At 51.2% G+C, this 68,720-nt stretch overlaps 6 protein-coding genes and 1 long non-coding RNA gene across 8 annotated transcripts in view; 4 read left to right on the top strand and 3 right to left on the bottom strand.

Annotated features, from left to right (window-relative positions):
* Positions 1-4,672: 4,672 nt before the first annotated feature.
* On the bottom strand, positions 4,673-5,393 carry LOC120675451. Its single transcript, XR_005675360.1, has 2 exons — positions 5,090-5,393; positions 4,673-4,917 (listed from the first exon to the last, which is right to left on the bottom strand). It is a non-coding gene; the product is annotated as an uncharacterized LOC120675451 (long non-coding RNA).
* Positions 5,394-5,982: 589 nt separating this feature from the next.
* Positions 5,983-9,445, top strand: LOC120675338 (IAA-amino acid hydrolase ILR1-like 2). Its single transcript, XM_039956527.1, has 3 exons — positions 5,983-6,399; positions 6,911-7,036; positions 8,316-9,445. Exons 1-3 carry the CDS (start codon positions 6,022-6,024, stop codon positions 9,165-9,167), a joined length of 1,356 nt encoding a protein of 451 aa, XP_039812461.1. The 5' UTR covers positions 5,983-6,021; the 3' UTR covers positions 9,168-9,445.
* Positions 9,446-11,235: 1,790 nt separating this feature from the next.
* Positions 11,236-12,414, top strand: LOC120675411 (jacalin-related lectin 19-like). Its single transcript, XM_039956629.1, has 3 exons — positions 11,236-11,441; positions 11,521-11,754; positions 11,864-12,414. Exons 1-3 carry the CDS (start codon positions 11,439-11,441, stop codon positions 12,242-12,244), a joined length of 618 nt encoding a protein of 205 aa, XP_039812563.1. The 5' UTR covers positions 11,236-11,438; the 3' UTR covers positions 12,245-12,414.
* Positions 12,415-13,426: 1,012 nt separating this feature from the next.
* On the bottom strand, positions 13,427-14,720 carry LOC120675425. Its single transcript, XM_039956646.1, has 3 exons — positions 14,252-14,720; positions 13,962-14,177; positions 13,427-13,834 (listed from the first exon to the last, which is right to left on the bottom strand). The coding sequence occupies exons 1-3, from the start codon at positions 14,263-14,265 to the stop codon at positions 13,747-13,749; spliced, it is 318 nt and encodes a 105-aa protein (XP_039812580.1). The 5' UTR covers positions 14,266-14,720; the 3' UTR covers positions 13,427-13,746.
* An 18,949-nt stretch (positions 14,721-33,669) lies between these two features.
* LOC120674935 lies at positions 33,670-34,086 on the bottom strand. Its single transcript, XM_039956033.1, has one exon. The coding sequence runs from the start codon at positions 34,084-34,086 to the stop codon at positions 33,670-33,672; it is 417 nt and encodes a 138-aa protein (XP_039811967.1).
* A 12,224-nt stretch (positions 34,087-46,310) lies between these two features.
* On the top strand, positions 46,311-50,965 carry LOC120675320 (anoctamin-like protein Os01g0706700). The gene is made up of 16 exons (XM_039956503.1): positions 46,311-46,674; positions 46,867-46,936; positions 47,031-47,146; positions 47,506-47,632; positions 47,746-47,846; positions 47,940-48,031; positions 48,131-48,235; positions 48,324-48,584; positions 48,758-48,890; positions 48,971-49,084; positions 49,170-49,240; positions 49,341-49,471; positions 49,863-49,945; positions 50,027-50,134; positions 50,216-50,374; positions 50,473-50,965. Exons 1-16 carry the CDS (start codon positions 46,474-46,476, stop codon positions 50,581-50,583), a joined length of 1,983 nt encoding a protein of 660 aa, XP_039812437.1. The 5' UTR covers positions 46,311-46,473; the 3' UTR covers positions 50,584-50,965.
* Positions 50,966-66,283: 15,318 nt separating this feature from the next.
* The window catches only part of LOC120675319 (anoctamin-like protein Os01g0706700), a 4,743-nt gene continuing 2,306 nt past the window's right edge, over positions 66,284-68,720 (top strand). Inside the window, exons 1-8 of one of the 2 annotated variants that reach the window (XM_039956502.1) lie at positions 66,284-66,684; positions 66,877-66,946; positions 67,041-67,156; positions 67,516-67,642; positions 67,756-67,856; positions 67,950-68,041; positions 68,141-68,245; positions 68,334-68,594. In XM_039956502.1, coding sequence (XP_039812436.1) covers positions 66,484-66,684; positions 66,877-66,946; positions 67,041-67,156; positions 67,516-67,642; positions 67,756-67,856; positions 67,950-68,041; positions 68,141-68,245; positions 68,334-68,594 — 1,073 coding nt within the window. In that variant the 5' untranslated portion in view covers positions 66,284-66,483. Of the gene's footprint in view, positions 66,685-66,876; positions 66,947-67,040; positions 67,157-67,515; positions 67,643-67,734; positions 67,857-67,949; positions 68,042-68,140; positions 68,246-68,333; positions 68,595-68,720 lie in introns of both variants that reach the window. The other variant, XM_039956501.1, reaches the window with a different exon arrangement.

Below are 68,720 nucleotides of genomic sequence, written 5' to 3'. Positions count from 1 at the left end.
AAAGTGTTCTGTACTAGCGCACACATAGCAAGCTCCCTTCTTCTTCTTCTTCTTCTTCTTCTTCTTCTTCTTCTTGAAGGTGGTTGTCTGCTTAGTCTTTGGTTGGTTCTGCGGTGGCTTTTTCTTGTTCTTGTGGGAGTTGTTCTTCTGAACAAGGTTGGCGCTAGAAGCACCAACAACTCCTTTCCCACGTATGTCCTTTGCTCTCACCTTCTCCTCAACATCAAGAGTCCCTATGAGTCCATCTATGGTGAACTCCTGTCTCTTGTGTTTTAGAGAAGTAGCAAAGTCCCTCCAAGAAGGTGGCAGCTTAGAGATAATACCTCCGGCCACAAACTTATTGGGTAACACATATGGGGACTCTTTGCTACAATTTTTTAGATCTTTTGCCAGAGTATGTATTTCATGAGCCTGTTCCACCACAGAATGGTCTTCGACCATCCTATATTCAAGGAACTGCTCCATCGTATACAACTCACTGCCGGCGTCAGACACTCCATATTGAGCCTCAAGAGCATCCCACAACGCTTTGCCAGTTGGCAGCCGGACATAGGAATCCACTAGGTTTTCACCGAGAACACTAATGACCAAGCCTCGAAAGAGGGTATCAGCCTCATCGAACGCACTCCCTTCCTCTGGAGTGAACTGTTCAGGCTTGCCCTCTTTTACATGGATCACTCTCGATATTGTTAACCATAATATAAGCCGCTCTTGCCAACGTTTGTAATTTGAACCATCAAAAGGTAGTGGTTTGATTGATGCAACAAAGCTAGATACCGAAAGTCTATTAACAAAATAAGGTTTTTGGATTGTTAGATAACTAGGCAATTTTCGATATATTTTAATTCCAAATATTACTAGCAATTTCATGGCATAAATGAGTGATAATGTGTGAATAAGATATGTGCATGTGTTCATGTTATTCTTACTAATAAGCATGAACAAAAATTTAAACCAGAATAGGTTTAGAGTGTACCCTAAGGCGGGACCAGTGCCGGAGGCACCGATTGCGCTGTTACCGGCTGAAATAGACATGCTATTCGACTGGCCTTGCCTAAAGTAGCCGAACGATGTCGATGCAGGAAGAGGTTCGTAGTGCAGTCCCAAGAATGGTCACCAGGAAGCAGACGAAGTAGTCGTTCGTTCACGCCGGGAAGTAGACGAAGTAGTCGATCAGGGAGCGAGCAGTCGCGTCAAGACGCTCCCCCAAAAACCTGATTGTCCACGTCCCGTGCATGACCTTCAGCGAGCAGAGATTCCGGAGGCCTGCACTCGCTAGAGCTGTGCGCGCAGCACTAGCGATGGGAACGGTAGAAAGCAGAAGGGAGAGGTCTTCTAAGCAGGAGTATCTGGATCAAGTGCTGAAGTGTGTGTAGATGAGAGGAGGAAGTGCTGAAGTGTGTGTAGATGAGAGGAGGAAGGGGTGGTTTATATAGGCGTGGAGGTGCCTCAGGTTCAACGAACCTGGACGTGGACGTCGTAAAGAGCTTTGATGAGCGGCAGTTACTGGTGTGATTCTCCAGTCATTACTGATGAGCGGCAGTTACAGGTGTGATTCATTACTGTCAACATTTATTCTCTGTTTTAATATTCTTAACAGCAAAACGTTCTTCTCATCTCAGCACATCCCGACGCACCGCACCTGCACGTCACGTCCGGCCGCGCACACGCACCGGCCGCGGCCCAGCGAGGCGAGCGAGCGCGCGCGTGTGCTTCACCAACCTCCTCTTACCGGCTTCACAAGTAGTGTACACGAAGTCCACCCTTTAAGTCGGTTGAGATCCTCCTCAAATCCCGGTACGGAATTAAATAATTGATTCTCTAACATTTAATAGTGGATTTTAAATTTTTTCTATTATATTGATCAGAATAAATGGGCCAAGCCCATAATTCGAACAGACGTACTGTACCTTGTTCAGATCGCGCGCGCATCCCGATCCAAATAATGCCTGCGCTCCTCATGTTGCACGCAGTCGCGCAACACGACGGGGGGCCGAGAATTTGATGCGCAGCCTGCTGTAGGCGTGCAGGGCTCCAGGCCAGGGCACGTCCTCTGAATAGAACCGGCCGTGGCTCTGTTAGCAGAAAGGAATGGCCCTGAATCATTGATGCCGACATGATGTTACAGTGTGCAGGCAAATCCGCGGGGAGAATATCTGGGGGGTGTGTTTAGATGAGGTGAAAAGAGGAGAAAAAGTCACATCAGTCACTGTAGCACACTGTAACACTTTTCGTTTGTTTGTGGTAAATATTGTCCTACCATGACCTAACTAGGCTCAAAAGATTCGTCTCGCAACGTACATCAAAACTATGTAATTAGTTTTTTTTATTTAACTACATTTAGTACTCCATGCATGGGTTATTTATTATATTTAATGTTTCGATGTGATAGGAGATGTGATGGATGTGATGGAAAGTTTGGAAATTTGGTGGGACCTAAACACACCCTGGGCTGTTTTTGGTGAAAACTTTTTTGCCTCTTTTGACAACTAATTAGATATATTAAATAAAGTCTAAGTATAAAATTATCTTCATAATTATGACACTATAGTAGTTACTGTAGCTAATGAGGTCTTTGACCGTACAATTAGAGAATGATTAGATACAATTACCGTAGCATCATTGTAGCCAATCATAGTGGAACTTGACTCATTAGATTCGTCTCAAAACTTTACACTTGTGGAAAAAATTCGTAAATAAACTTCGTTTAGTATTCCATACGTACATTTGTCTTTTGTGAAAAAAATTTCACGTCCAAACACGGTCGAGGTACGGTGCGTGCGCTGGCTGTTCGCATGCGGATTCGGCTCGCTCTCCTCCCGTCGAAAACGATGGAATGGGACGTCGTCCTGTGACCGTGAAGATCGGGCAGGCAGCGAGATAAATCATAAATGTACCTCTTGGTGGCGGGTGGCCCTCCGGCCTGTCCTGATGTACTGAAGTTGTAGCAGCTGAAATAATGGTCTGGTCTAAGTCTTTACTACTTTTGTACTGTGGATATGACCCAAACCGATGTTTCACAATGTGTTTCTCATGTCGCGCTACTTGCACTGTGTTCTTTTGAAGGATGCCTTTCGTGACCTGGCCTGTTATGCCTTCATTACCTGAGCGCAAGGTGCACTGCATGTGGATCTAGCTATGCGGTGCACATGGTACTACCTCACACATTCCATGAATACTAAGCTAATCTCTACTGCTCAACAGTTGTCGTGCATGAAACTGACTGTACTATAGGTTGTCGTGCATGAATATGGATTGGAGACATTCTTCAATGTGTGTAGCTTCTCTGAGCTCCGGCAATCTCAAATAACTGGGTAGGCGTATATATAGACCACAAACAAAAGAGCCGTTCAACCGGTCACATAGGTGGATTTAACCGGTCGCACACAACCCAAACTTGCCATTGAACTTCCTCTGACGTGGCATTGCACCAACGGTTGCACCGACAAAATGTCGGTTTAACCGGTCCTGAAAGGACCCCTGCAGCTTCTCAAACATGCTCTCTGGACAATGCCTCGACCAATGCACAGACGCTTCTTTTCAACCTGTCGGTTTATCATGTGCCCTTTCACTTGATCGTCTTGTTAGACTCATCATTGCACCGACGCCTGAACTCATATAGTGTTGGTTCAACCAGTGCTATTGATTTGCACATCACTTGATCACAGAAGCAACAACCAATACACCGACGCTTGAGCCGTCGGTTTAACCGGTGCTTTGATTTCTGCTAATTCTTGTCCAACTTGTCTCGACTATCATTTGGACATCTTGACAGCTAGTTGAACATCTTGAATATGATTTGGACTACATCCATAGGACCTAGGAATCCTACAAACTTGAGCTCATAAGTTTGTTAGTCCCATTGATTATGTGGTTACACAATCATCGAAATCAAACTATGGCCTAATGAGATCATGTTCCTTGCATCAAGTCTTTACTACTTTTGTAATGTGGATATGACCCAAAAGCTATCTTCTGCACGCTGTTTGCAATGTGTTTCTCATGTCGACGCTACTTGCACTGTGTTCTTGTTTTGAAGGACGCCTTGACCTTTTGTGACCTGGCCTGTCATGCCTTCATTACCTTACCTGAGCACAAGGTGCACTGCATGTGGATCTAGCTAGGAAGTGCACATGGTACTACCTCATATATTCCATGAATACTAGCTAATTTCTGCTGGCCAACAGTTTTTGTGCATGAATTGGAGTGATTTAAGAGAACAACACAAAAATATCGCTGCCCTCGAAGTCCATGTCGTCGAAAGCTGGGTGACGAGTCGAAAGCTATTTCTTTGCGCTTAGACTTTTTTTTTCTCCAAAACACAGGAGAGTTGCACTGCTTTGTATTAAGATAGAAGAAAATGGTTTCAAGTTACACTCCGCGTCAAGACTTTGGGTCCATTTGGTGGAGCTTCGGCTCTGGCTCCTGCCCGCGCCACATCAGCTCGGAGCTGGAGCTCCATCAAACGGTCAGGGCAGTGGAGCGGCTTCTACTGCCGTGGTAGAGGAGCTGCAGCCGTTTTTTGCTGTGCATACAGGAGCTACAAAACCAGCTCCGTGGCTCCGGCTCCGGCTCCGCACAAGGAGCCCTCCGTAACAACAAGTGCAAGAAGTAAGCATCCTATGCACAGCTCGTGACAAGGTTCATACTGATCCCTTTGTCTCCCATAGTCTAGAAACAACAACAATAAATATTCTTGTTACTCATATCAGTAAATATACACTTCCAGGTGCACTTCAGTTCTATCATCGGAAGCACCAGATACAAAAATGATGATCTGATCAGGGCAGCATCACCAACAAAGATGTACACAGACATGCAGTCTGAACCAAACTACTGAAAACAATGAAAACAGCCTGAACCCAGTATGTTCAGATGGATTTTAAACTGACTCAGAAGCTGAATTGAAAGGTGTGCCTGAAACAAAAATTGTAGTCAAATGTCAGCTCTATAACTTTGCTTTTGGGCAAATCTGAAGTTTAATAACAATTTTGAGAGATCCAGAGGCTTAAAGATCAAGGTTCAGCATGGTTTTGAGTTCGATTCAGAAGTGGGCAGTAGCAAATAAGGACTGGGCACAGCTATGTACTGGAACTGGGAAGGCAACCCAAGGTCTCGTAGAAGTAGTGTCCTCCATTTGCCGCTTTTCTACCTCTCCGGAGAAAATTTCGACGAATCTAGCCTGGTAGAAATTCATGGAGCATCATCAGGAACACGGGGCGCGGCGGCAGCGGCAGTGGGGGCTAGGAGAAGGGGAGGGGATCGGGCTGGAGCGGGGGCGACGGCGGCTGGGGGCGCCGCCGACTGGGGACGCCGGCGGTAGCGGGGGCGCGGTGGTTGGACGAGGATGCTTGACGGAGCCGGAACCGGAGTCCAGGAGCCATCCGCCAATGGAGCCGCACCCTCCCAGCTGAGCCGCGAGCTAGAAAACCCCCTGCGTTTGTGCCGTCGGATGGAAACGTGGCACTCATCCAGGCGGGGCTGCAGGGCGCTGCGTTTGCAGCCGGCCTCCACCAAAATTTTCTCCTTCATTAAACCACATGCAAAATTGAAATGTGCTGCTAATAATTCCACGCGAGCTGCTGCCAAGTTCAGCCTGAACTTTTCCGCTCGAGCGCCGGGTAACACTGAGGTCAGAAAAGAAGCGCATTTCCTTTGACCCGATGCGGAAGTCGCAGCCCCCTCCACAGCCACGAAACACGCGCCACCCCGGTGCACGACACGACTCGATCACCCGTGACTGGGTTCCCTCGTCAGGCCGCAACGACTTCTGCCAGCGCCCACGCCACGGCACGGCCGCTTCTCCACGCGGCACGTGGGTCCAGCGCGGCCGCGCGCGCACGTTGGGCTCGTGCGCCGGCGATCCCACGGCTCCGATCCGGAGATAATCGAACGAAGGCCAGCTCCAAACAGGCGCGCGGCCCCCGCGGACGCGTGTATATAACCCGCCACAGGCGCGCGGGCGCCGCTGCGCCACAAGCACCCCCCACGTGCCGCGCGGCCTTTTCGTCCCGGTCCCCGATGGCCGCGCCCGCGCCGAGGCCGGCCCGCGCCCTGCTCGCAGTACTCGCTCTCGCCGTCGCCGTCGCCGTCGCCGTCGCGTGGCCCGGCGCCTCGGGGGGCGCCGCGGCGGGCGGCGCAGGCGGCGACGACGTGCTGCGCCGGGCGCGGCGCCCGGAGTTCGCGGCGTGGATGGCCGGCGTCAGGCGGGCCATCCACGAGCGGCCCGAGCTGGCGTTCCAGGAGCACCAGACGAGCGCGCTGGTCCGGAGGGAGCTCGACGCCATGGGCGTCGCGTACCGGTACCCGGTCGCCGGGACGGGCGTCGCCGCGTCCGTCGGCACCGGGGGGCCGCCGTTCGTCGCGCTGCGCGCCGACATGGACGCGCTCCCGCTGCAGGTGCGCTAGCTCCCAAACCGCTTCGAATTTCCTCAGACTGTTTTCTTGTGTGTTCGTTCTGGAATTCGATTAGGAATTTCGCGGTGTGAAACCAAGACGAACTGCCGAGGTTTCATCGCATGGCTTGACTTCCCCCCGCAAATTGGACGATAAATTCGCCTTGCAAGGGACATACCTGCAGCGCCATTTGAGCTGCTGCAAGCCTGCTACTAGAAATCGAACTGTGCTAAATCCATGCGTACAAGTCGAAGTGTCATTCGTCGGGTCAAGTTGAATCTTTGAATATACACTTTGGGGGGAAGACAAGTACAATCGGACAACCGGTAAGGTTTATCCAAGCAGGAAGCAGGTCGTATCGGGGCACGTGGCTTAACCTTAGCAAGACAGAAAGTTGACTCAACTCTCCTGCTCCCAAAGTTGCATAGTATATACACACTAGCATTCCCTAATCAAACATTAATTCAATTCCCATGGCTTGAACTTTTTTTTTTTTGCAATATCTGTGGATCAGGAGGAAGTGGAGTGGGAGCACAAGAGCAAAGAGGAGCGGAAGATGCACGCCTGCGGCCACGACGCGCATACCGCAATGCTGCTCGGCGCCGCCAGGATCCTCCATGAGCGCCGCCACGAGCTGCAGGTTTGGTCGCAACTTGAGCCTCTCCTCTCCTTCCTCCCTTCGCTGTCACACACACACACACACACACTGTCTTCAGCTGTTCATCTTATAGTATTTGTTTCTCTCTCCCGGTTGTCGTCGGGTCGTAACCTGTGTGCGTGTCACATTGTCACAGTTTTCTGGACTTCAGATCGCCTGATTTGAACTTCTTTAATTGTCACGTTGCGTGGTTGCATATTCCGCGCAATTATTTATGCAGGTTCCATTCAGAGAACAGTTAGCGCGAGCATTAGTTCGTTGTGAAGTCGTTTTCCCACTTGATGCTTGAGATCTCTATATACGATTCTCCCTTTAAAGCGATCGAGATGAGCCTGCCAATTCCCCTCATCCTCAACAACTTTCTATGTTTTGTCCTCCTTTATTTTTTAAACTATGGAAATTTAGCGCTTGGATTTGCTTTTTCTCTACACTGCTTAGACTTCAGAGAGATGTTTGTAATTGTTTGGACGCGGCCTTATAATGTATTAATGGTAAAGTAAAGGGTGGAAAAAGTAACGAAAACATGGTCTTATTACAAATCATAATTCATTTGACTTTTTTAAGCCAAAGTTTGACCACTCGTCTTATTCAAAAAATTATGTAAAAATAGTTAAATTTAGTTTCATAAAAAAAGTTAAATTTAAATTTTGAAGGAGTTTTATTAATAAAACAATTCACAACAAAAGAAGTGATATTTTTGCACAAAATTTTCCATGAACAAGATGTTTCCCCATTATGCGCGCCTAATTCACTTCGATTTGATAGAGCTGTTTCTTCTGATGTAGCAGTGTTCAACTAGCTATTGGACTGAAGAGTCCATTTCTATTGAAAACTAGCGTCACAACATGTAATAATGGACGCGAAGAAGAAATATGGTAGTGAGGCTAATTCCAATTGGAGGTTTTATTTTGTTGTTTTCAAGAGTGCCACATCACCAAGAATACAAATGAAACTTGAATGAAACTTACTCCACAATGCATTGTTTCATATTGCTATTTCATAGGCTCTCATCCCATTTAATTATAAGACTCATCAAGAGTTGGTAATCGTGCATACATAGTTTCATCTGGATGAAACTCATTTCATCACTCTCCTCATTAAACTAGTGCCACATCATCTAAAATGGTAACATGACATCCTATTTAATGTGCATGAAACTCTTATGAAACCCCACCGGAAGTGGCCTACGCACATGGTTTTCAGCGAGCAGGAAAAAGAGCGAAATTGATAACAGATAAAACTCTAATTTTTTTTCTTGCAGGGTACGGTGATCCTTCTATTCCAACCGGGAGAGGAGGTGGGCATTGGCGCCAAGAAGATGGTGGAGGCCGGCGCCGTGGACAACGTCGAGGCAATCTTCGGGTTCCACGTCACCGTGATGCTCCCCACCGGCGTGGTCGGCTCCAGGCCCGGCCCGCTGCTGGCCGGGTGTGGGTTCTTCGAGGCGGTGATCACAGGGGTGGGCGGCCACGCGGCCATCCCCCAGAGCTCCGTCGACCCCGTCGTGGCCGCCTCCAGCGTCGTCCTGAGCCTGCAGAGCCTCGTCTCGCGCGAGGCCGACCCGCTGGACTCGCAGGTGGTGACCGTGACGAGGTTTCAAGGCGGCGGTGCCTTCAACGTGATCCCGGACTCCGTGACCATCGGCGGCACGTTCCGGTGCTTCTCCGGCGAGGGGTTCCTGCGGCTGAAGCGGCGGATCGAGGAGGTGATCGTGGCGCAGTCCGCGGTGCACCGGTGCGGCGCGTCCGTGGACTTCGGCGCGGGGGGCAGCCCGCTGCTCGCCCCGACCGTGAACACCCCCTCGCTGCACGCGCACTTCGAGGCCGTCGCCGCGGAGACGGTGGGCGCGGGCAACGTCCGCGGCGCGATGGAGCCGTGCATGGGGAGCGAGGACTTCTCGTCCTTCTCCGAGGCCGTGCCGTCGTCCCACTTCTACTTCGTCGGGATCCGGAACGAGGGGATCGGGGCCGTGCACGCTGCGCACTCGCCGCACTTCCTCATCGACGACGACGCGCTCCCCTACGGCGCCGCGATGCATGCCAACCTCGCCGCGGGGTACCTGCGGCGCCGCGCGGCGCCCAGCGGGCCCGGGGACTCCAACGACGAGCTGTAGTGCTCTTCTGCCTGCACGGCCTGTCGCGACACGACGCCGGCGGGAGAGACTCGCGCTCGCGCGCACGGCGCACCCAACCCAAGGCAGCTCGCTGAGCTCAACAACGCCCAAGCCGCTGGCGGCGCCTGCCATCGTGAAGTACTTGCCAGTTGCCACGCGTTGGGGCGTTGGGAATCCACTCGGTGTTCAGATGCAGAGATGTAGTCTGATTGATCATGCTGCTCGGTGCATGGGGATGTAAAGTTGCTGGTCAATCTCACGATGTGATTATTAGAGCATGATCATAGCGGCGCTCAAGTTTGAATTCTGATGCAAGAATGAGCTCGTAAATGAAAGGCTCTCTGGTGAACTATGCTCAGAGAGTTCGAGGAGCTGAATTGTTCTGAAATACTACCTCCAGTAAATTCAGAGCATAAATGCCACAGACCAAAGCATTGACACAGCAAATGCATGTCCGGATCGCTATTGCACACACTCTGCACAAGAAGGTAGAAAACACATCAACGATCAACCTAACACAAGAACAGAGCTCCTGAACTAAATACTGTTGACATTGTTTTCTGGCATGTGTCAATCTATTGATGGATAGCTGATGAAAAATAGGCCGATGCTGGAATGAAAAGAAAGTTGGAGCAAGTTGGGCCTTTGGCCAGAGAAGGGTGTCGCAGCCGGTGGAGCTGAGGAATGAGCTGACGAGGATAAGTCAACAAGTTCTCTTCAAAATTTTGTATCGTTTAAATTAAACAATTTATTTTCTTGTTAGTCAAGTTGTAATCTTGCCGTATCAGCAACGGATCTAGGTTTAGACTATAAATAACAGATCTCCGTTATTTGATCAACTACATCCAACCAAAAGCTTATTCTAACGCGCCTGGGGATTGGGCCTTGTTGAGCTAATGAGCTCACCGAGCTGCCATGAGTTGGATGCGCGCAAGTGCGAGGCTCTGGCTGCCGGCGCCATGTCTTGACATGCCGCGCAGAAGAGCACTACAGCTCCCTCACCAAAAATTTTACATTCTGTCACACCAAAAGAAATTTTGTTATTTAGAAGTATTAAATAAAATTTATTTACAAATTTTTTTACACAGATGAGTTGTAAATCGTGAGATGAATCTAATGAGACTACTTAATTTATGATTTTTGCAATGGTGATGTTACAGTAACCATCCACTAATTATGAATTAATTAAGCACGCTGCTGGTGGGGGATGGCGGCTCCCCAGGCCGACACGGCCGACAGAGCTGCCATCCTCAAGAAGGTCGTGTGGAGGGATTTGAGAGGTGGCACGCTAGGGAAGAGCGGGAACATGAGGGGAAGGCCACGGGAGGGCACACGGAGCAGGAGGGGGGGGGGGGGGGGGATGGGAGCGGCAGCTGCTAGGTAAACATGCCGAGGGAGGGTCTCAGTTATCACGAGCGGGATGGCGAGCAGCGCCTGATAGCAAGATTATTGGATCGTAGTTTTAAAGTTTTTTTTTCTTCTAATTTTTACCTATCTGGACTCTTTTAGAGAATTTGTTGGAGTTGCTCTAAAATAGCTAGCCTGCAGTGGGGGTGCACGCTCACGGATCAGGGCGGCTTGTTTTAACTTTTAACTACGACCATTTTCTAGTCCTTTCCTAAGTAGTCATCAACCACTAGCAAGTAAAGAATCTCCAAAAATGTTGGTTTTAATAGTTTGGGAATAAGGGATGCACAAACGATGAGAAGATTCCCCATCAAAGCATCATCTCGCCACACTGCGCACCGGACACGTCGACGAGGAATTCACTGAAAGCTCATCAGATTGATTGCGAATAGGTTAGACCATCGATCATACGTTCAGACGTGAAACGATCTGGAACTGATAAAATTATGCCCCCGACCCAATACGCCACGAGTCCACAGCCACTCACTCGAAGGGATCGTATTCTCCCGTCCAAGACTAGTTCGCCAGTTTATCACGTACCATGTACGGTCGCAATCTTCTTCAGATGACACCTTTGTCTGAATTGCCAGGAGACGTCAAATTTTAGTGTTTTTCATGTTGACAACAAACAAGTACGCTAACGAGCATTTTCTGCTGGACCTGATACCAAGAGCATCCAATTCCCTCACCACCAGCACACAATCATCTGCATTTTCACTTTTTCAGTTCTGAACTTGTAGCATATAAGTTGTGCCACAAGTGCGCTACGTTTTTCGCCTGTACCTCTGGCTGTCTGCAACTCAACTCTGAAGAATCCTTAGTCTCACATCCTCCGGTTTCAGGTGACAAGCTAAGCTACCAATCATGGTAATGGGCGTCCGTCGTTCATTCAGCAAATCAGCGTGGTTTCTTTCTTCAGAGTAATGAGGTCGTCGTTTCCTCACAGCAACCGGTTCAGGAAAGACGGATGGTCGCGTCGAGCAAGGTGATCAAGGTCGGGCCGTGGGGCGGCCGCGGCGGGAGCCCGTGGGACGACGGCCCGCACCGCGGCGTCCGGAGCATCACCCTCACGTACGGCCGGTTCCTGGAGTCGATGCAGGTGGAGTACGTCGACAGGAACGGCCACCCGGTCCTCGCCGAGAAGCACGGCGGCGGGACGGGGCGCAGCCTCTCCGCCAAGGTAGACGAACGGCCATGCCACGCGCGCTAGCTGCTCGCCACTCGCCAGTCTCTCTTACAGCTACCTAGCTGACCAGAGGCCACAACTCCGCATGTGAACTGTCGCGCAGATCGAGCTGGACTTCCCGTACGAGTTCGTGACGGTCGTGAGCGGGTGCTACGGCGCGGCGCACGGCGGGGCGCCGCCGGTGGTGCGGTCGCTGGCGTTCGCGACGAGCCGGGGGGCGGCGCACGGCCCGTTCGGGGACGACGCGGACGGGGTGCCGTTCTCGTACCCGATGGAAGGGGGCGTGGTGGTCGGGTTCGCGGGGCGGAGCGGCTGTCACCTCGACGCGCTGGGCCTCCACGTCGCGGCGCTGCGGGCCGAGACGCTCTCCGACGTGGTGCAGGAGCGCGGCCTCGCGGCGTACCGCTCCTTCGTCTACGGCGACGGCGGGGCGCCGCCGCGTCGGCAGGACAAGAAGAAGCCGTTCGAGTGGTGTTACAAGTAGCAACTGTTGGTAGAGCGCTACGAAACGAAGTAGCCGGTGCGGCTCGGCCGAACCGCACTGAAGAAGCGGTCCGTTGGGCCGGAAAAAGGCTCGCAAACCAGACTCCCTAGCCTGTCACTTCACGTGCAGAATTACGAAAGGATAAGAACAAAGTCACATTGCTGCGAGTTGTATCCCGGGGAATATAGCTCAACAACAGGGCGAAAGTTTGCCGCACCGAGAACCAATGGTGCGCGAAAGAGAGAGTAGCTAGCGAAGCAGAGGCAGCTCCCGTCAAAAGCGTTGGGAGCGGCGGCCGGACGACGACGACGGCCCGCGACCTGCCTGAACCAGCCAGCTGCCAGACTGAATGAATGGCCTAGCCCCTCGGTGCCGCCAGACGGAACGGGATCGGGACGCCCGCCACGCTGCGAGGGAGGAAACGGACAGGCACAGGCCGAGCCGACACGGCCGCTAGCGGGAAGCCAGGAAGGAGAAGGAAACGCACGCACCCGTGCCCGTGCATCGCCTGCCGTTCCGCCCACAGCCGCACATCGAGACACCTCGACGATCCGTGGGGCCCCGTACGCCCCACGTGTGCGTACCCCTACAGCTTTCAAATCACGAGTCTTTTACCCATGTATTATTAAAAAAGCTGGTCCTTACCTGTACCACTAAAAAGTTCATTCGCACCTGTATACCATCGCTCCAACTTTTTTTTCCCTGTGAACTATTTTGGACGGATGGACAGCTAACAGAGACTAACGGGAGTGTAAAAAGACTATTATACCCTTTAGTGCCTAAAATTGGTTTGCCCTCCGTACCACTCTGCAGATGCAATGAGACTGTGTACACCTGACGTTGCTGCTTGTGTTGTGAACCAAAATTGATGGGATCGTGATTTTTTCATTAAAAAGCATATACATAAATAAAAAAGGATAAAAATAATCTAACACTTAATAAAAAAGAAAATGATTTATTTTACATCCTAACATGACGTGGGCTTTTTCTTTAAAAATCATACACATAAATAAAAGAACAAAAAGATGATGTAACATCATTTGGACAGTAAAAAAACATCATTTGGACATCAACACAGCAACATCATTTGGACAGCAAGTAGATAGAAACACAACATTATCTTTGCATACATAAGAGGAACAATTCACAATAACAAATGACAACTTGTTCATTGGACCAACTTTTAGCAACTAAGTTACTGGTTTCCATCACAAAAGAATTGGGCATCCAAAACGAAACGTCTTAAATTACATGTTCCTTATATAAAAGAACAGAATAGAGCAAGTAGTTCCTCAAAGCCACAAGTACTAGGCATGGCAAAAGAAAGTGATGTTGCATCACATAGAAATTACAATTTATTCAAGCTGAAGTTTCTTTTTGCTTCTAGTATTTGAAGCAGGACTGGCTGGGGTGGCTGTCTGAACTGGAAGCTTCTTTGGTGTCTTGATGGCACTTTTCTTCGTTGATGAAGGATGATGCATTATAGTATGCACCTGATCTGTCTACATTTGTGATCCAATGTCTTCATGAAAATGGTGGGTTGTGTGCACCATTTGGATAGGAACAGGGTCATTGGATCCAGTTGCAGATCTTGTGTCAAAACATGACATACAAATCAATTAGGTAATTTGACGGTTACAAATGGTATTCTTGTATGACAAAATAATTTAACAAGGAATCATGAAGCTGGAAAGAAGATACTTTATTATTTTCTTACCTGGTATTTGTAGTACTTGTTGATGTAGTGGATGTTGACCCCTTTCCTTTGGTGACCCTTGCTGAAGATGATGCTTTTCTCTTCCTTTTCTTATGTGTAGTTTTGTCAACTGTCTCATTGTGTGGGAATACCATCCCTGATGCAGGAGCGGCCACAATAATGCTAGTCTCTGTGGCACAACTAGCTGCTTTCTTCAGCCTTTTCTTTGGTGGACCCCTGTAGTGGACAATTTAGAAGGGTTAGTAAAGCAATTGATGTTAATGAAGGTAACTAAGTGATAGAAAGTATACCTCTCAGCCTCCATTGCAGCTATGTCTTCTGGATTTCCATTCTTACAGGTGTACTAGTGGTGCCCTCTCTCATGGAATATTGGGCACTCATGTTTCTTTCCGGTACCAGCTCCCTCCACAGGTGTTTTCCTGCTACTACCTCCCTCCATAGCTGATTTCATCCTGTTCTTCCTCCTTCCTCCTGCAGTGGACTTGAGCAATGGAGGATGCATGAAGAAGCCATGTGTAGCTTTGGGCCACATGGACTTGTCAGGAATACTGGGGACTCGATCTTCATATGTAGCCTTGAATTTCTAGACTGAGAAGTAGTCATCCACATGATCTTCCAATTTTGCACTAGGAACTAATGTGATATATGCAATAGGATGTTTGCAGGGTATTTCTGACCCTTGCCAAGCCCTGCAGAAACATGTCCTCTCATTTAAGTTGACTACAAATCTGAATCCAGACCCTCCCTTTGCATAAACTTCTGCAATTCCCTCAATGTCGAGGTTGTAGCTCTCTTCCCTCAACTTCTGCACAATATGAGGTAGAATCTTAACTTCAAACTTTAGGGCCACTCTTTTCCTATAATTCCATTTTATCAAGATTTTCTGTCTAATGGTATCCATTAGGTCATCCAGGTGCTTGCCCTTATCCTACTTTACCCAATTATTGAAGGACTCAGTGTCGGTGTCCTGACCCGGCGGTCCGCCACCAACTAGTAAGATGCTGCGTGATCCCTCACCCTGGATGGTTGATGCGAAAGGTAACACAGGAACACACGAGTTTATCCTGGTTTCGGCCGCGGGGCCGTACGTCCAGCAAGGTTGTGCGAGTGCACTGTACTATTTCGCACCGGGGGTGCCTATAGTAGGGGGTACAAGCGAGGCGAGAGAGGGAGGGAAGCTCCCAGGTCTCTGCTAGATGATTGAGGCGAGTGCCAATATCAAGAGAGTGAGCGAATGAAGCTAAGGGAGTTGGTCGTATGAGGGCGTCTGAGCGTATGAGAGGCCCGCCTCCTCCTTTTATAGACACAAAGAGGGGCGGGGTACATGTACGGAGGGAGGAAGAAGTTGTCGTTTCTCCCCGAATCGGGGGCGCACAGCGAATGTCCACTATAAGAAGTGCACTGTGGGGTATTGGAGATCATGGCGCCGGGCGTGCGGCTATTCTGGGCGGCGTCCTGACCTAGCGGAGATTGCGCTGGCGTTCTGGCAGCTCCAGCGGGCGTCGTGGTGGCTCCTGTAGAGGGTACCGTCCTCTGTGCGCGATGTGGCGGTGTCTCGAGGGTCCTGCAGGTGGGAGTCTTGCTCCGGTCAAGGCCCGGGCCGCGTTCGAGGGTTGCGCCCATACTATTTGAGGGTTCCCCGGTGGGGAAAGTACGAGGGAAGTACGGGGAGTTGGCAGTACAGTGGCGAGAGCAGTGGCAGGCACGTCTTGCATAGGGCGCCGCAGGTTCCCACATTGTCGTCATAGTGTCAGGGATGGCGGAGCAGTGACCGAAGTTGGCGGATGGGATCCCGGTCACAGCCGCTGTGCGGCATGGAGGCCTGACGCCGCCTGACTCCCCACTCCGCGGTGGAGTGGTTGGCATTTATTTCCTTTGTCAGATGAGCAGGTGAGCCGGTGGATCGATAACTCCGTCAGTCGAGGGGTAGTCTCGAGCGAGGCGGAGTCGGTCTGCTCTCCCGAGGGTAGGTTCGCTACCCACGAGCGAGGCGGAGGCAGTCCGCTCTCCCGAGGGTAGGTTCGCTACCCTCGAGCGAGGCGGAGGTGCGGGGTGTTGTTGAGGGCCTCGGCAGGAAGACCTCGAGCGAGGCGGAGATTGCTCCGCGGGTTCGTGGGGGATGCGAATGGGCTGTACTGTGGAGCCAGGCCGTGGGCCGAGGGCAAAGTGGTCCTCTTTGAGTCCTTTCCTTTCCTATGGATCGGAAGGAGACTGTAGGCTCTTGTGGGCCCGATTGCTTAACACATGTTTTCGCGTCTTGAGGGCGGTTTAGTCCCCTAGTTAGGGTGCCCCTAATCATGGTACTCGACAGTAGCCCCCGAGCCTTTGTTGGGATGAGCATCAGCCCTGCAGATGCTTGATCCCTCGCGGGCGTGACTCGGGTGCTAACCGTGGGGACCTTAGTTTGCCCGGGCTGTGACGGTGCCCCGGCGAGTGTTGTGGGAGGAGATTAGTTCAAGATCGAGGTTCGTTGTTGTTAAAGCGGTGGGGAGGTCACTCCGAGTTGTCTATGCAGATCATAGTCACCTCGGGCACTATGGCATTGCCGCTGGGGGCGTCGCCATCGTGCTGATGGGAGAGTCCGAGCTAGTATGCGGAGGGTTTAGCCCCCGAGGCCTTGGAGGAGTGCTTGCACTCGTCCAAGGGCTATTAATGTCGTCCCGAAAGCTAAATTTTATGCAGGGGTTTGTTTAGCAGAAAACATTTCAGAAACCAGTTTTTGTAATGAGTGACACGGAGTTCAAGTTTTAACTGCTACCGGACTCCCCGTCCGTCGTAGCATATGGCACAACTGCCAGACACAATTCCAAAACAACTCACGCTAACCCATCCCCAAAGAAACACTAGTTATGTGACCACACCGTAACTCGCCCAGTACCGTGGGCACGGCTATTCGAATAGCTTTTAACTCTGCAGAGGTGTGCAACTTTACCCACAAGCGGGTACCACAACACGAGCACCGAAGTGTCGGTGTAGATCCCGACATAGCCATCACCCACCTTAGCTAAGCCTGACTAGCCATCACGGGATGCACCAAGGGGTCATCGACTGTTCACTTAGGTATAACCGGGCATAAGTCACTCGGGGCTTATCCCTTTTCCTTAGTCACCCGTTGCTCTCAGCTCTCCTGATGGCTATCAAATTAACTAGTGGGATTTATGCTAAGCCGTTGCCCATTCAACGGTCGAGTTGTTTGCACGAGAGTGGAGTTAGGTGAGATGACACACCAACTCAGTCCTTAGACACGACAAGATGGATATCTCCCTTCCTTGCCCTGCCACATTGGCACGAGCACACCAAATGGCAGATCCGAAGAAATGCCATCCATCCCGTCTAAACTTTCTTTACAAAAACACCACATTTATCCCATCCCACATATGCACACATTTTCTTTATAAAAAATAAATCATATTATGAGTAAAGTCCTTAAGCATTCTAATATCGATTAACGTCCAAGCAAAATTAGACATTAATCTAGGTGGTCAAGGAAAGGTCATCACAAATCAAGGGGTGGCTATCCAACCGTGTTTTTATGCAAGTAAAACATATGCAATTTTATAAAGCAGGCCATTGGGTTGTGTTTATAAAACTAGGATGGAAACATGCATCAAAGGATGGGATTGAACTTGCCATCTTCGTAGCCTTCGGGGAGGTCCTGTCCTTCGGGCTCGGGGTCGCGGAACGGGTCCTCGTTCACCTGCTCACAGTACTGCTCGTTGACGGGCTCTTCTTTGTTCACTCCGTGGTCTACAGCACACACAAACAGGCATACAATCAGTACACAGAAAAACGAAGATCTATCGTTGAGCTCGAGTCAGGAACACATAAGATATGGAGTACGGAGTAATATTTTTGGCTGGATTCCTAACGGCATGGTCAAAACTACGTTATGAAAGGTGTGGTAAAATTTTAGGGTGATCCGAGGTCGTTTGGCGCATGAAATGATAGGTTAATCAAAGGTGGGAGGGTCTGCTTTGAAATATAATAAAAGGAGGGGTTTCTTTTGCAAAAAGGTCAAGAGGTGGGAGGTTTCTTTACTAAAAAGGGGAAAGGCTAGGGGGTTTTGGGCATATTGCCCTGTCCTCTTCCTTCCCCCGCACTGGGAAATAGGGGAGGGGGAGGCGCTCGTCGGCGGTGGTCGATTCGGCCGCTCTGGGCCACGGCGGCGGCCGGGGTGAGGGGGAAAAGGAGCAGGGGGGCACGGCGGCTTGATTCCCCCACCTGGCTTGACTCGAGGTGGAGCGAGAAGGCGGGTCTTCGAGAGCGGGCGGCGGCGGCCACCGGAGTCCGGCAGGGCAACGCTGCAGCTGAGGAGAGGCGGGCCGTGGGGGTCAGTGAGGTCGGGGTGGTGGGTGCGGAGCTCGGAGGCGCCCCTTGGCCCTTTTTATAGGCGGCTAAGGCGGTGGAGGCGAGGGTGCGGCGGTGGCGGGCCGGCGGACTCCACGACCAGCCTTAATGGCGGTGGGGGCCGGCTCGGCGTGTAGCGGGGGGGTGGCGTGGTCGGGCCGCGCGGCAGAGGAGGAGGGGAGGAGAGAAAGAAAGGGAGAAAAAGAAAAAGGGAGGAAGAAATGGAAAAGAGAAAAAGAAAAGGAAAGAAAGGAGAGATAGAGAAAGAGAGAAAGTGAGAGAGCGGGATTCGCGGCGTCATCGGTGCTCGGTCGGCCACGCGCGGCACCTGGGCGCGCGTGAGCGCGACGCGTGGGTCGAGGGAGAAACAGGGTGCTGGATACGGGTGTCGGGTCAGGTCCTTCGGGGATCGGAAGATCGGAACAGGGAGGTTCCCGGAAAGTTGGGGTTAGGGTTTTAAGGAGGGGTCGAGCTCAATGACGAGAAATAGTTTTAGCGCACGATTTAATTTTAGTGAGTTTTCGGGATGTTACAAACCTACCCCACTTAAAATGAATCTCGTCCTCGAGATTCGGCTGGTTCCTAATCAGGTGGGGAAACTCCTTCTTTAGAGCGTCTTCGCGTTCCCACGTAGCTTCTTCTACTCCGTGTCTACTCCACTGGACTCTGCAAATCCGTACTTCGGAATTTCGCGTTCTCCTGGTTACAGTATCTAGAATCTTGACCGGTATCTCCTGATATCGCAAGTCTGGCTACAGATCTATTGTTTCTACTGGCACATGTTCTGCCTCGGGTACCCTCAAACACCTTCTTAATTGCGACACGTGGAACACTGGGTGTATATCCGACATTTCTTCTGGTAGTTCTAGTCGGTACGCTACCGCTCCGACTTTCTTCAGAAATTGGTATGGTCCAATGTATCGGGGAGCCAACTTTCCTTGTACCTGAAATCTTCGGGTTCCTCGAATGGGTGACACCTTGAGATACACGAAATCTCCTGGGTTGAAACTTATTTCCCGTCTTTTCTTGTCCTCATAGCTCTTTTGTCGAGACTGGGCTGCCTTCAGCTTTTCTCTAATCTCCGCAACTCTTTCTTCTGCTTCTTTAATGAGTGCGGGACCGACTAGGGCGCGTTCTCCAACTTCTGACCACATCAGCGGTGTTCTGCACTTCCTTCCATAAAGGGCTTCGAACGGTGACATGCCTAGACTTGCTTGATAACCATTGTTGTACGAAAATTCTGCATAGGGTAGGCTCTGCTCCCAATCTTTGCCATAAGTGAGGACACACGCTCTCAGCATATCTTCCAAAATTTGGTTTACCCTTTCTGTCTGGCCATCTGTCTGCGGGTGATAAGCGGAGCTAAAATCTAACTTGGTGCCCATGGCTTTATGCAAACTTTTCCAAAACCTGGAGGTGAACTGGGTCCCTCTATCTGAAACAATTCGGCTGGGCACACCATGTAACTTTACTATAGTCTCTATATAGAGCTTGGCCAGCTTTTCTCCGCCGTAGTTGGTTCGTACGGGTATGAAGTGAGCTGATTTAGTAAGTCGATCCACTATTACCCATATAGAGTCGTGTCCTTTTTGGGTCCTAGGCAGACCCACCACAAAATCCATTCCTATCTCGTCCCATTTCCAAACCGGGATAGGTAGGGGTTGCAACAACCCTGCTGGCTTCTGATGTTCTGCCTTGATCCTTTGGCAAGTATCGCACCGGGCGACAAATCGCGCAATATTTGCCTTCATCCCGTTCCACCAATATCTTTGTTTTAAATCCATATACATTTTGGTGGATCCTGGGTGAATGGAATATGCCGAGTTGTGAGCTTCATCCATGATTATCTGCCTGCAGTCTCCTTTCTGGGGCACACAAATTCTATCTTTATACCATAGGGTTCCCTTATTATCCACTCTAAAATCTTGTGCCTTATTTTCTCCAGTGTGCCTTCGGATTTCCATTAGCCCCTTATCCGAACTTTGTGCCTTTTGGATTCTATCCTCTAGCATGGATTGAACATTCAGCACTTGGCTGGAACCGCGAGGGACAATGTGCACGTTTAATCGTGCCATTTCTTCTCGTAAATGGTTATCCTTGGGCCCGTAGGATTTCCGACTTAGGGCATCAGCTACTACGTTTGCTTTTCCCAGGTGGTAATGGATTTCCAAATTATAATCTTTAACCAATTCCAGCCATCTTCTCTGTCTTAGGTTTAAATCTGGCTGGGTGAAAATATACTTCAGGCTCTTATGGTCGTTATAGATTCCACACTTATTTCTAATCAAATAATGCCTCCAAATTTTAAGAGCGTGCACTACGGCTGCAAGTTCCAAATCATGGGTCGGATAGTTCTGCTCATGGGACCGGAGCTGGCGGGAAGCATATGCAACGACCTTCCCGTCTTGCATCAGTACACAACCCAACCCTTGCCGGGATGCATCACAATAGATGACAAAATCCCGATGAATATCTGGTAGGGTCAGTACTGGAGCGGTAGTCAATCTTCGCTTCAGTTCCTGGAAACTCCTTTCACACGACTCTGTCCAGGTGAATTTCTTCTCCTTCTTGAGCAGCTCCGTCATGGGTCGGGCTATTTTAGAAAATCCTTCAATGAGTCTCCGATAATACCCAGCTAATCCAAGAAAGCTTCTGATCTCACTGACGTTGGTCGGTGGTTGCCAGTTGGAGACTGCTTCGACCTTCTCGGGATCCACTGCTACTCCTTCCGTGGTCAGAATATGACCAAGGAAGGCTACTTTCTCCAGCCAGAACTCACACTTGCTGAATTTGGCGTATAGCCTATGCAATCTTAGTTTTTCCAAAACTACCCTCAGGTGCTGCTCGTGCTCCTGAATGTTCTTCAAGTAAATAAGTATGTCATCGATGAAGACTACGACAAACTTATCTAACTCGTCCATGAACACCTTGTTCATGAAGTTCATGAAATAAGCAGGTGCATTTGTCAGACCAAAAGACATTACTGTGAACTCAAACTGCCCGTATCGGGTGACAAAAGCTGTCTTCGGGATATCGCTCTCCCTAATCTTGAGCTGAAAATATCCGGACCTCAGATCAATCTTTGAGAAGTACTTGGCTCCTCTTAACTGATCAAAAAGGTCATCGATCCTGGGAAGGGGGTACTTGTTCTTGATAGTGACTTCGTTCAGTACCCGGTAATCTACACACAACCTCATACTTTCGTCCTTCTTCTTGACAAATAGAACCGGGGCTCCCCAAGGCGACGAACTTGGCCTGATAAAGCCGATTCGTTGTAGTTCTTCTAGTTGTTTCTTCAGTTCTGCCAATTCAGAGGCTGCCATTCTATAGGGTCTCTTAGCTATAGGGGCAGTTCCAGGGACAAGGTCAATAACAAACTCTATATCCCTATCCGGTGGCATACCAGGAAGTTCCTCAGGGAAGACATCTGGGTACTCATTCACTACTGGGACTTCTTCCAAAGACTTGGCCTCCATGCTAAATACCATTGGGTTTGATCCACTTTCCCGGGTATGGCAGGTCACTCGTACTCCTTCTGGGTTTGTTAGGTGTACCACTTTGTCAGTACAGCCTATGAGACCATTATGTCGGCTTAACCAATCCATTCCAAGGATCACGTTTATTCCTTCTGACTTAAGTACTACTAGGTCCGCTAGAAATTCTACCCCACTTAAATTGATCCTTACCCGTAGACAACCCAGTTGACACCTGATGTCTCCTCCGGGTGTTTGGGTTAATAGGGGTGTTTTTAGTAGTACTGTAGGTATTTTTTTTACAAAACTCGAGGATATGAATGAGTGTGATGCTCCAGAATCAAACAGTACTGTTGCGAGGGTTGAGCTGACTAGGTACTCACTGAGTACTACGCCCTGAGCTCCTTGAGCTTCCTGTGCGTCGATGTGGTTGACGCGGGCTCGTCCATATGACTGCTGAGGCTGCCTCGTCTGCTGGCTATTGTTGTTGGTGTTGTTGTTGCCGCGGATGGGTACTCGGTTGGCACCTGTCAGAACTGGCTTCGGTCCGTTCACCGTGTTGGAAAAGGCCGACGTAGCTGGCTTGTTCTTGGCATAGGGGCAGTCGGTGATGAAATGTCCCGTCTCTCGACAGTTGAAGCAGGCCCTCACATTGCTGTTGTTGGTGGTGACCTGGCATGCATTACTCTGCGGGGCCCTCATGGTGTTCTGGCTTTTGGGCTGGGTGTTAGGGGCTCGTGGTCCTGTCACTTGAGACTGAGTTCTGTACTGCATTGGAGCTTGGGACCTTGGTGCGTTGTAGCTGAAGCTTCTGGGCTTCTGAAAATGATCCTGCTGGCGTGACTTGCTCTCCAAGAACTTGCGCTTGTTATCCTTTCTTTCATCAATCTTGGCCTTCTCTGTGAGGATTGCCTTGTTCATCAAGGTGTTGAAATCAGGATAGATCTAAGGGGTGAGCAGTGTTCTGAGTTCTGGGTTTAGTCCTTTCTTGAACATATCCTGCTTCTTCTCGTCGTCGTTCACTTCTTCTGGTGCATAGCGAGCCAGTTCCATAAATTGGTGAGTATACTCTTCCACCGACATACTCCCCAGCTGAAGTGCGCGGAATTCATCTGCCTTGCACTTCATGGTGGCCGAGGGGATATGGTAACGGCGGAATTCCCTCACGAATTCATTCCAAGTGATGGTGGAGGCATCCTTGGCAGCAGCGCAGTAATTCTCCCACCAGGCTAAGGCAGACCCGGTGAGTTGATGTGCTGCCAGCAGAACTTTATCTCGATCCTGGCACTCAAATGGCTCAAGCTTCCTCTGGATCACACGCAGCCAGTCATCTGCATCCAATGGGTTGCTGGATCCAGCATAGGTGGGCGGCTTGGGAATTCTCGGCATGTGTGACTCTTGCCTGTTGCTCTTCCAGTTCCGCCTCTTTTTCTTCCATTTGAACTTGGAGAGCGGCTAGGGAATACTCAGTGTGTACGGCTCTTGTCCGTTGTTCGTCCAGCTCTTGGGTTACCTTTTCTGCTCTGTGGACTTGTTGCTTCAGTTGTGCCGCTTGTTCGCGGTAGAGCTCATCCAGGCCGGTGAGATAGATAGATAGGTGAGAGACTGTATCTTCCAGGTCTTCTTCTTCTCTCCCAAGTCCTCTCATCCGGGCAATCCATGTGCGTCCTCTTCCTTCAGTCGGCGGGAAAAATCCCATAGGAGTCCGCTGGAGGTGGTGCCTGTAGATCACGCGTAGACGTCGCAGGGCTTTACGGGCGGCTTTTCGATAGGTGTCCGGGAAGTGAAAACCAGTGGTGGAGATAAACCAGGGATCCACATCTGGGTAGCGGGTGCTCCTTGCCACGAAGATCATCAGGTCGCACCGAAGAGTGCCCTTGGAGTCGTACTCCCGGTAGAGAAACTCTGGTGGGTCCATAACTCTGATGCGTTCCAGGCTGAGTATCAACAACTTAGGAAGGCCGGGCTCTGCGTAACAGATTCCGCAGATCCATCCATTGTCAGTCATCTGGAACAGGGCAAGAACCAGTGGTGAGTGTTTGTGTGAAGAAAGGATTAAGGAAAGAATAAACCTAGTGTGGAAAGGCCTAAAACAGGGTTTCGCTCCTAGAGTCACGTCCTACGGCCAACCTACGGCTCTGATACCACCTGAAGCGTCCCCTCATAAGAGAAGACTTAAATGTGATACAAACATCAGTCCCAGGAGGCTGGTGCCGCATTTATTACATCAGATGGTTCATTACCGTACAAACCTCCGAGGAGGACACTCGATACAGATGATAATAACTAGTAACCAAGCTACAACATAACACCGACCGCAACCCAAATGGGGTCTAGCTCGGGCTCAGAGTACTGCGTCAGCGAAAACATCTTGAACAGGGCCGGTTCCACAGGCAAGGTTGGGTGTAGAACGATAACCCTACTCGGCGTCGTCTGGTACGAAGTCTGGGTCTTCTTCTGTAAAAAGAAAGAATGGGGTGAGTACAAACGTACTCAGCAAGTCCAACCACACCCACGGAGGGGGTTACATCAGAAAAATATGCACAGGTAAATCAAGGGTGAGGTTATGATTTAATTTGCCGAAAGCTAATTTTATGCAGGGGTTTATTTAGCAAAAAACATTTCAGAAACTAGTTTTTGTAATGAGTGACACGGAGTTCAAGTTTTAACTGCTACCGGACTCCCCGTCCGTCGTAGTACACGGCACAACTGCCGGACACAATTCCAAAACAACTCACGCTATCCCATCCCCAAAGAAACACTAGTTATGTGACCACACCGTAACTCGCCCAGTACCGTGGGCACGGCTATTCGAATAGCTTTTAACTCTGCAGAGGTGTGCAACTTTACCCACAAGAGGGTACCACAACACGAGCACCGAAGTGTCGGTGTAGATCCCGACATAGCCATCACCCACCTTAGCTAAGCCTGACTAGCCATCATGGGATGCACCAAGGGGTCATCGACCGTTCACTTAGGTATAACCGGGCATAAGTCACTCGGGGCTTATCCCTTTTCCTTAGTCACCCATTGCTCTCAGCTCTCCTGATGGCTATCAAATTAACTAGTGGGATTTATGCTAAGCCGTTGCCCATTCAACGGTCGAGTGGTTTGCACGAGAGTGGAGTTAGGTGAGATGACACACCAACTCGGTCCTTAGACACGACAAGATGGATATCTCCCTTCCTTGCCCTGCCACATTGGCACGACCACACCAAATGGCAGATCCGAAGAAATGCCATCCACCCCGTCTAAACTTTCTTTACAAAAACACCACATTAATCCCATCCCACATACGCACACATTTTCTTTATAAAAAAATAAATCATATTATGAGTAAAGTCCTTAAGTATTCTAATATCGATTAACGTCCAAGCAAAATTAGACATTAATCTAGGTGGTCAAGGAATGGTCATCACAAATCAAGGGGTGGCTATCCAACCGTGTTTTTATGAAAGTAAAACATATGCAATTTTATAAAGAAGGCCATTGGGTTGTGTTTATAAAACTAGGACGGAAACATGCATCAAAGGATGGGATTGAACTTGCCGTCTTCGTAGCCTTCGAGGAGGTCCTGTCCTTCGGGCTCGGGGTCGCGGAATGGGTCCTCGTTCACCTGCTCACAGTACTGCTCGTTGACGGGCTCTTCTTTGTTCACTCCGTGGTCTACAGCGCACACAAACAGGCATACAATCAGTACACAGAAAAACGAAGATCTATCGTTGAGTTCGAATCGGGAACACACAAGATATGGAGTACGGAGTAATATTTTTGGGTGGATTCCTAATGGCATGGTCAAAACTATGTTATGAAAGGTGTGGTAAAATTTTAGGGTGATCCGATGTCGTTTGGCGCATGAAATGATAGGTTAATCAAAGGTTTAGGGGTTAAATCAGGGTCCAGGGGCCTATCTGTAATTAAATTTAAGAAGGCAGGGGCTTGGTTTGTATTTCAGAAATCATTTGAGTTATTCTAAAAGAATCAGGGGTTTATTTGCAATTATGTTTATAAGGTGGGAGGGTCTGCTTTGAAATATAATAAAAGGAGGGGTTTCTTTTGCAAAAAGGTCAAGAGGTGGGAGGTTTCTTTACTAAAAAGGGGAATGGCTAGGGGGTTTTGGGCATATTGCCCTGTCCTCTTCCTTCCCCCGCACTGGAAAACAAGGGAGGGGGAGGCGCTCGTCGGCGGCGGCCGATTCGGCCGCTCTGGGCCACGGCGGCTGCCGGGGTGAGGGGGAAAAGGAGCAGGGGGGCACGGCGGCTTGATTCCCCCACCTGGCTTGACTCGAGGTGGAGCGAGGCGGCGGGTCTTCGAGAGCGGGCGGCAGCGGCCATCGGAGTCCGGCGGGGCGATGCTGCAGCTGAGGAGAGGAGGGCCGTGGGGGTCATTGAGGTCGGGGTGGTGGGTGCGGAGCTCGTAGGCGCCCCTTGGCCCTTTTTATTGGCGGCTAAGGCGGTGGAGGTGAGGGTGCGGCGGTGGCGGGCCGGCGGACTCCGCGACCGGCCTTAATGGAGGTGGGGGCCGGCTCGGCGCGTAGCGGGGGGGGGGGTGGCGCGGTCGGGCCGCGCGGTAGAGGAGGAGGGGAGGAGAGAAAGAAAGGGAGAAAAAGAAAAAGGGAGGAAGAAATGGAAAAGAGAAAAAGAAAAGGAAAGAAAGGAGAGAGAGAGAGAGAGAGAGAGAGAGAGAGAGAAAGAGAGAGCGGGATTCACGGCGTCACCGGCGTTCGGTCGGCCACGCGCGGCGCCTGGGCGCGCGTGAGCGCGATGCGTGGGTCGATGGAGAAACAGGGTGCTGGATACGGGTGTCGGGTCAGGTCCTTCGGGGATCGGAAGATCGGAACAGGGAGGTTCCCGGAAAGTTGGGGTTAGGGTTTTAAGGAGGGGTCGAGCTCAACGACGAGAAACAGTTTTAGCGCACGATTTAATTTTAGTGAGTTTTCGGGATGTTACACTTCCCGTGCTCTCCACCGATTCGAAGCGATGGCACAGATCGAGGAGCCGTTGCCGTGGGGGAGATCCTCCGCCACCGAGGCGGTCTTGGAGGGGTTGGTCGCCGAGAGGCTCTTGCCGCTGAACACCAATCCCTTGCGACCGGAGTGGATCCCTCCGCAGCCGGAGGAGATCGAGCCGAATCCCCCAAGTGGCTACATCGTGAGCCTCATGCGGCTTCATGAGCGGGGGTTCGGCGTCCCCATCGGCAGGTTCATCTGCGCGCTTTGTGACTACTACGGGGTGGAGCTGTACAACTTTGGCCCCAACTCCATCTCGCAGACGGCGGTCTTTGTCGCCCTCTGCGAGGGTTACCTGGGGATAGAAGCGCACAGGGATCTGTGGATCCACCTGTTCCGCGGTGAGCTCTACATCGACAACATCCAGGGCCAGCCGAAGAGATATGCCCGCGCCGGTGGTCTCATGCTCCACTTGCGCACACAGCGGTCGAACCTATACATCTCCTGCAAGATGACCACGAACAACGCCGGGTGGACCCGAGGGTGGTTCTACCTGCATAACGATGACCAGAGGCTCCCGGCGTTCACCAACAAGGTGCTCTAGGGGAGGCCAGAAAAGTGGAATGGGGGGGGGGGGTGTCGCACGCAAAGCAGCAGGCCAGGCTTGAGGCGTTCACCAACGCACTGCAGTACCTAGCGAAGAATGGGCTGATGACGGCTGCCGTCATCGCGAATTTCCATCGATAGAGGGTGATTCCTCTTGTGGAGAGGAGGCTGCCGATCTTCGAGCTTACCCCCGAGGCCCCACCCGAGGGTTCGAGGACGTCGAACGAGCTACTCTCCCATGATGCCGTGGCCCGGAGGGCGAGCAGCGCGGTGGCGCACTTCCCCTCCAATTCCGGGGATCTCTGGAAGATCAAGATGCGCCCCGAGAAGGGATACATCACTCTGGTGAGTGTTAGCGCTCCTTAAGTACCCAATTAATCCCTTGTTTACCCTTGATAATGGCATGAATTTAATATCAAAATCACTAACCGTCCTAACCCCGGCCTAATTATTGGTCATTTTCACATTTGCACATATATTTTGGAGGAACTTCATTTTTGCAGGTTTTTGGCATATTTTGGAGCATGAAATGACGAGGCCCGTGATCGAGCACTAACACGGAGAAGGACGAAGGCCAAAGCCCAAAGGAAGGACCAAAGCCCATGTTGATTCAAAGCCCATTCATGCACATCCGTCCTCCAAGAGAGCCCAAAGGACCAAGCCCATGAAGATGAGATCAAGATACTTCGGGATTAAGCAAAGCAAATGAAGATTTAAGGAAGGATTTCCTATTCTATCCTTTCCTCGAAGATATCTCAAAGATAATGACGTCCAAAGGGGTGCAATCATGAAGGACATAAACTCTAGAAGATGCGAGGAGTCTACACGTGAAAGATGAGACCGAGGCAGGCCCGAAAAAGGGTAGGCCGGCCGGCCTAGCCCGTTTCCAAGGTGGTTCGGCCTCCCATTCGACCGGTGGCTTCCTCGGCTCATAAATAGCTCGCACCTTATTCAACTCGGGGCATCCATCCACCCAGATCTCGACGAAAACCTAGGGCCAAGACCGGAGGGTCACGACGGCCGCCGCAAGTCTTCGAAGTTGTCTAGGAGATAGCTTAGGCCAACCCTAGGCCGCCATGGCCTCCCTGCGTGGTTGTGTCATGATGGAGTTCATGAGCTAGTTGGAGTCGTCGATGGTATGTACTCGGCGGTGACGATCCAAACGAATCTATTATGTGAATAATGTCTTCATGTCATCCGATCTATTTAGCGATCAAGTATCTCCTGGGTTGATGCTTGGGGGTACCTCTTTTGTTGATTTCGTTCTTTCTTTGGTGCACTTGTTCTTAGATCTATTCTTAAGATAGATCACTTAGGGTGTTCTTGTAGCCGTGGTGGCTAAGGGTTCATGCCGGACATACCAAAGGGGTTCGACACATCTTCGTGCTCTGAAACTACTCTATCGATAGGGAGCGCCGTGACAGGATGTGGCCTGTGTAAGATTTGGGGTTTCGAGGGTCAATTTAGAGGTCGCGATTTAAATAGGCTTTGGATGAGATGCATGTTGTGCTTACTCATTTAGCTAGAACTACAACTAGAATGCATGTGATAGGCTTAGTCATACCTTCGGTCATGCTTTATCCTTACCGATGTTCATGGATGAGATCAACCTTTGTACGTCACTCATATCTATTAAAGGTTTACTCTATATGTGCAATTCATGCTTCATGTTAGGATAGATCTATTAAATTAGATGGAAAACCTTAGGTAGTTCTTTGTCGATCCACGGATTGATAAACCTTGGGGGAGTACTCTAAGGGAAAAGCTACCACGATCCGTGCGCTTGCAGTATACAATTTGGGGCGCTAAGGAGCGTCAACAGTGAGTTTGGTTTCCGATTGTTGTCAAATTTGTGATGTTCCTTTCCTTGCCTCCTGCTCCTGATTCAGTCGTGTTTGCAGGGACTGAGCCACAAAGGCTACGTCTCGAAGCCCCCGACTCCGGAGGCTCGCAAAGCCAACCGCCTTCACGGAGAGGCGGTGAAGAAGAAGAAGGACGCGGCGAAGGAGGCCGCCGCCAGGAAAAGGGAGAGGAAGCAGGAGCATGAGAAGGCGTGCAAAATTGCACAGACGGAGGGTGCCCCGCGGCCGCCCACGCCCGAGTCCACCGAGGAGGAGGATTCCTCGTTCTGTGGGCTCGATTTCTCGGAATCCGATGACTTCGAGGTGGTGACGAGCACGAGTCCCCCGCCGGCCCATCGAGGGGCTGGCGTCGAGGGCTCGTCAATGGCACTGGGCGAGGCGAGACTCACGCCAGGGTCACTGGTTGTGGTGCCCGCGGCAAGGACGGAGCGGAGGTCACCCGCGCCGGCCGTGGGCAGGAGATCCCCCGCGCCGGCGACGGGGCAGAGGTTGCCCTCGCCGGCGACGGGTAGGCAGACTCCCGTGCCCGCGCCGTCGACTGGCGGTGGGGGGTCCGCGGCAAGCACGGAAATGCCCGCGCGGATGGACCCGAGGCTTCAAGCCGATCTGAGGGCAACGCCATCGGGCCAGTCGTCAGGAGGCGTCAGTGTGCCGCGGGCCCGGAGGAGTGGCACGGGCAAACGCAGCATGAGCGCCCGGTTAGAGTAAGTGATCTCGACTTTCTTCTTCGCATTCGTTTACCCGACTCTCCAATCCCACTGGCCTCAACATTTTCCTTCCCATCTGCCCTGCTACAGGGCCACCACCAAGGATGTGGCCCGCCTCGGGCCGACCAAGGCCCTCAAGACCGGGGCGCACGCGACGCCGCATTCGGCGTCGCAGCACCCGACCGGAGGGGACCCGGCCCTAGAGGTGGAGGCCGTAAAGCTCCGAGAGGCGGTGGCTTGGGGGGCCCTGTCGGCCCAATAGGCCCGAGCACGGGAGGGCGAAAATGATGCCGGCCAGAGCGGCGCTGCGGTGGCCGCCCAGGCTGACGCCGAGGAGGAGGCCGGCCGGGGCAGCGCGGAGAGCGCCACCCGGCTGGATGTCGAAGCCGGCGAGGGCGGAGCGGGTAGCGTCGCCCAGCCGGAAGCAGGAGGAGGAGCTGGTGGGGAAGCGCAGGAGCGCCCCGCCAGCCAAAGAGAGGGAGAGACCCTCGCCCCCGAGCCCTCGAGGGCTGGGGTCGAGGGGGTCACGGAAGTGGAGTCAGCGCCAAAGGCACCGGTGGTGGAAGAGACCCGCATCCCGGAGCCCGTGAGGGCCGGGGACGAGGGTGCTGCTGCAGAGGCGACGGCGCAAACGGCGCCGGAGAACATGGAGCCGGTAGTGGAGCTGCCGCTGAGCAGCGAAGAGTACGGGGATTCAAGGGACATCGATCTAGCTGCTGCGACCAGCGCCGCCACCCGGATTGCCGAGTTTATTTCGGCCTCCGAGGATATCCGCGACGTAGGGACGTCTGAGGGGCCTGGTCATGGGGTCAACTATGCGATCGTTCAGTTTGGGGTCCCCTCGGAATTTCTTCGCAACAAGCAGGAGGAGGAGGAGGAGGCCTGGAAGGCGCAGTACGACGTCGGCACTCAGATCCAAAACGCCCTCGACCGCGCCTTCCAGCTCCATCAGAAGATGGATTTTTGTATCAGGAAGATAAATACTTTCCCCCTGGGATTTGCTCATTTTTATCTTGTTTTTGTGTGTTCCACTCACGCTCCTCTGCTTGCAGCGGCTGAGGGAAATCTCACACAACAAAAGCGCCGAGCTGGCCCGGTTGTACTCCCAGGTGCGCTGGCTTGGGCAGTACAATGCCAGTTTGGTCGTTCGGACGATCGAGGCCAATACCTTAGTGACCGACCTAGGGGTGCGCCAGCATGCGCTGGAGGAAGAGCTAGCGCAGGCCACCAGCGAGCGCGATGCCCAGAGGGCTGCGGCGGAGCGGAAGGCCCAGGAGGTCGAGGCGCAGACTGCCAAGCTGTAGCGGAAGGAGGCCGAGCTCCAAAGCAAGGAGGCCGAGCTCCAACGCGAGAAGGCGACCGTCGCCACGCTCTCCGCGACCCTCACTGAGAGGGATGCCGCCCTTGCTAAGCAGGAGGCGGTCGCTCGGAGCGCGGAGACTGCCCTCAAGGAGAAGGAGGCCTCCTTGTCCACACTCCAGGAGCAGGCGAACGCCGCGCTGACTCGGCTGGAGGAGGCGCAAGGAGACATCAGAGGTGAGTGTATGAGGTTTTTGCTTAAGTCGATTCTCGGTTTGCTTGAGGCTTATCTTTATTTCCTCGTTCAGAGCTGAGGAAAGCGGTGGCGGACGAGACCGCGGCAAAGGAGGCTATTCATGGCACGCTCATGGCGGCGCAAAACGAGTACGCAGGGCTGGAGCAGGCTGCCATAGCTGTGTGGCAGGAGCTCGAGGGGGAGGGAGCTTTATCTGGTAGCTCAGTGGCCAGCCGCCTGCGATCACTAGGCGGTCGGGTGGCCGAGCACATCAAAAGCACCTTCCGCCTCGGCGTTCAACGGGCCCTCGCCGTGGCCTCGACGTACTACGATATGGACCTCGAGAGGGTGTTGTCGGGGTACGTCATTGCGTCTGGCATCGGTGCGGACGCCGCGTCGGCCGCCATGGATGATGCCGACGCCGCCGTCGAGGAGTTTGCCGCCGTCTTGGCCAGGAAGCTCGAAGATGACATCCCCCCATAGCCGAATTCGACGCCGTTGAAGATCCGCATGGGTGGGAAGGCAACCTATAGGAGGTCTGGGCCTCGAAGCCCATGTAAATAAGTTAGTATTTCATCGTAGCTATTTCTGAGCGAGAAAACTAGTTATTGTATATCGACAGTGTGGCCGATCGAGGCCTTGTGTGTTCGAGCCCTCGTTTTTTCTACTTTACTTCCGTGTTCTCGTATGCATCTTAGATAAGTTTTGGCGAGGAAGTTTGCGTTCACAAATGGCTTAGGCGTAGGGAGGTGAGTGGGGATGCAATATCCCGCAGGCGTAGACGGTCCCATGGCTCGGCCGATCCCGTTCCGTAGTCGTTTATGTCTTGCGTCTACCTTTCTAAGTATACGAGAAACTTGGATACGGAAATTTTTCGAAAAAACATTGGCGTTTTTTGGGACGTTCGGGGTTCCCCCCGTAGTAGCCCCCGAGGGAGGCTTGGCTTTGCCGAGGGTAAAGCTGAGCGTACCTCAGTGTTCGTGCGTGTCCGAGCCCCCGAGGGTTCGGAAAGTTCCCAAAGATAAATAAGTAAAGCATACTCTTTATTGCTTCGGGAAATTTTAAATGCGAGTACAAGTGATGTACAAATAGCTTGGAATTCTAAGGATAGAAGCGACGTAGCTGCTGAATGTTCCAAGCGTTGGTGAAGACTTTATCGTTCTCATTTGCCATCTTGTACGTGCCGGGCTTGAGCACTTCAGCAACGATGTATGGGCCTTCCCATGGTGGTGACAGCTTGTGGCGCCCCATGTTGTCTTGTCGAAGCCTCAGTACCAAGTCCCCTTTGTTGAAGTCTTGGCGCCGAACTCTCTGCGCTTGGTATCTTCGTAGGGACTGCTGATAACGTGCTGAGTGTAGGAGCGCCACGTCTCGAGCCTCGTCCACTTGGTCTAGCGAGTCCTCGCGGGCTTGCTGGTTCTGCTGCTCCTGATAGGCCTTGAGCCTTGGCGATCCGTGTTCCAAGTCCGTGGGGAGGATGGCCTCGGCGCCGTAGATGAGGAAGAACGGGGTAAAGCTCGTGGCTTTGCTCGGGGTTGTCCTCAAGCTCCAGATAATGAGGGTAGCTCTGCGAGCCACCTTCGGCCAAACTTGTTCAGCTTGTTGAAGATCCTTGGCTTCAAGCCTTGTAGGATCATGCCATTGGCACACTCCACTTGGCCATTTGTCTGTGGGTGCGCCACAGCCGAACAATCCACGCGTATGTGATAGTTGTCGCAGATGATCGAATTCGGGACCCCGAACCTGAAGATGATATCGGTGAAGAACAGAACAGCCTGCTCAGACTTCATCTTGCCGATGGGTCGAGCCTCGATCCACTTGGAAAACTTGTCGATTGCTACCAACAAGTGGGTGAAGCCCCCGGGCGCCTTCTGCAGCGGGCCGACGAGGTCCAGTCCCCACACGGCGAACGACCACGTGATGGGGATGGTCTGTAGAGCATGTGCTGGGAGGTGCGTCTTCCGGGCGCAGAACTGGCAATCCTCGCAGGTCCGCACGACGTCGGTGGCGTTGGCGACCGCGGTGGGCCAGTAAAAGCCTTGCCGAAACTCATTGCCCACGAGGGTGCGCAACGTGGCGTGGTGACCGCAGATGCCGGTGTGGATGTCTCGGATCAGCTCCTTGCCCACGGGAATGGAGGTGCACCGTTGCAGAATGCCCGAGGGACTGCGCTTGTACAGTTCGTCGTCGATCAAGACGAAGGACTTGGCTCACCTGACAATGCGCCGCGCCTAAGCGTGGTCCATGGGTAGGACCCCTCGGATCAACCAGTCGAGGTACTGGGTACGCCAATCTCGCAGAGGCGGGGCCTCGTCGATCTCCATTGCTTCAGCCTTGTCCACTGAGGAGGTCTCGATGTCAGTGTCCATGGCCTCAAACTCCTCCGTCGAGGGGTCTTTGGCTGATGGCTCCATGGTCGCAGCCCCCGAGGGTTTGGGTGCTGCTCTAATGGCTTCCGCAGGATTCTTGAAGTCGACGGATGGCTTGGTGAGGTCACGGGCGAAGACGTTCGGGGGAACGGTGGTCCGCCCGGACGCGATCTTGGCCAGTTCATCCGCTTCCTCGTTGTACTTGCGCGCGATGTGGTTGAGCTCGAGCCCGTCGAACTTGTCCTCGAGACGACGCTCTATGTTACAGTACGCCTCCATCTTCTCGTTGTGGCAGCTTGCCACCTTCATCACTTGGTCGATGATGAGTTGGGAGTCTCCCCGGACGTCGAGACGTTTGATGCCAAGTTTGATGGCGATGCGGAGGCCGCTGAGGAGGGCCTCGTATTCCGCCATGTTGTTAGACGCCGGGAAGTGCAAGCGCATCACGTACCGCATGTGCTTTCTGAGGGGTGAGAGGAATAACAGGCCCGCGCCCGCACCAGTCTTCATCACTGACCCGTCGAAGTACATGAGCCAGCATTCGGCTTGAATCTGAGGCGGGGGTAGCTGAGTGTTGGTCCATTCGGCAATGAAGTCTGCCAAGATCTGGGATTTGACTGCCTTGCGAGGGGCATAGGTGAGAGTCTCTCCCATCAGCTCCACTGACCACTTGGCAACCCTACCCGTGACCTCCCGGTTGTGGACTATCTCCCCGAGGGGGAAGACGAGACCACGGTGACAGGATGAGCCTCAAAGTAGTGGCGCAGCTTGCGCCGTGTCAAGATTACTGTGTAGAGCAGCTTCTGGACCTGTGGATACTGTGTCTTAGTTTCGGACAGCACTTCACTGACGAAGTACACCGGCCTTTGGATGGGCAAAGCGTGCCCCTCCTCTTGTCGTTCCACAACGATGGCTGCACTGATGACCTGAGTCGTTGCTTCCATGTATAGGTAGAGGGGCTTGCCGTCCATTGGTGGTGTTAGGATCGAAGCACTAGTGAGCAATGCCTTAAGTTTGTTGAGGGCTTCCTGGGCCTCGGGGGTCCACGAAAAGCGCTCGGACTTCCTCAGGAGTCGATACAGAGGCAAGCCTTTCTCACCAAGGCGCGAGATGAATCGGCTGAGAGCTACCAGGCAACCCATGACCCTCTATACCCTCTTCAAGTCTCGGATCAACCCCATCCGAGTGATGACCGAGACTTTTTCAGGGTTGGGCTCAATGCCCCACTAGGAGACAATGAAACCCAAGAGCATGCCTCGAGGGACTCCGAACACGCATTTCTCGGGGTTGAACTTCACCCCCTTAACCCTGAGGCAATCGAACACGATCCTAAGATCGGCTACCCGGTCGTCCGCCTTCCTGGATTTCACAACAATGTCGTCGACATATGCTTCTACGGTTCGCCCGATATGGTCTCTAAACACATGGAGCATACATCGCTGGTACATGGCTCCAGCGTTCCTAAGGCCAAAGGGCATCGTGACGTAGCAGTACATGCTGAAAGGGGTAATAAAAGAAGTCGCGAGCTGGTCGGACTCTTTCATTTTGATTTGATGATAATCGGAGTATACATCAAGAAAGGATAAAAGTTTGCATCCCGTAGTTGAATCGACTATTTGATCAATACGTGACAATGGAAAGGGAACTTTAGGACATGCTTTATTTAAACTAGTATAGTCTACACACATCCTCCATTTCCCACTCTTTTTCTTAACTAGTACAAGATTAGCTAGCCACTCGGGATGGAATACCTCCTTGATGAATCCGGCCTCCAAAAGCTTGTGCACCTCGTCGCCGATCGCCCATCGCTTGAGCTCGTCGAAGCGCCGCAAGCATTGGTTGATCGGCTTGGAGTTCGGCATGATATCAAGGGAGTGCTCGGTGACCTCCCTCAGGATGCCAGGCATGTCGAGGGGCTCCACGCGGAGAAAGTCGACGAGCACCACTTCCTATTTGCTATCGAGGGTAGCGCTGATCTTCAGCGCCTTGCCGTCGGGGGTCTTTGGGTCAAGGGGGACGTCCTTGGTGCCCTCGGCAGACTCGAAACTGCCCGCGTGCCGCTGCTAGGAGTCTATGGCCTCCTCGGCCATTCCTTGCAGCTGTGCGGCGAGGGCTTCGTCCAGCGCCAGAGCCTCGTCGTGCTCGACGCACTCGATGTTGCACTCGTAAGCGTGCTCGAACGAGCAGCCGATGGTGATGACGCCCTTCGGTCCCGGCATCTTCATCTTGAGGTAGGTGTAGTTGGGGATCGCCATGAACTTGGCGTAGCAGGGACGCCCAAGGATGGCGTGGTAGGCTCCCCGAAACCCCACCACCACAAAGGTGAGCACCTCCTTGCGGAAGTTGGCCGCCGTGCCAAAGCAGACGGGCAGGTCGATCTGGCCGAGGGGTTGGACTCGATTCCCCGGCGCAACGCCGTGGAACGCGACTTGCTGGGACGGAGCTTGTCCAGTCCGATCCCCATGAGCTCCAAGGTGTGGGCGTACATGATGTTGAGGCTGCTGCCTCCGTCCATGAGCACCTTGGAGAAGCGGGTGTTACCGATGATGGGATCCACGACGAGTGATACTGTCCCGGGTTCGGGACGTAGTCGGGGTGGTCCTCGCGGCCGAAGGAGATGGTGTCCTCCGACCAGTCGAGGTAGGATGGCATGGCCTTGGTGACGGAGAAGACTTCTCGGCACTCGTGCTTGCACTGCCTAGAGGTCATGTTCACCGTCGGCCCTCCGAAGATGAAGAAGGCGTTCTCCACCGAGGTGAACTCGCCGTCGCCACCCTTGTCATCCACATCCTTCTTCTTGTCCTCATCGCGATGTGCGACGCGGTTGTAGTACTTGCAGAGCATCTCACATTGCTCGAGGGTGTGGTTGACCGAGCCCTTGTGGTAAGGGCATGGCTTCTTGAGCATGTCGTCGAACAGGCCGCCACCGCCTCGAGAGGGGCTCGAGGACCTTTGCGGTCTGGGGAAGCAACGAAGGCCTCGCCGGAGTCCTCCGCCTGCCCCTGTCTATGCTGGTTTGGTGGGACTGGCTTCTTTCCTTTCTTCCCCTGCTTTTGTTTCTTGGCGGGGGCTTGGGTCTTGCTGTTGCTGCCCTCTGCGGGCGTATCTTCCTTGCGCTTGTTCGGCTTGTTGTCGAAAATGGCACCAACTGCTTCCTCGCCGGCGGCATAGTTGGTGGCGGCATTGAACAACTCGTTGATGTTGGCGGGACGGCATGCAAGCTCATGCACGAGGTTTCTGCACGTCGTGCCTTCGAGGAAGGCGTTGATGACCTCGATGTCGGTGACGCTGGGGAGCTCGGTGCATTGCTTGGAGAAGCGTCGCACGTGGTCGCGTAGGGACTCATTGGGCTTTTGCTGACACCCTCGAAGATCCCAGGAGTTTCTGGGGCGTACATAGGTGCCCTGGAAGTTGCCCACGAAGATCTTGACTAGGTCGGCCCAGTCGTGGATCTGATCCGCGGGTAGATGCTCGAGCCACGTTTGTGTGGCATCGGCAAGGTGAAGAGGGAGGTTGCGGATGATCACGGAGTCATCCGTCGCGCCGCCCAGCTGGCATGCCAGGTGGTAATCGTTGAGGCAGACTGCGGGGTCCATCTCTCCTGAGTACTTGACGAGGGTGGTGTGCTGTCGAAAGCGTGAGGGGGGAAGGGAGCGGTGCGAATCTCCCGACTGAACACACGGGTGCCCGGGGGCTCTGGTGACACGCCCCTGTTATGCTCGGGGTCGAAGCGGCCACCCCGTCGAGGGGTGTACTTCCTCCCGTTGATGATGTTGTGGGCGTCGCCGTCGTCGGCGCGCCCGCGCGCGTCGTAAAGGCGCTCCTTCATAGGAGGCTTCTTGATGCGATCGTGCATCGAGGATGCCCTTGCGTCATTCGCCGTGGCCACCTTGCCCTTTCCTCCTGGTGGAGTGTGCACTGAGGCCTCGTGGCCCTGGTGTGCTGCCCCACCGGCCTTCGAAACCGCCGAGCACATGCGAGATGCAGAGCTCTCAGCCTGCTGCACTGCAGCCTGCTCGATGAGCACCTTCACCTCATTACGCAGGTTGCGTCCCTCGGCCGTAGAGGGCTCCGGCAAGGCTTAGAGTAGATAAGCCGCCGCGACGAGCTTCTGGCTGGCCCTTTTCAGTTCCAAGGATTTGTCGACATTGTCGTCGGCCAGGATCCGCTCCCGAGCGACGCGCCCCGCCGCCTGAGCCCGCGCCCCTTCTCGAGCTCAGTGAGTTGCGCCAGCTACGCCTGCCGCGCCGCCGAGCTCGATGAAGCGGCGGGGTTCGGAGGGGGCGCCACCACTTGGTTCGCTGGTGGGGGCTCCTCGTTGTTCCCGTCGTCGCTCGGCACTTCGTCAACCACCCCATCCACCAACTCGACCATGAAGCACTCCCGGGTGGGATCGTAATCCCCCTCATTGGAGTCTTCGGAGCAGGTGAGGCAGTAGTTCGCCGCGAGCTGAAACGACCGGAAGGCGTTGAGGTCACGAACCCCGGAGTAGTCCCACTCCGTGGCCGTGAAGTTGTCCATGAAGAAGTTGATGTCATCGGCAATCGATCCCACCGTGTCGAGGTAGGAGTCGTCGGGTGATGACGCGATGAGGTTGCGGATCGAGAGGAGGTGGTGACCCGGCAAGTCCTCATACGCGCTCATGCTGGTGCTGACCGACGAAGCATAGGTAGCAGCTGCGTTACGCATCCCGAAGGGAAAGGGTGATGGCGCAGTCGCGCCTTCCTTGGGAGGCTCCGGGGCCGCATTCGGTGGTGGTGCCGGCACAGATAGCGCCGGAGCACGTAGTGACGAAGTGGCGATGCCGTTAGCTGCGACGCTGGGCTGCGATACGTCAGCCTCAACCCACGTGGGGGAGCTGAGCCGTGCCGCCCTGCGCCGCTCCATGCGCCGGGTCGATGGAGCCGGAGTGTCGGGGTTGGCCTCGGCCGGGAGAAGCTCCATGCCGTAACTGCTGCCGATCACGAAGAAGTCGAGGCTCCCGAACCGAAGCACTGTGCCTGCTGGGAGTGGGTGTGGCTCGTCCGCCATCTAGGAAATAAGAGAGAATGAAGACAAAAAGTCACACAGCGTGCCCCCTACCTGGCGCGCCAACTGTCGGTGTCCTGACCCGGTGGTCCGGCACCAACTAGTAAGATGTTGTGTGATCCCTCACCCAGGATGGTTGATGCGAAAGGTAACACAGGAACGCACGAGTTTATCTTAGTTCCGGCCGCGGGGCCGGACGTCCAGCAAGGTTGTGCGAGTGCACTGTATTATTTCGCACCGGGGGTGCCTGTAGTAGGGGGTACTAGCGAGGCGAGAGAGGGAGGGAAGCTCCCAAGTCTCTGCTAGATGATTGAGGCGAGTACCAATATCGAGACAGTGAGCGAATGAAGCTAAGGGAGTTGGTCATATGAGGGCGTCTGAGCGTATGAGAGGCCCGCCTCCTCCTTTTATAGACACAAAGAGGGGCGGGGTACATGTACGGAGGGAGGAAACAATCGTCGTTTCTCCCCGAATCGGGGGCGCACAGCGAATGTCCACTGTAGGAAGTACACTGTGGGGTACTGGAGATCATGGCGCCAGGCGTGCGGCTGTCTTGGGCGGCGTCCTGACCTGGCGGAGATCGCGCCAGCGTCCTGGCAACTCCAGCGGCGTCGTTGTGGCTCCTGTAGAGGGTACCGTCCTCTGTGCGCAGCGTGGTGGTGTCTCGAGGGTCCTGCAGGCGGGAGTCCTGCTCCGGTCAAGGCCCGGGCCGCGTTCGAGGGTTGCACCCATGCTGTTCGAGGGTTCCCCGGTGGGGAAAGTACGAGGGAAGTACGAGGAGTTGGCAGTATAGTGGCGAGAGCAGTGCCAGGCACGTCTTGCACAGGGCGCCGCAGGTTCCCACAGTGTCGTCACAGTGTCAGTGATGGCGGAGCAGTGATCGGAGTTGGCGGATGGGATCCCGGTCATAGCCGTTGTGCGGCGTGGAGGCCTGATGCCGCCTGACTCCCCAGTACACGTTGGATTGGTTGGCATTTATTGCCTTTGTCGGGCGAGCAGGTGAGCCGGTGTATCGATAACTCCGTCAGCCGAGGGGTAGCCTCGAGTGAGGCGAACTCGGTCTGCTCTCCCGAGGGTAGGTTCGCTACCTTGGAGCGAGGCAGAGTTGGTCCGCTCTCCCGAGGGTAGGTTCGCTACCCTCGAGCGAGGCGGAGGCGGTCCGCTCTCCCGAGGGTAGGTTCGCTACCCTCGAGCAAGGCGGAGGTGCGGGGTGTTGTTGAGGGCCTCGGCAGGGAGACCTCGAGCGAGGTGGAGATTGCTTTTCCGCGGGTTCGAGGGGGTGCGAATGGGCTGTACTGTAGAGCCAGGCCGTGGGCCGAGGGCGAAGTGGGCCTCTTTGAGTCCTTTCCTTTCCTTTGGATCGAAAGGAGACTGTAGGCTCTCGTGGGCCCGATTGCTTAACACATGTTTTCGCGTCTTGAGGGCGGTTTAGTCCCTTGGTTAGGGTGCCCCTAATCATGGTACCCGACACTCATCCAAATTATTAGTGACATAATCCACCTTTGACAATGTGGAGAACTGGCTCCTAGTCCATAATTTTTTGTGATTTTCTTGCGGATATTTCATTGCTTCTGGTTTGAATTCAGCCATTGCTTGATAATGCTTCTCAAACATGTAGGGGTTCCCAGAATATGCAGATTGCCACAGATTTTCATCAAAAATCTTTCCATTGTACCTCTTCTTGAAATTCTGTACTAGATGGTACATACACTCTCTATGTTCAGCTTCAGGGAAAACCTCACTAACCCCATTCATCACTGTCTGGCCACAATCAGTGCTGAATGTAAGCCCAACTGGTGTGCCTATTGCTTCCTTCAACCTCTCCATGAACCAAATCAAATTCTCATTTGTTTCTGAGTCAATGACACCTACAGCTACTGGGTACATCCAGTTGTGCCCATCAACTGCAGAAGCTATGCACAACTGCCCTCTGAACCTTCCAGTCAAAAATATACTATCTACTGCAAGATATGGTCTACAACCTCTAAGAAATCCATCAACACATGGTTTCAAAGCAAAAAAGAGTCTATTAAACCTTATTTTGTTGTTGATGGTGTGGTGATCAATCACAACCAAGGACCCAGGGCTGCTTTCCTCTATCCGGGCCTTAAATCTGTATAGATTGTCAAAACTTTCATTCCAAGGGCCATAAAGCTGATCCATAGCAAGTTGTTTACCTTTGTACACTCTCCTGTACGGCACCAAAATTTTGTGACTATCTTTCAGCCTCCTTTGCAGCTCAGTGACACCTAATTTTCCATCTTCTTTGAGCCAATCAATCACTTGTTGACACACCCAAAATCGAGTAACCCCTACACAAACTCCTGCCCTCCTTGTGCTGTGACACTCCTGTAGCATCTAGGCCCTCAAGGTATGTTTCGGTGATTAATGACAACCATTATTGTGACTAATGAGTTTGTGCAGCTTAACAGATCATTATCGCTCATTTGGTCATATGTCAAAAGAGGCCCCTAAATTTCATTATCCAAAAAGGCGATCTCGGTTTTCAACTCTAATATATGTCAAGACTAAGGATCTTTCTAGTCCTAAGTGTCACAAGGTTGAGAAAGACACTTAGGTTAGTATAGGTTTTATAGTTTTGTAGTGATCGCACTATTAAGAGGGGTTAAGGCCAAGTAACTTGAGCATGGACATGGTCAATCAAAAATGGATGCACACTATGGTCACTCAGGTTCCTAGAAGTTCAAATAAGTGGCTTTCAACTTATATCTCAAGAATATTTGGATTTCATTCAAGACTCAAATCAGAAAAGGCAAAATCAGAAAAAGTCTTTAACACCGGTTTAACCGACGCTCTCCCTTTTCTATACGTCGGTTAAACAAAGTCAGCAGAGTCTGGACAAGTCAATACACCGGTTAAACCGACGTGTTTGAATTTAACGTCGGTGCATTAGTCCAGAGTTGGTTTTTCCAGGGTAATTCAAGTTCTATACACCGGTTAAACTGACGCTATTTGAAATGAGACGTCGGTGCAATTGACCAGTGAGATGGTTTTTCCATGGATTTCTGAAGTTGTACTCACCGGTTAAACCGACGATGGTTTTGAGTTAACGTCGGTGCAGTTGTCCAGAGACTTGGTTTTTTAGTTGATCAGTGGACAACTACACTCACCGGTTAAACCGATGATACGTCGGTTAATCTGCCCAAGTTGTAACGGCTAGTTTTTAGAAGGGGCAGTTTACATTCATCGGTTAAACCGACGATGACTATTGGAGGTAAGTCGGATTAACCGGCGCTACGCAGTTTTCTGGCAGCTTTTTCTCCAACGGCTCTATCCGTGTGAGCTGCCTATATATACCCCTCCAATGGGTCATTTTGCCACTCTTGACACCAGGCAACATCCAAACACTCATACTATAGTCATGAGCCACCTTGAGCTTCATCTTTCACATACTTGTTCATTCAATCAATCAAGAAGCAAGATTAAGGACTTGAGTAGAGAGAAGCTTGTGTGCATCCGTTCTTGGTGATCGGTTCTTGCTCAAGTGAAGGCCTTAGCTTGTTACTCTTGGTGATTGGCATCACCTAGGCGATCTTGGTGATCGAGGTGTTTCTCGCGGAGCTTGCCAAGGATTGTGGGAGCCCGGAGAAGAAGGTTGTACGTGGCTTGATCTCCACCACGCCGGGATGGTGAACGGAGACTCTTAGTGAGCGCCCTCGTCTCGGTGACTTGGGATGTGACAAGACTCTTTGTGAGTGTCACAACGTGGATTAGGGGTGTGTGCCAACACATCGATACCACGGGAAAAATCCGGTCATCTCTTGTCCACTCTCTTTATTCAAGCATTTTCTTTCATGCAATTTATTCATGTGCTTGACTTAGAGATCATAACTTAACTCTACCTTGCTAGGCTTTTCTTCTCGTTTTATCTCTCATAGCTTGAGTAGGTAGCTTAGTTATCCGGTTGGTGAATTGGTGCCTTACTAGTATTGCATAGGTTAAGGTTGCTTAATTGTGTTTTAGAAATTGAAAAAGGCCCAATTCACCCCCCCTCTTGGTCCATCGATCCTTTCAACTCCTCATGAGGGTATGGATTCCTCTTAATCTGCATAGAAAGTGTCAAAAAAATTATTGCATAAATAATGTTTGTGTACTAGGAACAAAATTATTCAATACATAGACAAAAAAACAGATTACCTTAATTGTCACCTCATCCTTAAGAGTAGAGGCATGAATTCTCCACCTGCAGCCAAATTCCTTGCCACTGTAGTACACCCTATACCTTCCTGTGTCACTCGCTTCAATGTTATAATGGAACTCATGTTTCACAGCATGTGTAGCTAGAGCCAACTTAAAAGCATTCATGTTGGAGTACAAAGTGCCTACTGCCATAGGAGGATCCTTCATGTCATAATCAGCATCGGGCATACGTGCAGCCTCTCTATCTTTAACAATGTCATTTATGTCATCTATTTCTTCATCCTCACCAGAGGAAGATTCATCATCAGTATCTGTGTCATAGCATGGGTCTGATTGGGAACATTCAGCTTATCTTTGTTTAGTGCTAGGTTCAGAATTGAAAGATTTTGGAGGTTGGGGATCAAGCTCAATATATAGCCCTTCCTCATCACCCAGATGCTCATTACATGGGTTTGGGTTGGCCAGGTTACCATTATCTGTAGATTGAGTCTCTGTTTGGAGGCTTGATTCTGCTATGCTAGGACATGGTATGGAAGGGGTGAATGGAGCTTCAATTGACTGGCCGGTGCTAAAATCCCAATCAGGAATAACATGAGGCTCACTACTAGGGCTATGATAAGAAAAAGTCAACAAGCAGCACTTGGAAGCCTCATGTTTATCAAACATTGCAAACAAATTTTGGTCAGAGCACACTTGGATGTTCACCTTACTGTCCATGCAAAAGTAAAACAATCTTACTATGTCACCGAAACGAGGAGGACACTTTTCAACAACTTCATCAACCAAATCGTTGAAATTGGTGAAGTCAGCATCCACGATTTTTCTTAACCAATACCACCGATCACGCGTATTGGCAGCAACAATCCGAATTTCTAAGTTGAAGCTATTTTTTGCGTCCATCCTACATACGAAGAGCACATGACTACTATAGATAAATCTACGAACACAAAAATCTACGAATTCAAGAATAGTACAAATGTTATAGATCCTCCTATGGCAGACACACAGCACGCACCTCGTGGATGGCTCGGTCCTCTGACTCAGCTTCCAGTGCTCCACGGCATCCAGAACAGCAACCACCAGGGGCCGGTCTCAACCGCGCACCAGTCGGCGAGCTGCACTCCCGCGCGCGTTGCCTGTGCCGGCCGGGGGCTCCGCGCCGCCGCGCGCTGCTCGTGCGAGCCGCGCCCGCGCGCGCTGCCTGTGCCGGCCGGGGCCCCCGCTCCCGCGAGCCACGCCCGAGCCGTTCGCCCGCGGCGGCCAGGTGAGTCGCGCCCGCGGCGGCCGGGGGAGCCGCACCCGCGCTGTTCGCCCCGCGCAAGGTGCCGGCGGCGGTAGGGCGGGATGCGCCGACAGGGATGGGCGGTGGCCGGTCTCGGGCCTCTGGGATTGGATGGAATGGTACACAGGACAAAGAAAGTTGGAGCGATGGTATACAGGTGGGAATGAATTTTTTAGTGGTACACAGATAAGGACAATCTTTTTTAATGGTACACAAGTAAAAGACTCTCAAATCACGTCCATCCATCAATCCATGGTCGTGCCGCCGTCCGTCTCTACTCGTACGCACGATTTCCCTTGGGAAAATTCCCTGTGTGGCCCTAGAAGAAATGAGGCTCCCTTCTATGGCTCTGAAATGTTCGGCCTCCCTTCCTTGACCATGTTTTCATTTTACATACCTTCTATGGCCCTACCGTGAGATCTCCAGTTAACTCCTAGTTAAGTGGCTGTGAAAAGACGAAAATGCCCTTGGGTCAAAGGGTAAGGAATTGAGATCCCTGCCGCCGAGTCCCTGCAGGCCGCCGGCCGCCGCACTCGTCACCCCAGGGGCTCGTGACCCGTGTGCGCAGGCCGGCGCAGCGCTCGCGGCTCGCGCAGGGCCGCAGGCAGGGCGGCAGGCCGGCCCGTAGCTGCAGGGGCAGCTAGGCAGGCTCCGGCCGTCAGCCGCCGGTTGCGCGTGGCGCGTCCCCCGCCGCGCAGCGCACCCTTCCCCTCCGTACACCACGCGGAAGCCGAGGCGAACTTGGGCACCCTGATGGCGCCGTCGCCGAGCCTCGATTCCGGCTGACCGGAGAAGCCCCGTCGCCGGCCCCGACCACCTCGCCGTCAACCCCCTGCTTCCGGCCTTCCTCCGTCCGATTCGAGCTCTCGGTGAGATCAGCTGCGTCCACCTCTTCTCACTGGCACCCTTCCCATCAGCTCCCGGCGCCGCGACCGCCCGAACGCCGCCGCGACTGCCGCGCCGTAGACGCGCCCATCACGGGCGGGGTCCCCCGCGGCCTCCCGCTGTGCTGCCGCGCGTCACAGTCCCGCCTGTCCGCCTTGGCCGCGGTGCCGCAGGCCCCGATGCCACTCGGCCATGCCGCCGGCGGGGAACGCCATGTCGCCGCGGCGCAGCACGCGCGCCGTGCGCACGACGTCCAGCTCGCTGCCCAGGAGCTCCGCCTTCTAGCTGGGCATGGTCGCCATCGCGTTCCTCCTCGTGGCGCAGCTCGTGGGCACTAGCGCTGTTGTGATCACCGCCGTGTGGCCCCCGCCGTCTGCCGCCGCCCGCGGAGTCCAGGGGCACGCATCCCAGGATGGAGGAGAGGACGGTCGTGGATGGCGGCGGTCGGCCGGCGCACGGAGGCTGTGTCGGGGGGACGGCGGCGGGCGGGCCGCCGCGTCCCTGGCCGCCGCCGCACGCGCGCGTCCTGGGCGCTCTCCCTGGCCACTCCGTTGGCGCGCGCGGTCGCCGCTGCGCCCGCGCGGACCAGGCCGCCGCCGCGCCCGCGCGCGCGTCCTGGGCCCCGGACGACTCCTCCACGCGCGGCGGGATGGGGGCGGGCGCCGGATCCGCAGGCGGGGGTAGCCGCCGCCGCCGCCGGGGGCGGGCTCGGGCGTGGGGGGCGACGTGCGGGATTGGGGGGGTTCCCATCTGGAAGGGCAAGTGAGGCAGGGGCAATTTGGTCCAAAATTGCAACTAAATACTTGACATCGGGAACTCTAACGGTTGTAGGCTAATGGATGTAACGTTAGGGCTATAGAAAGGATTGAAAATAAAAAAATGACCATAGAAGAGGGCTTCAACTTTCCAGAGCCATAGAAGGAGGTGCAGTTTGTTCGAGGCCTTACAAGAATTTTTTTCATTTCCCTTCCACGCCCCCGCGGCGTTTCAAATCCTCTAATCGCCGATTAATTACGCCCGCTCGCAGACAGGCCTTTGCGCCGCCAACTAATCACCACCTCACCAGATTAAGGTTTAATTTAATCTTGAGAAATCAAATTGAATGGACGCGGACACAGGGGCCTCCTCTATCCGTTAGCCCCCGCCCTCCCCGTCTCCGCCATTCCCAAAGGCTCGCTTTGCTTTTGTTTACTCTTCCGCTCCCTCCGCGCATTTCCCTTTCCGCCGCCCATGCGGATCCGCCTCCTCGCATCCGCCGCCGTCGCGCGCCTCACCCGCGGCCGAATCTGATCCGGGGTGGGGGTCAGGGGATGGGGGCGGGGCGAGAGGAAGGGGAAGGGGCCGTGGAGGAGGAGGCCACGGGGTACGAGGTGGGCATCGTGGTGCCCAAGCTCTCCCGCGCCGCCGCGGCGGGGGCCGCCGAGGACTGCTTGGCGCGGCTGGTGCGGGAGCTCGAGGGCGCCGGGCTGCTAGTCGAGCGCGTCCGCGGCGTCCCCGCCGAGTTCATCAAGGTCGGTGGCTGCTTTTGCACTTGCCCTTTCTGAATTCGGGTTGTGGTGAGTGGTGCGCCCTGAGTTTGAGACGAGGAGGCGATCCGGAGGAGCGCGAGCCCTATGATCTGCCCGCCTCGCTCTCGGAATTGCGCGGGGCGTGCTGCTTGCTGTCTCGATTCTAACGCTTGTGGGCCTGCTGTTTGAATTTAGCTGGCTGCGCCAATGGGGACCCTGGGGAGAGCGGCTGCGGAGATGCAGATGAAGAAGCTGACCTACATCGGTAACTTGGGGCTCCACCTGGAGGCATTTTGACATCGAAATGCAGTTGGGGTGGGTGGGCGGTGTGTTCATGTTGCTGTTAATTTGGGTTTCAGGAATGGAGCTTCAGTTTGAATGGGACCAGGTCGCAGCATTTGTCAGGCAGCCAGATGGGTCCCTGTTCAGCTGGAGAGAGCGATATTGCTGCTTCCGTTACTTGATATATGGCATAGTAAGTGCACACTTGTCCTCATTTGTAGCTGTTGTTGTTGTTCCAGATTGCAACAAATTGTGGATATGCCTACTGATATAGTGCCCATTGTTCCACACGTCTACTGATAAAATTTGTTTCTCTGGTCTGCTTTGTAAAACTACCAATGGTTAAGTATATGCCCATTGTTCTATTGAGCTGTGCTCTTTCCCATGCACTTTGTTCCGTCATTGATCTTATTTAGTGTATCAGTGCACTTTCGTTCTTTTTTTCGCTTGATATTATGCAGAGAAGTGAAGTATATAACTAATTAGCCAAGTGTTCGGCTCTTGCTATTTAGATATAATTGTGTGATAGCAGGTTGGAATTGATTAATGCAGGTGAACAAGACAAACTCTGAAATAACTCTTAAATTTGATGACAAGGAGTTCCATTGGAAGCAAAATGAGTCACTATTGACAAGGCTGGAATCTGAAGGAGTTGTAAAGCTAGTGTTCCCTTTGCATGGTACACTAATCTAAATTCTACTTGTTCTCATATATTGTGAAGGGACAATTCCCTATATGCCACTGGTAAAAACAAGTAAACAGCAATCCCAGTCAGCTTAAACTTTGTTGCAGATGAAATTAAAAGGAAGCAACTCCTGAGAAATTGGGCACTCAATTGGCTTGACTTCACATGGCAACCTATTGATGAGATTTACTCCTACTTTGGAACGAAGGTAGAACTGTGTCTAGCACATCTTGCCACTAACATCTTTATTTTATTAATTTTTCTACCTGTTACTTTGTAAACACTCTGTCTTCAACTGCAGATTGCTACATACTTTGCGTTCCTAGGAATGTATACACGTTGGCTTTTCTTCCCAGCTGTTTTCGGACTGGCAACTCAACTTATAGATTTTGGGTATACATTTTACTTGCTATTCCTCATTGGAAATATAAAATTAATATTATTTTCTATCTGTTCTTACTTCTGCATTTCTCCTCTGCACTTTGAATTCAGGTCATTGCAGTGGTTGGTTCTTCCTGCTTTCTTTATCTTTGTTATTTCTTGGGCAGTCTTCTTTTTGCAATTTTGGAAACGAAAGAATTCAGCACTTCTTGCAAGGTTACACACATGATTCAAATTTGATCTGTATATATCAAGCTAATTTGCTCACAACTGTTTCCTGACCTCTTTAAGATGGCCACAACAGATGGGGTATAAATTGCTCATTATCTGAATACAAAAGTATGGGCAATGAACTTGACTCCTTGGGTGATGCTCTTACTATTGAGGAAAAGAAGTTTAGTGATGTATCTGCTGAGAAAAGAAAGTTGCAAAGGAATGAATGGTTTGGTGTCCTCCTTAGAATAAGGAACAATGCTATCATTGTGTTGGCTATCATTTGTCTTCAGCTGCCATTTGAGTTGGCATATGCTCATCTATACGAGATTACAGAAACTGAGGTGATGAGGTCAGTATTCCTATGATCCGCCTTTTGGAAGGGTTAGCCCAAAACGGTGCAACTGATTTGCTAGCTAGCTTTCCTTCCCTAGTACTTTATATCTGTTTCTCTCAGTATTTTGACATTTCTGGTTGTCACTCAAATCTGCATTGTATTATTCTCATTGATGTTATACTATACAGGTATTTGTTGACCGCTATATATCTTGTTGCGATTCAGTATTACACCAGAATTGGTGGCAAGGTATCTGTCAATTTGATAAAGTATGAAAACAATCAAGGAGAAGAGTCTAGTTCTGCTAGCTTAGTTTATAAGGTAAATACAACAAAGTTTGAAAGATGGTGTGTTCTTTAAGCCTGGCTTCTCACTTTTTGTTTCCTTTTCTTGAGATACAGGTCTTTGGCCTTTACTTTATGCAGTCATATATTGGGTTATTTTACCATGCTTCATTGTATCGTGATATACTGGCCCTCCGGCAAGTTCTCATCCAGCGTCTCATTGTGTCCCAGGCATGTCCGCAGCATAATTGTTTTACTGATGAACATGATTGTACCATAGTTTCATATTGATGGTATGTTTGCTTTTTTCCTTCAGGTATTAGAAAATCTGATTGAGAATTCCATTCCTTACCTGAAGTACAGCTATAAAAAGTACATAGCTGTCCAGTAAGTTTTGCACGAACCCTTTTGTCTTATCCTTATTTCCAGATCAAATCCTTATTTCCAGATCAATAGAGTAAAACAAGAACTCTCTCCAATATTGTAGCAAGAAAAAGCATGAGAGAGAATCACCCTCAGGAAAGTCAGTCCGGTTATCAACAAGAGTGGAGAAAGAATATTTAAAACCCTCTTATACTGCAAGCATTGGAGCAGAACTTGAAGATGGTTTATTTGATGGTAAGTGTCAGACTTTGCTTTGGATGTACTCCCTCCTTCCCTGTTTATAAGGCATGGTGGAACATGACACGGTCTTCTAAACAACACTTTGACCATTTATTTATCATATATTATATCACTTTTGATTATAAACTTATAATCATTGTAAACTATAATTGATTATGAATCCAATCATATGAAATTTGCATTATAAAAACAAAAATTTAATAGTCAAATTATTGGTCAAAGATGAGAAAGTTTGAATCTTGATATACGTGTATGCCTTATAAACGGGGAAGGAGGGAGTAGTTCATTATAGCACTTCCGCTGAGTTTTAGTCATTGCATTTGCAGTCTGAAAGAAATGGAAAAAAATTGTGGAAGTTGTGCTTACAGTATTATATCCATCACAGATTTTCTGGAGCTAACTCTACAGTTTGGAATGATCATGATGTTTGCGTGTGCATTTCCGCTGATTTTCTGTTTTGCTGCTCTGGTATGTGGTTTCTGTCACAAAATCACCGTGTTTTGCTTTGATGTAAATCTGTTAATGTTGTTGGAACTTTTTTCCCTACAGAACAATGCTACTGAAATCAGAGCAGATGCATTGAAATTATTAGTCATGTTGAAAAGGCCTGTCCCCCGTGCTGCAGCTACAATTGGAGCATGGTTGAATATATTCCAGGTTTGCTTCCTGAACTTTTTATTTGACTCCTAGTGACTATACATGCATGTCCGTGATGTTCACTCTTGAATTTGTTTTCAGTTCTTGGTGGTAATGGCAATATGCACAAACTGCTTGCTTCTTGTTTGTCTCTATGATGCGGAGGGAAACTGGAGGATTGAGCCAGGACTTGCAGCAATCCTCATAATGGAGCATGCTCTCCTCTTAATCAAATTCGGTTTCTCACACTTCGTGCCTGAGGTGATTTCTATATTTATCTCCTTCCTCTGTACAGTTCTACTTATTTCCTTATAACTGAAGCACCAATTGTGGTTTGTTGCTTTCCTATTGTCCATTAGGAGCCTGCATGGGTGAAAGCAAATCGAGTGCGATATGTAGCTCAAGCACAAAATGTCTGCTCCAAACAACTTTTGAAGAGCATTTCAAAATTGGACGCCAAACTGGACTGAGAAACATCAGGTGCAGTTTAGAAGACCATGCTAGTTTTGTAGCTTAGGTAGAGCGAGATTTGTATAGCCAAAGTTGTACAAATTGTAGGGATGTAACAACTTGATTCTGCTAATTGTTAAGTGTAGATATCGGCTTATTGTTACCTGACCTACTGGTAACTGCGTAGAGCAGAATGACCTTAGGAGTAAGAATGTGAGTGGGGGTGTCGTTCAATTTTACTGCTCTGTTGAGTCGAACTGAAACTTGGATATGTTTCAGACCATGTAATGTGTGTTTGTGTGCATGTGTGGATGATTGCTTAAGAGTAGCGTTGTACTGAGTACTAGTTGACAAAGTGAGCACAAACGAATTGGAGTGTGGAAAGCCCCTTGTTAGTGACAATCATCAATTTACTTGAGTAGAGAGAAGCTTGTGTGCATCCGTTCTTGGTGATCGGTTCTTGCTCAAGTGAAGGCCTTAGCTTGTTACTCTTGGTGATTGGCATCACCTAGGCGATCTTGGTGATCGAGGTGTTTCTCGCGGAGCTTGCCAAGGATTGTGGGAGCCCAGAGAAGAAGGTTGTACGTGGCTTGATCTCCACCACGCCGGGATGGTGAACGGAGACTCTTAGTGAGCGCCCTCGTCTCGGTGACTTGGGAGGTGACAAGACTCTTTGTGAGTGTCACAACGTGGATTAGGGGTGTGTGCCAACACATCGATACCACGGGAAAAATCCGGTCGTCTCTTGTCCACTCTCTTTATTCAAGCATTTTCTTTCATGCAATTTATTCATGTGCTTGACTTAGAGATCATAACTTAGCTCTACCTTGCTAGGCTTTTCTTCTCGTTTTATCTCTCATAGCTTGAGTAGGTAGCTTAGTTATCCGGTTGGTGAATTGGTGCCTTACTAGCATTGCATAGGTTAAGGTTGCTTAATTGTGTTTTAGAAATTGAAAAAGGCTCAATTCACCCCCCCTCTTGGTTCATCGATCCTTTCAATTTGTATCAAAGCCTCGTTGCTCATTTGGATCATTAGGCCTCACCGCCTAGAGCTATGGCCAAGATGGGTGGTTCGCCACCTCACTTCGAGGGCAAGAACTTTGCTTATTGGAAAGTTCGCATGGCCGCATACCTTGATGCGATTGCCCCCGAAGTGTGGTTGGCAACTAAGACCGGGTTCACCGGAACTCCCACCTCGGAACAATTAAAATGGAATGCCAAGGCTAGAAATGCAATTTTCGAAGCCATTAGTGAGGAAGTTTTTGCTAGAGTTAATGGCATGGACTTAGCAAGTGATATTTGGAAGGAGCTCATTGAAATTCATGAAGGCTCCACTAAAGTTCGTGAGCAAAAATATCACTTGTTTAGAGCTAAGTATGATTCCTTTAAAATGCTAGCTCATGAAAATTGCAATGATATGTATTCTCGCTTGAATGTCATTGTCAAGGACATTAATGCACTTGAAATATCCAAAATTGACAGTGCCTCCATCAATCGCAAGATTCTCATGCTCCTCCCGAAGCCCAAGTATAACATCATTAATGCTATGCTTCAAAAGGAGAATCTTGACACAATGGAAGTGGGAGAACTTGTGGGCGAAATTCGCGCTCATGAAATGAGTATCCTTGGTATGTCCGAAGAGCCAACTTCAAGCAAATCAATTGCTCTAAAGACCAAGGCAAACAAATCCCGCAAGCTCAAGATGATCAAGCAAGATTCAAGCTCAAGCAATGAAGAAGATGATCATCATGAAAGCTCATCCGATGTTGAAGATGATGGAGAACTTGCTCTCATGATGAGAAAGTTCACACGCTTAAATGACAAGATCAATAAGAAGGGTTTCAACTTTGACTCTAAAAAGGGAATGTTTCGGCCAATGGATGTCAAGAATAAAATTTGCTACAATTGTGGAGAAAAAGGTCACATCCGTCCAAATTGCCCCAAGCCGGACAAAAGAAACAAGGATAACAAGAGCAAGCATCGCCATGATTCAAGCGATGATGAAGAAAAAGAAAGGAAGAACAAAAACAAGAGACTTGGGAAGAAGAAGAGCCATGACAAGAAGACCAAGCTCTTCCCAAACAAGAGTGGGTGACCGATGTCTCATCAAGTGAAGAATCAAGTGATGAGGAAGAAGATATCGTCACCATCGCCCTCACAAATGAAGAACCACCACTACCTCCGCCTCCTATGTGCCTCATGGCAAAAGGTAACACCAAGGTATGTGAGGTGGATAGTGAAGATGATAGTGATGAAGAGCTTGACCCTTATGAATTAACTAACCTCATTAATGAGTATACATCCGTCATCAAGAGGGAAAAGGGCAAAGTCAAGATTCTTGAGAGTACTCATGCCAAGTTAGAGCTTGCCCACTCCGACTTGCTTGGCAAGTACAATGACTTGCTCAAAGAGCACAATGAGTCACTTGTACTCGCTAAGCAAGTTGAAGAGAGCCACAAAAAACTTAAACAAGAGCATAGGGAGTTGGCTCACAAGTATCAAGAACTTGAATTTGCCTATGAAGCAATTGACCCAAGTCTTGAGAACTTTGCTCATGAAACTATTGAGAAGGTCAATGCTTCTACTTCATGTGATGACCTACTCATCAATGATAATGCTACTAATGCTTTGCCCAAGCTTGCCCCTTCTAGGGAAAAGGAATTGATGGATCAAGTAGCAAGCCTCAAGAGTAGTGTGGAGAAGCTCTCAAGAGGAGAATACATCCACAAGGAGATTTTCTTCAACAATGCCCGTGACTATGGCAAGAGAGGTCTTGGTTCATTTCCGGAGCCAAACATAGCTACTACTCCTTCTCCGGAGATCAAGATTAGCTTCATCAAGAAAGTTGGTTCATATTGCCAGCATTGCCAAGTCACCGGGCACCACACTAGGGAGTGCACTTTACCATCACGTCCTCTTCCTAATTTACCCAAGAATTACTCATCAATGTTTCAAAATAACCATTTTCTCTTTAGTAAAGTGAAGGGCAAGGTGAAGGCCAAGTTCATTGGGAAAATTGCTAAGGAGTCAAAGAAGATGCTTCCCAAGCAACTTTGGGTCCCAAAAGCTCTTGTCACACATGTGCAAGGCCCAAAGCTTGTTTGGGTTCCTAAAACTCAAAAGTGAATTCTCATGTGTGTAGGTGAACTACAAAGCCGGTGGAAAACATTGGGTACTTAATAGCGGTTGCTCTCAACACATGACCGGCAATGATAGCATGTTCACCTCTCTTGAAGACCCCGGTGATCATGAACATGTCACCTATGGTGATAACTCAAGGGGGAAAGTCTTAGGTTTGGGTAGAATAGCTATTTCTAAATATTTATCTATTTCTAATGTCTTGTTTGTAGAATCTCTTAGTTTTAATCTTATTTCTATTGCTCAATTGTGTGATCTTGGACTAACGTGTACCTTTGACAAGAATGGTGTTGTAGTAACTCATGAAAAAGACAAGTCATTTGTATTCACGGGGTTTATGCATGGCAACATTTACTTGGTGGATTTCTCTTCAAAGCAAACAAGCACCATGACATGCCTCTTCACCAAGTCGTCTCTTGGGTGGCTTTGGCATAGAAAAATTGATCATATCGGCATGAGCAACCTCAAGAAAGCCCACAAGAGAGGGATGATCACCGGCTTGAAGGACGTCACTTTTGACAAGAACAAGTTATGCAAAGCATGTCAAGCCGGGAAGCAAGTTGCAACACATCATCCCATCAAGACGATGTTGTCTACCTCCAAGCCGCTCGAGCTACTACACATGGATCTCTTTGGTCCAACTACATACAAGAGCATTGGTGGTAACCTCTATTGCCTAGTAATCGTTGATGATTTTTCACGTTACACTTGGGTCATGTTTCTAGGAGATAAGGGTAAAACTCCGGAAATCTTCAAGACTTTTGCAAGAAGAGCTCAAAGGGAGTACAACTCCCCAATAGTGAAGATCCGGAGTGACAACGGCACCGAATTCAAGAATATGAAGATTGAAGAATGGTGCGATGAAGAGGGAATCAAGCATGAGTTTTCCGCCACATACACGCCTCAACAAAATGGAGTGGTGGAAAGAAAGAACAAGACACTCATCACCCTAGCAAGAGCAATGTTGGATGATTAAGGTACGTCCGAGAAGTTTTGGGCGGAAGCAATCAACACGGCGTGTCATGCATCCAACCGAGTGTATCCTCACCGACTCCTCAAGAAAACTCCATATGAGCTCATCACCGGGAGGAAACCAAATATATCCTACTTTCGAGTCTTTGGTTGCAAATGCTTCATCTATAAGAAGAAAAGGCTCGGTAAGTTTGAGAGTAGATGTGACGAAGGTTTCTTTCTTGGTTATGCATCAAACTCCAAAGCATATAGAGTATTCAATCAAACCTCCGGGTTAGTTGAAGAAACATGTGATGTGGAGTTTGATGAATCTAATGGCTCCCAAGAGGAGGTTGTTAGCTATGACAATGTAGGTGATGAGGAAATTGAAGAAGCTTTAAAGAATATGTCCATTGGGGATATCAAGCCGGAAGAGGTGCATGAAGGCAATGATCAAGGGGGAGAACCTTCCTCATCTACACCAAGCACCTCCATGGCACCCCAAGTGGATGAAGATCAAGACAAAGATGATACACAACCTCAAGAAGATGTGCCAACGCCAACACCCCAAGTCCAAGAACAAGAAGAGCAAAGTGTTCCACCACAAGCACAAGTCACCCATGATCCACCCCAACAAGCATCCACGCAAGCACCGCTAGTGAAGCATGGTCGCATCTCCAAGGATCATCCAATTGGTCAAATCATTGGTAGTCCTTCCAAGAGAGTAAGAACTCGCTCCAAGCATGCTTCATTTTGCGAATATTACTCGTTTGTTTCTTGTATTGAACCCACCAGCATAGAGGAAGCGCTTGAGGACTCGGATTGGGTGATGGCCATGCAAGAAGAATTGAACAACTTCACCCGCAATGAAGTTTGGGTCCTCGAAGCTCCTCCGAAAGACAAGAACATAATCGGCACCAAGTGGGTCTTTCGAAACAAGCAAGATGAACATGGGGTGGTGATACGCAACAAAGCAAGACTTGTGGCAAAAGGGTTTTCTCAAGTCGAAGGTTTGGATTTTGGTGAAACTTTTGCTCCGGTCGCAAGACTTGAAGCTATCCGCATCCTTCTTGCTTACTCTTCACATCATAATATTAAGTTATATCAAATGGATGTGAAAAATGCATTCTTAAATGGCGTAATTAATGAACTTGTTTATGTTGAGCAACCTCCCGGGTTTGAAGATCCGAGGAATCCTAATCATGTTTATAGGTTACACAAGGCACTCTATGGACTCAAACAAGCTCCAAGGACTTGGTATGAGAGGCTTCGTAACTTCCTAATCATGCAAGGCTTCAAGATCGGGAGGGTGGACACCACTTTATTCACAAAAGATGTCAACGGGGATCTTTTCATTTGTCAAATTTATGTTGACGATATTATCTTTGGCTCAACTAATGATTTAATAAGCCATGAGTTTGCTACCATGATGTCTAGGGAATTCGAGATGTCCATGATTGGCGAATTGACCTTCTTCCTTGGTTTTCAAGTCAAGCAATTGAAGGAAGGGACATTCATCCATCAAGAAAAATATACTAAAGATATCTTGAAGAAGTTCAAGATGGATGAGTGCAAGCCAATCAAGACACCCATGGCAACCAATGGGCATCTCGACTTGGATGTGGACGGTAAATCGGTTGATCAATCCCTCTATCGTTCTATGATAGGGTCTTTGCTTTACCTTACCGCATCTAGGCCCGATATAATGTTTAGTGTGTGCTTGTGTGCCCGCTTTCAAGCTAACCCAAAGGAGTCACACCTCTCGGCTGTGAATAGGATCCTTCGGTATCTCAAGCACACCCCTAGCATAGGCTTGTGGTACCCCAAAGGCACTAGCTTAGATCTCTTGGGATACTCAGATTCGGATTTTGCCGGAAGCCGTGTGGATCGCAAGAGTACCTCCGGGGGTTGCCACTTGCTTGGGCGTTCTCTAGTTTCTTCGTCGAGTAAGAAGCAAAATTCTGTGGCTTTGTCCACCGCGGAAGCGGAATATATAGCGGCCGGTGCATGTTGTGCCCAAATTCTATATATGAAGCAAACCCTTCTGGACTTTGGTGTGAAACTAGATAGGATACCACTCCTTTGTGACAATGAAAGTGCCGTAAAAATTGCCAAGAATCCGGTTCAACACTCTCGCACAAAGCACATTGATATTCGCCATCACTTCTTGCGTGATCACGAAGCCAAAGGAGACATATCTCTTCAAGGTGTGAGATCCGAGGAGCAATTGGCGGATATTTTCACAAAACCATTAGACGAGAGTACTTTTGTAAGGCTAAGGAATGAGCTAAATGTTTTAGGTGCGGCAAACGTCATGTAAGTTGCCATGTCATATAGAAAAATGCATACATATAGGACACTTGTCTAACCATGGTAAGATAGTGATGAGCAACGGTTTAGCTAGAGGTGGTGGTCCACTTGTTTTCCTCTAGGCTTGTAGAAAGGCTCATCATGAGGAAGCTTCCCGTGGGTTCAAACTTGACAAGTAGATCTTAATTTCTTGTTATGCATTTCTTGTCATATAGATGTGCACTTCATGTTTACTTTACTTTCACATGTGGTTATAATTTGCATTATCATTGCATGCGTAAGGGTCACAAAGGAGATCACTTGATGAAAATAAGACTTGTTTCATATACAAGATCTTAATTCATGAACAGTGAAAAGAGCAAAGTGTTAGGTGCGTTATTGCCTAGTGAGTCATGTCATAATGAATTTGAAGCTCTCTATCTTCAATATTCCTATGACAAGGCTCATACATTTTATTTGGCGCTTTGTCTCGCTTTGCGGCTTTTCCTTGGTTTCTAAAAGAAAAATATTTAAGCTAGTGTGCTATCCTATTTATTTTGAGGGGTAAAGTCGCCTATGCAAGTCCATTAACTTGAGTTTATTTGAATCTTATAAGTTTATTGGACTTAGCATAGAAGTGTGAGCTGAGAGAAGGGTTTTGGGTTCACCGGTTAAACCGACGCTCAACGGATATATATACCCATCGGTTTAACCGGCGTTACTAAAGTGTGTCTCAGCTTAGTCAGTTTCAGGCGTTCAACCGGCATATACAAAAGTGACAGCATCGGATCAACCGGTGAACGTAACACAGATCTGACCTGCCAATCAACCGGTGATCCCTTCAATCAACCGGCGAGTTCAAAAAGCATTGCGTCGGATCAACCGGCGCCCAGATGATATTTTGCTGGAGTCACGGGTGAACTGCACCGATGCAATCGACCGGCACTCAAGACCTAGGCATCGGTTTAACCGGCGTTAAGGAAAAACGCGGGGCCTACCTGTCATATATCTCTTGCCAGCGTCCTATGTCCTCACTTTTCCGCGCCACCGCCCGTTTTTCCTCCCGTCTCGAACTGCCACGCCGCCATCGCCGTTCCGCGCCGCCACACCCTCGCTCGCCCACGCCGCGCCCTCGCTCGCCTGCACGCCGCCAGCTGAGCCGCTACCGCCGAGCATTCACCGCAGCGCCGCCTGCACGCCCTCCTGCGCCGCCTGCGCGCGCGTCTCCGCCGCCTGCGCGCGCCGCCGTGCACCTCAGCGCCGCCGCCGCTACTACTCCATGCCACCATGCGCCACCCTCGCACGCCTACGCAGCAGCGCAGCCCGCGCCTCCACGCCGTCCACACCACAGCCGCAGCCGCTTTGCGCTCACCAGGTGCTCGATCTTTTGCCTATTCGAGATGGGACGCCAGAAGAGGAAGGGGAAGGAGGTCGTGGTCGAGAAGCCCGCTCGCAAGCGGACTCGTGCAGAGAGAGAGGCCGAGAGGGCCGAGATGGTGGCCAAGGCCGCCGAGGAGCAGGCGTCAGGCCGTGCTCGCCCGTTCGCGATCAGGGATCCGCCAGCCAGGGGCAGGGGCAGAGGCCGAGGTATGGGCCGAGTTAGAGGTGCCAGGGCTACCAGAGCCACGACTGAGGCAGCAGTAGCAGAGTCAGATCGTTCAGATACAGCTACAGAGTCAGAGGCAGATTCAGAGGTAGAGCAGTCTGAGCAGTCGCAGGGGCAGGGCACACAGGAGTCACCGACTCTACGATGTTCTGGCCGCACTCGGCAGACGTCCCCAGCAGGAGAGTCTTCTCCGGCGACCGAGCGTCGCACTGGACCGAGGACGCGAGGAGGTCACCAGCCACAGGAGCCTCGCAGGTCCGCAGCAGCAGCAGCAGCTCATAGAGCCGAGGCCCTAGAGGCCGAGCGCGCAGTGTTCCGTATGGACACTATTGTGCGTCTGGAGCCAGGTGTGCTGCTCCAGAACTTGACCAAGGCCAATGCGGCGAAGGTCAAGAGGCTCAGGTGGAGTGTTCAGGAGGAGGACTGGTTCCTCGTGACCCGTGACAGCCGGATCGACCGTAGGTTCTGGACGCTCGTACAGGCCAGTTTCTACGAGACCTACCAGAGGCGGGGCCACAGGATCTTCCCGCACAGAGTGCTTGACTGGGTGTCACTAAGGACAGCCGCAGGGGGAGCAGACGTCAGAGAGCACTTCGCTCACTTCAGGGGCCTGCCCAGGTTACTCCAGATAGAGCAGAACAGATACATAGAGGACTGGGTTAGAGTGTTCTATGCCACAGCTTGGATAGCTCCAGACCGCAGAGCAGTACACTTCGTGTTTGGAGGCCAGGTTTTTGGTCTGTCCAGAGCGACTTTAGTAGGGATTCTCGGAGTTGACTTGGTTGATGTCTCCCTGCACGAGATGGTATACGGAGACGCAGATCCACCACGCAGAGCTATGATTGGCGGGATTGCACCTTCTCACGAGACGATCTCTCAGTGCTTCCGCCAGCCGTTTCCAGTGTCGTATGCCAGAGTGCCCAGCTTGCTGACCCCGGAGGCATACGCAGTTCACATGGCCCTCCGGAGGACCTTGCTACCGAGGAGTGGCTACCCAGAGGGGTTTACTGGTTTGCAGCAGCTGTTACTTCTTCACATCCTTACTCACGAGCCATTCGATATTGTTGACTTTATACTGGCTGAGATCGAGGATGTGATCACTGACGGGATGGGGGTCGTGAGGCAGTTCCCCTATGCACACTGGATCAGCTACATTTGTTCGATGATCGTGCCAGCTGAGTCACCCGTCAGTGCCGTCTACCGTCAGGACGAGGCTCCCCGGTTCCCAGTTTACCGTCCGACAGCACCCCAGGACCGGAGGAGAGGCAGACAGGCCGAGAGAGCTGCCATGGCACAGTTGTCACCAGAGGCACAGGTCCGAGTGGCACAGGAGGATGAGGCACTGCTAGCTGCCAAGGCCCAGCTTCCCGGAGGAGATGATGAGATACACTGGTCTGAGCTTGAGTCAGACTCCTCCGAGGACGTCGAGTACTTCCCTGCAGCAGCCCCAGCTAGTCACGACCACGAGGCAGGGGGGGTCCAGAGAGCCAGCCCCAAAGTTAGCCGCTGCTACTATAGTTTCTGAGTCCCAGGTGTCTCAGCCGTCCGAGCTCACCACACTTCTACAGCAGCTCGTGACTCAGCAGAGAGAGGACCGGCTTGCACAGGAGGAGGCCAGGAGAGCCCATGAGGCTCAGCTTGCTGCTATACAGAGGGAGGCCGCCCGAGAGCGGGCTGCGACCGAGGAGCGTTTTGTCGGGCTTATTGATAGAGTCTCTCAGAGGACAGACGCTCAGTTCCAGCAGATGCAACAGGGCATGATGGTGATATTCGGGATGATCTCACAGCTTTACTCTCACACCGGACTCGCCCCGCAGCAGCCAGGACTTCAGGGTGTTGTAGCACCTCAGCTTGCAGCCACACCAGCCCCTCCTCCAGTTACTACTGTAGCTCCTGCTCTCTCAACGACACCGGAGACCACGTTCTCGATGTCAGCACTTCTTGGGTCTGCCGGTCGTCCGCTTTTCTCGCCACTGCCAGCGACCACACTCTTCCAGGACTCACCGTCGACAGTCGCTCTCCCCGTCGTTCCACAGACACTACTTTCAGGGGGAGCACGAGAGGAGTCCCTGCTTCCACAGTCGACGCAGCCGGCAGCATCAGCAGTCACGACTTCAGACGTTGACACTTCTTCTGCTGACCCGGTTACGACTTCTACGGATCCTCTCCTAGGCAGTGCTAGAACGAGAGCCTCTACCACAGCTACACCCCCAGTTAGTTCAGATCCAGCAGGCAGTACTGACCAGCAGCTCCCGTCTGTCACCGAGGGTTCACCGTCTAACGACGACGACGACGATGACGACCCGGACCGCTTCCTTGCCGTGCCACGACAGCCGGATCAGTAGCTCGCCTTTTTGGTACTTTGATGCCAAAGGGGGAGAGAGTCAGAGTCAAGGGGAGGGTAGAGTTAGAGAGAGCTCGTAGTTATCAGGACCTTGATGCTTTGTATCACATTTGGTGTTAGTTCATGGATATGTACATTTGTCGCTTGAGTATGCTGTGGTTTGAGACATATCTATGGATTTCGTTTGAGCCGTTGAGCTCTTTGGTCCTTTTTCGAGTTTGCTTGAGTTTTTTCTTGTTTTATCTTTCTCGCTCTCTCGTCATTTATGTTTGTGTTGTCATCAATCACCAAAAAGGGGGAGATTGTAAGCATCTAGGCCCTCAAGGTATGTTTCGGTGATTAATGACAACCATTATTGTGACTAATGAGTTTGTGCAGCTTAACAGATCATTATCGCTCATTTGGTCATATGTCAAAAGAGGCCCCTAAATTTCATTATCCAAAAAGGCGATCTCGGTTTTCAACTCTAATATATGTCAAGACTAAGGATCTTTCTAGTCCTAAGTGTCACAAGGTTGAGAAAGACACTTAGGTTAGTATAGGTTTTATAGTTTTGTAGTGATCGCACTATTAAGAGGGGTTAAGGCCAAGTAACTTGAGCATGGACATGGTCAATCAAAAATGGATGCACACTATGGTCACTCAGGTTCCTAGAAGTTCAAATAAGTGGCTTTCAACTTATATCTCAAGAATATTTGGATTTCATTCAAGACTCAAATCAGAAAAGGCAAAATCAGAAAAAGTCTTTAACACCGGTTTAACCGACGCTCTCCCTTTTCTATACGTCGGTTAAACAAAGTCAGCAGAGTCTGGACAAGTCAATACACCGGTTAAACCGACGTGTTTGAATTTAACGTCGGTGCATTAGTCCAGAGTTGGTTTTTCCAGGGTAATTCAAGTTCTATACACCGGTTAAACTGACGCTATTTGAAATGAGACGTCGGTGCAATTGACCAGTGAGATGGTTTTTCCATGGATTTCTGAAGTTGTACTCACCGGTTAAACCGACGATGGTTTTGAGTTAACGTCGGTGCAGTTGTCCAGAGACTTGGTTTTTTAGTTGATCAGTGGACAACTACACTCACCGGTTAAACCGATGATACGTCGGTTAATCTGCCCAAGTTGTAACGGCTAGTTTTTAGAAGGGGCAGTTTACATTCATCGGTTAAACCGACGATGACTATTGGAGGTAAGTCGGATTAACCGGCGCTACGCAGTTTTCTGGCAGCTTTTTCTCCAACGGCTCTATCCGTGTGAGCTGCCTATATATACCCCTCCAATGGGTCATTTTGCCACTCTTGACACCAGGCAACATCCAAACACTCATACTATAGTCATGAGCCACCTTGAGCTTCATCTTTCACATACTTGTTCATTCAATCAATCAAGAAGCAAGATTAAGGACTTGAGTAGAGAGAAGCTTGTGTGCATCCGTTCTTGGTGATCGGTTCTTGCTCAAGTGAAGGCCTTAGCTTGTTACTCTTGGTGATTGGCATCACCTAGGCGATCTTGGTGATCGAGGTGTTTCTCGCGGAGCTTGCCAAGGATTGTGGGAGCCCGGAGAAGAAGGTTGTACGTGGCTTGATCTCCACCACGCCGGGATGGTGAACGGAGACTCTTAGTGAGCGCCCTCGTCTCGGTGACTTGGGATGTGACAAGACTCTTTGTGAGTGTCACAACGTGGATTAGGGGTGTGTGCCAACACATCGATACCACGGGAAAAATCCGGTCATCTCTTGTCCACTCTCTTTATTCAAGCATTTTCTTTCATGCAATTTATTCATGTGCTTGACTTAGAGATCATAACTTAACTCTACCTTGCTAGGCTTTTCTTCTCGTTTTATCTCTCATAGCTTGAGTAGGTAGCTTAGTTATCCGGTTGGTGAATTGGTGCCTTACTAGTATTGCATAGGTTAAGGTTGCTTAATTGTGTTTTAGAAATTGAAAAAGGCCCAATTCACCCCCCCTCTTGGTCCATCGATCCTTTCAACTCCTCATGAGGGTATGGATTCCTCTTAATCTGCATAGAAAGTGTCAAAAAAATTATTGCATAAATAATGTTTGTGTACTAGGAACAAAATTATTCAATACATAGACAAAAAAACAGATTACCTTAATTGTCACCTCATCCTTAAGAGTAGAGGCATGAATTCTCCACCTGCAGCCAAATTCCTTGCCACTGTAGTACACCCTATACCTTCCTGTGTCACTCGCTTCAATGTTATAATGGAACTCATGTTTCACAGCATGTGTAGCTAGAGCCAACTTAAAAGCATTCATGTTGGAGTACAAAGTGCCTACTGCCATAGGAGGATCCTTCATGTCATAATCAGCATCGGGCATACGTGCAGCCTCTCTATCTTTAACAATGTCATTTATGTCATCTATTTCTTCATCCTCACCAGAGGAAGATTCATCATCAGTATCTGTGTCATAGCATGGGTCTGATTGGGAACATTCAGCTTATCTTTGTTTAGTGCTAGGTTCAGAATTGAAAGATTTTGGAGGTTGGGGATCAAGCTCAATATATAGCCCTTCCTCATCACCCAGATGCTCATTACATGGGTTTGGGTTGGCCAGGTTACCATTATCTGTAGATTGAGTCTCTGTTTGGAGGCTTGATTCTGCTATGCTAGGACATGGTATGGAAGGGGTGAATGGAGCTTCAATTGACTGGCCGGTGCTAAAATCCCAATCAGGAATAACATGAGGCTCACTACTAGGGCTATGATAAGAAAAAGTCAACAAGCAGCACTTGGAAGCCTCATGTTTATCAAACATTGCAAACAAATTTTGGTCAGAGCACACTTGGATGTTCACCTTACTGTCCATGCAAAAGTAAAACAATCTTACTATGTCACCGAAACGAGGAGGACACTTTTCAACAACTTCATCAACCAAATCGTTGAAATTGGTGAAGTCAGCATCCACGATTTTTCTTAACCAATACCACCGATCACGCGTATTGGCAGCAACAATCCGAATTTCTAAGTTGAAGCTATTTTTTGCGTCCATCCTACATACGAAGAGCACATGACTACTATAGATAAATCTACGAACACAAAAATCTACGAATTCAAGAATAGTACAAATGTTATAGATCCTCCTATGGCAGACACACAGCACGCACCTCGTGGATGGCTCGGTCCTCTGACTCAGCTTCCAGTGCTCCACGGCATCCAGAACAGCAACCACCAGGGGCCGGTCTCAACCGCGCACCAGTCGGCGAGCTGCACTCCCGCGCGCGTTGCCTGTGCCGGCCGGGGGCTCCGCGCCGCCGCGCGCTGCTCGTGCGAGCCGCGCCCGCGCGCGCTGCCTGTGCCGGCCGGGGCCCCCGCTCCCGCGAGCCACGCCCGAGCCGTTCGCCCGCGGCGGCCAGGTGAGTCGCGCCCGCGGCGGCCGGGGGAGCCGCACCCGCGCTGTTCGCCCCGCGCAAGGTGCCGGCGGCGGTAGGGCGGGATGCGCCGACAGGGATGGGCGGTGGCCGGTCTCGGGCCTCTGGGATTGGATGGAATGGTACACAGGACAAAGAAAGTTGGAGCGATGGTATACAGGTGGGAATGAATTTTTTAGTGGTACACAGATAAGGACAATCTTTTTTAATGGTACACAAGTAAAAGACTCTCAAATCACGTCCATCCATCAATCCATGGTCGTGCCGCCGTCCGTCTCTACTCGTACGCACGATTTCCCTTGGGAAAATTCCCTGTGTGGCCCTAGAAGAAATGAGGCTCCCTTCTATGGCTCTGAAATGTTCGGCCTCCCTTCCTTGACCATGTTTTCATTTTACATACCTTCTATGGCCCTACCGTGAGATCTCCAGTTAACTCCTAGTTAAGTGGCTGTGAAAAGACGAAAATGCCCTTGGGTCAAAGGGTAAGGAATTGAGATCCCTGCCGCCGAGTCCCTGCAGGCCGCCGGCCGCCGCACTCGTCACCCCAGGGGCTCGTGACCCGTGTGCGCAGGCCGGCGCAGCGCTCGCGGCTCGCGCAGGGCCGCAGGCAGGGCGGCAGGCCGGCCCGTAGCTGCAGGGGCAGCTAGGCAGGCTCCGGCCGTCAGCCGCCGGTTGCGCGTGGCGCGTCCCCCGCCGCGCAGCGCACCCTTCCCCTCCGTACACCACGCGGAAGCCGAGGCGAACTTGGGCACCCTGATGGCGCCGTCGCCGAGCCTCGATTCCGGCTGACCGGAGAAGCCCCGTCGCCGGCCCCGACCACCTCGCCGTCAACCCCCTGCTTCCGGCCTTCCTCCGTCCGATTCGAGCTCTCGGTGAGATCAGCTGCGTCCACCTCTTCTCACTGGCACCCTTCCCATCAGCTCCCGGCGCCGCGACCGCCCGAACGCCGCCGCGACTGCCGCGCCGTAGACGCGCCCATCACGGGCGGGGTCCCCCGCGGCCTCCCGCTGTGCTGCCGCGCGTCACAGTCCCGCCTGTCCGCCTTGGCCGCGGTGCCGCAGGCCCCGATGCCACTCGGCCATGCCGCCGGCGGGGAACGCCATGTCGCCGCGGCGCAGCACGCGCGCCGTGCGCACGACGTCCAGCTCGCTGCCCAGGAGCTCCGCCTTCTAGCTGGGCATGGTCGCCATCGCGTTCCTCCTCGTGGCGCAGCTCGTGGGCACTAGCGCTGTTGTGATCACCGCCGTGTGGCCCCCGCCGTCTGCCGCCGCCCGCGGAGTCCAGGGGCACGCATCCCAGGATGGAGGAGAGGACGGTCGTGGATGGCGGCGGTCGGCCGGCGCACGGAGGCTGTGTCGGGGGGACGGCGGCGGGCGGGCCGCCGCGTCCCTGGCCGCCGCCGCACGCGCGCGTCCTGGGCGCTCTCCCTGGCCACTCCGTTGGCGCGCGCGGTCGCCGCTGCGCCCGCGCGGACCAGGCCGCCGCCGCGCCCGCGCGCGCGTCCTGGGCCCCGGACGACTCCTCCACGCGCGGCGGGATGGGGGCGGGCGCCGGATCCGCAGGCGGGGGTAGCCGCCGCCGCCGCCGGGGGCGGGCTCGGGCGTGGGGGGCGACGTGCGGGATTGGGGGGGTTCCCATCTGGAAGGGCAAGTGAGGCAGGGGCAATTTGGTCCAAAATTGCAACTAAATACTTGACATCGGGAACTCTAACGGTTGTAGGCTAATGGATGTAACGTTAGGGCTATAGAAAGGATTGAAAATAAAAAAATGACCATAGAAGAGGGCTTCAACTTTCCAGAGCCATAGAAGGAGGTGCAGTTTGTTCGAGGCCTTACAAGAATTTTTTTCATTTCCCTTCCACGCCCCCGCGGCGTTTCAAATCCTCTAATCGCCGATTAATTACGCCCGCTCGCAGACAGGCCTTTGCGCCGCCAACTAATCACCACCTCACCAGATTAAGGTTTAATTTAATCTTGAGAAATCAAATTGAATGGACGCGGACACAGGGGCCTCCTCTATCCGTTAGCCCCCGCCCTCCCCGTCTCCGCCATTCCCAAAGGCTCGCTTTGCTTTTGTTTACTCTTCCGCTCCCTCCGCGCATTTCCCTTTCCGCCGCCCATGCGGATCCGCCTCCTCGCATCCGCCGCCGTCGCGCGCCTCACCCGCGGCCGAATCTGATCCGGGGTGGGGGTCAGGGGATGGGGGCGGGGCGAGAGGAAGGGGAAGGGGCCGTGGAGGAGGAGGCCACGGGGTACGAGGTGGGCATCGTGGTGCCCAAGCTCTCCCGCGCCGCCGCGGCGGGGGCCGCCGAGGACTGCTTGGCGCGGCTGGTGCGGGAGCTCGAGGGCGCCGGGCTGCTAGTCGAGCGCGTCCGCGGCGTCCCCGCCGAGTTCATCAAGGTCGGTGGCTGCTTTTGCACTTGCCCTTTCTGAATTCGGGTTGTGGTGAGTGGTGCGCCCTGAGTTTGAGACGAGGAGGCGATCCGGAGGAGCGCGAGCCCTATGATCTGCCCGCCTCGCTCTCGGAATTGCGCGGGGCGTGCTGCTTGCTGTCTCGATTCTAACGCTTGTGGGCCTGCTGTTTGAATTTAGCTGGCTGCGCCAATGGGGACCCTGGGGAGAGCGGCTGCGGAGATGCAGATGAAGAAGCTGACCTACATCGGTAACTTGGGGCTCCACCTGGAGGCATTTTGACATCGAAATGCAGTTGGGGTGGGTGGGCGGTGTGTTCATGTTGCTGTTAATTTGGGTTTCAGGAATGGAGCTTCAGTTTGAATGGGACCAGGTCGCAGCATTTGTCAGGCAGCCAGATGGGTCCCTGTTCAGCTGGAGAGAGCGATATTGCTGCTTCCGTTACTTGATATATGGCATAGTAAGTGCACACTTGTCCTCATTTGTAGCTGTTGTTGTTGTTCCAGATTGCAACAAATTGTGGATATGCCTACTGATATAGTGCCCATTGTTCCACACGTCTACTGATAAAATTTGTTTCTCTGGTCTGCTTTGTAAAACTACCAATGGTTAAGTATATGCCCATTGTTCTATTGAGCTGTGCTCTTTCCCATGCACTTTGTTCCGTCATTGATCTTATTTAGTGTATCAGTGCACTTTCGTTCTTTTTTTCGCTTGATATTATGCAGAGAAGTGAAGTATATAACTAATTAGCCAAGTGTTCGGCTCTTGCTATTTAGATATAATTGTGTGATAGCAGGTTGGAATTGATTAATGCAGGTGAACAAGACAAACTCTGAAATAACTCTTAAATTTGATGACAAGGAGTTCCATTGGAAGCAAAATGAGTCACTATTGACAAGGCTGGAATCTGAAGGAGTTGTAAAGCTAGTGTTCCCTTTGCATGGTACACTAATCTAAATTCTACTTGTTCTCATATATTGTGAAGGGACAATTCCCTATATGCCACTGGTAAAAACAAGTAAACAGCAATCCCAGTCAGCTTAAACTTTGTTGCAGATGAAATTAAAAGGAAGCAACTCCTGAGAAATTGGGCACTCAATTGGCTTGACTTCACATGGCAACCTATTGATGAGATTTACTCCTACTTTGGAACGAAGGTAGAACTGTGTCTAGCACATCTTGCCACTAACATCTTTATTTTATTAATTTTTCTACCTGTTACTTTGTAAACACTCTGTCTTCAACTGCAGATTGCTACATACTTTGCGTTCCTAGGAATGTATACACGTTGGCTTTTCTTCCCAGCTGTTTTCGGACTGGCAACTCAACTTATAGATTTTGGGTATACATTTTACTTGCTATTCCTCATTGGAAATATAAAATTAATATTATTTTCTATCTGTTCTTACTTCTGCATTTCTCCTCTGCACTTTGAATTCAGGTCATTGCAGTGGTTGGTTCTTCCTGCTTTCTTTATCTTTGTTATTTCTTGGGCAGTCTTCTTTTTGCAATTTTGGAAACGAAAGAATTCAGCACTTCTTGCAAGGTTACACACATGATTCAAATTTGATCTGTATATATCAAGCTAATTTGCTCACAACTGTTTCCTGACCTCTTTAAGATGGCCACAACAGATGGGGTATAAATTGCTCATTATCTGAATACAAAAGTATGGGCAATGAACTTGACTCCTTGGGTGATGCTCTTACTATTGAGGAAAAGAAGTTTAGTGATGTATCTGCTGAGAAAAGAAAGTTGCAAAGGAATGAATGGTTTGGTGTCCTCCTTAGAATAAGGAACAATGCTATCATTGTGTTGGCTATCATTTGTCTTCAGCTGCCATTTGAGTTGGCATATGCTCATCTATACGAGATTACAGAAACTGAGGTGATGAGGTCAGTATTCCTATGATCCGCCTTTTGGAAGGGTTAGCCCAAAACGGTGCAACTGATTTGCTAGCTAGCTTTCCTTCCCTAGTACTTTATATCTGTTTCTCTCAGTATTTTGACATTTCTGGTTGT

This window comes from Panicum virgatum, chromosome 5N (assembly GCF_016808335.1).
Source record: "Panicum virgatum strain AP13 chromosome 5N, P.virgatum_v5, whole genome shotgun sequence".
NCBI classification, from domain to species: domain Eukaryota; kingdom Viridiplantae; phylum Streptophyta; class Magnoliopsida; order Poales; family Poaceae; genus Panicum; species Panicum virgatum.
This window is presented reverse-complemented; position numbering and strand designations above follow the sequence as displayed.

What these genes read in the sequence shown, in the direction of transcription:
- LOC120675425 (XM_039956646.1), bottom strand. An exon ending in ACAAGTACTACAAATACCAG is followed by an intron (nt 13,835 to 13,961) that starts GTAAGAAAATAA and finishes TTTTGACACAAG; the next exon opens with ATCTGCAACTGGATCCAATG.
- LOC120675320 (XM_039956503.1), top strand. Translation starts at nt 46,474, where the DNA reads ATGGGGGCGGGGCGAGAGGAAGGGGAAGGGGCCGTGGAGGAGGAGGCC. An exon ending in ACTCCTACTTTGGAACGAAG is followed by an intron (nt 47,847 to 47,939) that starts GTAGAACTGTGT and finishes CTTCAACTGCAG; the next exon opens with ATTGCTACATACTTTGCGTT. An exon ending in TCTCACACTTCGTGCCTGAG is followed by an intron (nt 50,375 to 50,472) that starts GTGATTTCTATA and finishes ATTGTCCATTAG; the next exon opens with GAGCCTGCATGGGTGAAAGC.
- LOC120675411 (XM_039956629.1), top strand. An exon ending in GGCGCAGCCTCTCCGCCAAG is followed by an intron (nt 11,755 to 11,863) that starts GTAGACGAACGG and finishes ACTGTCGCGCAG; the next exon opens with ATCGAGCTGGACTTCCCGTA.
- LOC120674935 (XM_039956033.1), bottom strand. Translation starts at nt 34,086, where the DNA reads ATGGAGGCGTACTGTAACATAGAGCGTCGTCTCGAGGACAAGTTCGAC.
- LOC120675338 (XM_039956527.1), top strand. Translation starts at nt 6,022, where the DNA reads ATGGCCGCGCCCGCGCCGAGGCCGGCCCGCGCCCTGCTCGCAGTACTC. An exon ending in TGGACGCGCTCCCGCTGCAG is followed by an intron (nt 6,400 to 6,910) that starts GTGCGCTAGCTC and finishes TCTGTGGATCAG; the next exon opens with GAGGAAGTGGAGTGGGAGCA. An exon ending in AGCGCCGCCACGAGCTGCAG is followed by an intron (nt 7,037 to 8,315) that starts GTTTGGTCGCAA and finishes TTTTTCTTGCAG; the next exon opens with GGTACGGTGATCCTTCTATT.